The sequence below is a fragment of the Cannabis sativa genome, unplaced genomic scaffold, assembly GCF_029168945.1.
Source record: "Cannabis sativa cultivar Pink pepper isolate KNU-18-1 unplaced genomic scaffold, ASM2916894v1 Contig2, whole genome shotgun sequence".
NCBI lineage: Eukaryota > Viridiplantae > Streptophyta > Magnoliopsida > Rosales > Cannabaceae > Cannabis > Cannabis sativa.
The window spans coordinates 745,002-814,213 of record NW_026870038.1 but is presented as its reverse complement, the minus strand read 5'-3'; the positions used below and the strand labels follow the sequence as shown (position 1 = coordinate 814,213).

Below are 69,212 nucleotides of genomic sequence, written 5' to 3'. Positions count from 1 at the left end.
AAAAATATGTGATTTGCATATACATGAATTAGAAAGATTGATAAATTTACTTAAAAGGAATAAAAATAGAGTTACATAATGAATTTTGTGTGTAAGAATGTTGAAATGACCGATAAAAATGTATTATTGTTAAGACAAGTTTCACAATCCATTTACTATTTACCCATATTATTAACTCATTTTTAAATAATAAAGACTTTTGTTTTCATTTTTTTTTCTCACATAATAACATTTTGAACATTTGGTATGATCGTATTAATTAAGGTAAACTAGCTAATGTTGATGCACATATCTACAACTGAACTAATTAAAGGTGAGCACTAATAACTTGGACACAATAAAAAAAGAGAAATGCTAAAAGGTATCAATGGTGCCTATCACCCTCCTATCTGTTAATATCGTTATTGGTCTAATTAAGTATTGAATCCCATATAATTTAATATAATAGCTTTTAAGAAGTATCGCTAGTCAATCACAGCACGATATGTCGAGAAGATGTTAGGCATCATTGGTGCTTAGTGGCAATGCTCATAAAAAAAGAAAGTAAACCGTAAAAATTTTGGGATACGAAGTAGTGCTAGCCAGAGAGACTTAGACACGTAGCAAGAAATATGTAGACTAAAAATAAAAAAGAAAGACTTAACTAATGGTCATGGAAAGGTTGGAGATTGAATTATTGAAATTAGAATGCTAAATGAGTAAGAATCGAAGGAGTTTGCCCAAAAAAAAATATATAGAATAACATGCTTAAAAGGGAGTTAGACCATTTGGACGATTTCTAAGAAATATTTGTGAGTAGAAGACGGACATGAGAAGCATGACAATTAATAAGCAAGCACCAGTCGTGCATGGAAGACCATTTGAAGGCCATCATCACATCATTACTAGGATTAAATAGTTTTGTTACTTTAAAAATAATTAATGTAATGTTTGGATACTATAATTGTTTGTATTTTTAGTTAAGATAATTTTGATATTTACTTAATAAAATTTTATTTTTCCTATCCAAAAAAAAAAAACTTATATTGACATTCAAATGTGACTTCATACATTTTTTGTGTAGTTTTGTTAAAATGTTATGGTAGAAGTCTTTGATGTATTTATTCACAATAGAATTAATTAAGCTAAGTTACTATCACATTTAAATAAATAGAATAGTATTATTAGACTAAGTGAATGATGAAGACCAAAAGTAAAACAATATAATTTTCAATTTGATGTGATATTTATATATATATAAGAAAACAGAATTATTATGTGATCTACTATAAATTTTGTTTGATGTATTTTAATTGAAGGTTAATTATGATTTTTACTCTCTAGACTTTGACATGTACCAAATCATATCCTTTGAACTTTTTTTTACTGTTAAAATTCATGTTAAACTATTGAAGTTGTTAGATTTAAAGACTTTTGTCCAATTTCATTTAATTTTACTAATTCGGTTTTTATTTATGTACCAAGTCATGCTCCTCAAACTTTGATATCTACCAAATCACGCCCCTCAAATTTTGAAATGTACCAAATCATCCCCTTAACTTTCATTTATATTAGACTTTTCTTACTAAAATTGGACAAAAATTTTGAAATGTACCAAGTAACTGGCTCTTCCAAGTATTTTGGTTCTAGATGCACCCCATAGGTCTGAGTGGATGTAGTCTAATTTGTTCTTGGTGGTGTGTTGACCTGTGGTGAATTTCACTTTGTAGCTTTTACCAAACACACACTCTTCACATAAAGTCAAGTTTCTGCCCAATTTTCCCTTGAGTAATCCTTATTTGTCAAGCTTTGTGATTCCCCTCTCACTTACATGGCCTAACCTGAGATGCCACAATCTTGTGTCATCATTTTTTCCTGCAACAACAACTGCTGCCCTTCCAATGACAGTTTTCCCAATCAGTGAGTACATGCCATGCTTCAATTCACCTTTCATTACTGTCATTGAACCCTTGGATATCTTCAATATCCCATCTTTCACCTTGACTATACAACCAAGTTTATCAAGCATGCCGATGGAAATCAGATTTCGTCTGAGGTCAGGGACATACCTCACATCTTATAAAGTCCTAATGGTCCCATCAAACATTTTGATCATGAGAGAGCCAGTGCCAATAGCATTACATGCTTTATTATTACCAAGCAACATTGTCCCTCTTGAGATTTCTTTAAAACATCTCCTTCTTGGGACACATGTGGAAAGAACATCCTAAATCCAGGATCCATTCATCACTGTCTCCTTCCTTTGACACTACCAAGACCCTAGCCATCAGAAGCTATGTCAACTTCTCATCTATTCTTGCTTTTCTCTTTGTCAATTTTGGCCTTTAGTGCTCTACACTCATTTCTAAAGTGTCCTTCCTTGTTACAATAGTAACACTTCTTTCCAGTCTTGAATTTGGACTTGGAGTTGGACATGTATCCACCTTTGTTCTTGCTTTTTTTTTTACTCTCTTCTATTTGATCTTCCTTTGGAGAACAACCCTTCACCATTTGATTTAATTATGTCCTCTGATTTCTGCTGAATTTCTTTCAAATTCAGAGCAGATTTCACTTCTAACATGGTTAAAGAATATTTCCCATACAATATAGTATCAACAAAATGCTCAAAAGATTTAGGTAGAAAGCTTAAGAGGATGATACCTTGATCTTCATCATCTATTTTGACACCTATATTGTTGAGCTCGAGTATGATCTTGTTGAATTCATCCAAGTGTTTCCTGAGCTCCTTTGATTCATCCATCTTGATTGTGTACAATTTTTTTTTCAGGTACAATTTGTTGGCTAGAGATTTCTTCAAATAGATCTTTGCCAACTTGTCCAAAAGGCTAATTGCAGTTTGCTCATCAGATACTTCTCGAAGAACTTCATCTCCCAAAGATAACAGTATAACACTATGAGCCTTAATATGTATCTCCTTCACCTTCTTCTTGTCTTCAATTTCTGCAATTGTAGTATTATCAATGGCCTCTAAGATGCCTTGATGTACCAGTAGAGCTTTCATATTGATCCTCCAAAGCTCGAAGTCATTTTCTATTGAACTTGTCAACTTCGAATTTAGCCATTGCCATTCTTAAGCCTTGAACCTTTGATCAAACAAGTCTTGATCTTCTTGAGCTACACCAGCTCTGATACCATTTGTTGTAGATTATAACCTCATCAAGAGCACCATAACAAAGGATTCAAGGATCAAAAACACAATGAACAAAATGTTAACAAATTTAGCAAACAAGAAACATAACAAGATATCGAAATAAATTTAATTGAATGACTCTTTATTTTATAACAGTATACCATGAAATGAGGAGAGGAGTAGTACACGAATTGGATCACCAATATACAAGTTACAATACTACAATCTCAAGTCACCATGAGAGAAGTCACTTCAAGAGTGAACAATCTCCATTTACAACCCTCCACACATACTAAACACAAGCTAAAAAATCATACACTTTAACAATGGTGATCCATCTTGAATTTCTCTCTCACTAGCCTCCCCTGTAAAGCTCTCTCTAACACAGCCTCTTCTCTAACTCAGTGCTTGGTTGAATGCTGTTCTCCAGGCGTGTTGAGTGAGCCAAAGGTATGCCTATTTATAGGCAATTATAACAGTTAAGAATTAACTAACAACCAAACTGTTGAGCTGTTAAGAAAATAGTTGGTTGACTTCTTGATAGTGGTCAAAACACAACAATAATGTACTATAATTTTATTCAATGTATTTTAATTGAAATAGAATGTATGTAAACTCAATATGATGTACTTTTGATTTTCAACATCTAGATCAACTCAATCTAGTTATAGTGACCACATAACCATTTGGTAATACTGCAAAACTCATTCTCTATATATTATGAATGGTGAGTCTTTCCTTCACTTCTTAGCAAATGAAATAAGGTATATAACAGTGTGGTGGTTGGTGAGGGAGAGTTGGTGAATTCAAGGAGGTAACCTCTTTGGATGTAACGTTTCAATTTATTTATTTATATATATATATATATATATATATATAAATGTTGGAGACAAAACATTAATATATCATCTAAAATAATAATAATAAAGGTGAGAACAAATAGTGTCAAATATTAGGTGAGAGAATAGATATGTTATCTTTTTATGTACTTGATTTGTCAATATGCCATAGAAGGACCACACTTGTCCTAAATAGGCTAATTTTATTTTAAATATAAATATGACTTTTAACCAAGTTTGATATACAAAATCAAATATATTATTATTCCATAGTTTGTTTCCTTTAAAAATATCAATTATAGCTAAGATAATCAAACACGCTATAATGTATATATTTGGAGAATATAGTATATTGTTAATTAATGTTACACCAAATATATATATATATTTTTATATATATAAAGGGATAAAAGAGTTGAAATTATGTAATGGATTTTATGAATTTTTCAACTTTAAGCCCTTTATTAATTATTAATTAATAAGTCATCTTCTTACAGAATCTCTAATTTTTCTTTTGAAAATGAAGGAATCTTTAAATAAAACACTCAAATTTTTACATTTATATTCAATTTTAATCATATAAATAAGTTTAAACGAATTTATTACATTTTATATAAAGTCATGGGTCTAATTTCTCATCCCGTATTAATTTTTTTTCAATAAAAAATTTATTTGGGATTCGAACCCAAGCGAGCACACACATAAATCTAAGTTTACAAAGAAAATTCATCATACTAGGGTTTAGTTTCTGTAATATAGTAAGGTAAAAATATATTTATTATATTTTAATATATTCTTTTAAATTTTCGGGGCCCCATAAGATGGGACCCTAGGCTCGAACTGTGACAGTCAGCCCCATGATCTGAAGAGGAAAGACGGCCGAGAGCTGTACAATCCCATATCGCTTGGGGAAGGTGATGTGTTATGATTCTGAGACTGTGTAAGTATGAGACTACACAGTTGAAGAAAGCTTAAATTGATTGATTGGTACTATCTATGTCAACAAAGTACATCTTGTTTCTCGATAGTCCATCACGAAATAACTTCACGGTTAAGCATGTTTGACTTGGGTAATTTCAGGATGGGTAACCTCCTGGGAAGTTTTTTCAAAAAGTGTGCAAGTGAAAATAAAACACGTTAAAAATACTCGTGTTGATTTATAAGGTCAGTCGTCATTCTATGGACACTTGAAACGGAAACATTACACGAACCTACTTACTTACCCTTAAAATCGGCCTATACGTTTAATTACATATCTGAAATCAAATATTACATATTATTTGTAAAAAATAAATACATGTAATTTAAGTATATAATGAGTTGTTATTATTATATAGTGTAAGACATAAGATCTTAATAAAGAGAAAGAGCACAATAAAATAAGAAGTAACTAATTAATTAACCAATTAAGATATACATTGGAAGGATTGGATGAATTTCAACTCTTGCCAAATTAATTAAACAAAAATTATTAATTGATTATTATCTTCTTATGGAATCTCTAACTAATTCCAATTGAGTTTGGTAGGGTTGGAAAAATGTAATCAATCAAGTAATTAATTATTCATATTTTCACGTAGTTAGTAGTTACGTAATACTATTCTTTCTTGTTGACAATTAATTATAAAAAAAAATAATATTTTAAAATAATTGCCACAAAAAAAAATTGAGTTTCATATTAAGCTATTAATTACTATGTACGTGTCATTTTATAGCATAATTATCAATTGTTGTTTAAGTTTTAAGTTATTTAATATTACTCCAATATTTAATATTTATGGTCCACGAAGTCATAAATATTTTTTTTAATTTTAAAAAAAAAACATGTCTTAATTAAAATAAACAATAATTAAAAAAGACAAAGGTCGAAGCTAGCTAGCAACTTCATACTAATTATGACACTTTACCTCACTAATCTTATTGTTTGTTATTTTTTTTTTCATTAAAATATAAAATTATAAAATAATTAAAACAACTTGTTTATACATAAATATTGGCTAAGTACTTATTGTGAGTATCTAATTATGTTAATTAATTAAGCTAATTATACAATTATATATTTAATTAGAGGGACTGAATAAAGGTAATAGCAGCTGAGATACATTATCCAGATTAGGAGTACTCTCAACTATATATTTATATAATATATAAATATTTATTTATACAATTAATTATACCTAACACTTAAGTATAAGGGAAAAAAACAAAAATATACAAAAAAGGAAAAAAAATTACAAAAATACTTTGGGCCGGCCCATTAAACATTTATACAGTCCACATACAAATATTTACAAAAATACCACATGCACTAAGCCTTCAGCTGTACAGAGCGAACCATGAAGATGAAAATACGCGCTCGTTTCAAAACTGAAAAACAACCAAAATGAAACCAAAGCGAGAAAAATACAACTATTAATTCAATTGATCTGATTCAAATAAAACTGATGAAAAAGCACAATGACCACAACTATATTAAATTGAATTAAGTGTTGTGGTTTTTCAAGTTGATTTACAGTTGCATCATTATTTTATATTAGTTTAATTCAATTGTTTGCAAGAATTTATTTTGGAAATAAGAAAAGGAGAAAACACTTTGAGAAATAGTTAGTTTCTGAAATAAATTTAAACGTTTCTTAATAGTTTCATTTTAGTTTTATTATAGTTTATTAACAGCAATAAATATAAATTGTAAATAAACAAGTATACAAACTATAATAAAACTATAAAAAAACTAAAAACAAACTGACAAGCAGAAACAACTCTACGAATATAAACTACAAACATCTAAATCGAATTGTTACCTAAAAAAGAACAGCAAACAACTATACCTAATAATATTCCCAAAACACATCATACATAAACATATTAAACTATTAAAAAACTAGAAAAAAAAAAAAAACTAAAACCCACTGATTAGAGACACTAAAACAAAAACAAATGTTTCAAAATATCTAAAAAAAACTAGAAACACAAACAGAACATAAAACACAACAAAAATGGAACGAAAATAATAAGAAACAAACTAAAATGCCAAACCCAAGAACAAAATAAAATTGATTAAACAAAAATAAAGTCCTAAAAATCCAAAGAAAACCAAACGAAATTTTAAAATGAAAAACCTAAAATATCACAAACCAGAAAAAACCAAAACGATGAAATGGAAATACAAGAAAATGTTTAAAATGGGGGGAAACGAAAATGGCGAAAACCAACCTCTGTTCAAACTTCGGCAGAGGCACTAGCTTTTTCACTAGAAATTTCTTCAACCATTTGCTCCTCCACATTGAGCTTCGATTTCTTCTCTTCAACAATCGGACGTTTACCCTTTGCTTTGTTAGCCAAAGATTTCAAGCCCATTTTCGATTTTTTTTTTCTGAACTGGGGAAAGAGATGAGGATGAACGAGTGATGACCATTTTATAAAGAAATTTGAAACAAGAATAAACTGAGAGGGAAAAAAACTTGAGAAATCGTGGGTTGAGTGAGAGTTGAAATTTTTTGGAAGAACAAAAAATGAGAGAGAAAAAATCGTGATGAATAATGAGTAGTTATGCTTCAACAATGGAGGTTATTGATCTTCCAAACAAAAAAAAAAAACTGAAAGAAAATCCAAAATCAAATGAAAAGAAAAGGAAAAAAGAGAAAGAAGAGAGAGGAAGTTGATTGATGTGTGATAGAAAAGAAAAAAAGAGAAAGAAGAGAGTGGAAGTTGATTGATGTGTGATGGGGATGACACATGTGTCTGTGCATGAGAATGGTGTGTAAGTGGTATTATTGTAATAAAATAAAGATGGTAAGTAAAAATGTTGATGTAGGCGTGTAGGAGTAAAACAGTAATAAAATGTGCAAAACAGATTTTTGGTGTAAAAATTTCTAAGTATAATGCATAGAAATATAAATATATATATATATTCACTCCCTATATAGAAATTAATTTATAATATATATATGCCGTATTATGTATTATAAAATATTGTAAATTTTCTAATATTCCTTATTATTTATAAAGATATTTTTTATTAGTGTTTGGTTGGAGAGATACACATTAAGGCCATGTCTTTATATAAAATACATATATATCATGTGTGGCAAAAACAAACTTTTTCCTATTAGTTAATCATTTTACAACAAAAATTAGTTTATCTCTGTCCAAATGGAAGATAGAGAGATAAATAAATAAAAGGTCAAGTTATATAATAATGGAAATTTATGTAGTACACTCTTAAAGATGTTTTTAGTAGATTTTTTATTTTTAAGAGTTTTTTAGTTTATATCTTTTTTCATAATCGTATATGCTCGTTGTAACTATTTAAGACTGATAATTTTTAGAAAATTTTGAATAGTGTACAATGTCAAAAATAAGGTTTAAAAAATTACTTACCACGCATATAAGAAAAATAATTGTGTGTAGAACAAAATATGTAAATCTTATTTTCGGTATTATATATAAATTACTCGAAATTTTTTAAAAATTTATAAATAGTATTAAAAAACTATTACGTACATGTTCATGAAAATAAAAAACAAAAAAGTTCTCATGTATCTCGAAACAGATAAAGAGTCTATTGAAATACTCCATGTAGGGGTGAACATAATTATATATATATATATATTTATATTAATTTTGTTGATTAGAAGAAGAGAAAAAAATATAGGATGTTTTTATAATGCACCCCTTAAAATAGATGTACCAATGCATCTCTATCTATTTCGGTACTCAGATAAAAAAAAATTAGTCTAATTTTTTTTATAGTCGTGTAGGTTATAGTTATTTAAGACATTCTGCAAAATTTCAAGAAATTTAAAATAATTTACAATATAGAAAAGTAGTGTTCAAAGAATCTATTTTACAATCGTATATGTTGACCGAGATTTTCGGCAACTACTAAAATACGATTATAATATTGAGCTGTAAGAAAGCGAGAGAAGGATTTTTACGTGGTTGGGGCGTTAATGAGCCTTAGTCCACGAGTCTTTGTTATTAATGGATGTATTTAATAACCGATTTCACACTTGAGGGAATGTCACCCTTATGAATACAGAGAATGTTCTTGGTGAGTATTTACTCTTCTTGCTCATATGCAGCCCAAGATTCTCGATCCCATTTAATGAGCTTTGAGGGGGTATTTATAGTGTTTTGGTGGGGTAATCCCTAGAATTGTTCTTACAAACGTATCTGTAAGTATCCATAAAGTTGGGTATTCCCAATGAATATACCATGAGTAATGCATGGTCAAATCCCTAGGTGCTGTAGGGTTTTTATGAGGAATGTCCTTTTTGCCTTGTGATTGATGTGACTCTTCGCAGAGTAGCCGTCGCTAGACTTAAATGATCATTACTGTGGCGCTGTTGTTTGGGGGTTGTGCCGTCAGACTTTATTGCGTGTTGTAGTCCCAACACGCTTCCTCCCATGCAGCATTAAATGCGACTTGATTGCTCAGGAGAAGCCTGACACCTCGCGGAGAGGCTTTATGTTATGCGAGCTTCCGGGAGCACCGTGCACTCCGGGTGCCTCCTCCGGGACCTATGCCCAGGGTGCTTCCTTGTGGCATACAAAGACTTAACAAATATTTACAAGTTATCTGATCCACGTATCCCTGTTCGATTGGTCCACGTATATTGGGTGAAATCAGGGGCAACAATATATAATAAAAGAGTCTCGTGTACAATATCCAGTTTGAACTCTAGTGTTGACATGTTAATTTATTTTAAATTTCTCAAAATTTTACAGAATATCTTAAATAATTATGATTTACACAATCATAAAAAAAAGCTAATTAGGATTTTTGCCCCCTGAGTCGTTAAAAATATCCCCTGAACTATTGAGATTGTTGGATTTAAAGACTTTTGTCTAATTTCATTCAATTTTACTATTTCAGTGATTGTTTATGTACTAAACCATGTTCCCCAGACTTTGATATCTACCAAATCATGTCCTTCGAACTTTGACATATACTAAATTATGCCGCCTGAACTTTAATCCATGTTAGACTTTTTTACTAAAAATAGAAAAAAATCCTTAAATTCAATAATCTCAATTGTTCAGGGGTATTTTCAATAACCTTAAAAGTTCAGGGGGCATGATTTGGTACATGTCAAAGTTCAGGGGGCAAAAATCCTAATTAGCCATAAAAAAATGAAATAAAAAAATCTCTCAGAGCAAAAACTAGATAAAAGTACTATATCAATGCTTCTCTTTTAATGGGTCCATTGTAAAATTTTTCAAAAATATTTTTAAAGAAAAGTACATATAGAGCTAATTACATTTTTTTATCATAACAAAATAATTGTATAATGAGATATAACTTATAAGAAAAGTAGTCATTAAACACTAATATATGTGTTACATATATTACATAGGTCATTTTCATGGGTGTGTATGCATGAGTATGATTATGCTATATAAGTCAAAAAAAGACTTTAGCTAAAGCTATAATAATATCACTAAATATAGTTGAAGTTCATGAAGAAGAAGAAGAAGAAGAAAATTATGACATTTAATCACATATATATACATATGATTTTTCTTTCTTTATTAATTACAAATCACAATTCAAACTTACAAGAAGGATATATATATTTATTTTTGTCATTTTGTTTTGATTATAATTTAAAGTTGATTTTTGTATGGTGGTTGATCGATCTTTTGATAAATAAGTATTAAGATTATATACATAATAATTTTTATACTATGTGACCAATCACAAAATATAATATATTCTAGAATTTCTAGTACACATATATACATATAATTTCTCAAGCACAAAATATAATATATTCTAGAATTTCTTCATATATCCTAATTTAATTAATTTTCTCCCTCTTCATCTCTTTGTGAAGGTGATCCTAACCCCCAACAATTCCTCTTGTTATTATTGTTAATCATCACATAAATAAACAAATACAAGAGATAAACAAAAATCAATCATGATCTTTTCAAACCACTAAAATATTATTATAAAATACTACCAACTAATAATTAAAATTTTATATATTAATTTTCAAACCACTTAAAATATAGTATTCTAAAACAAATGTTTCGGTACATTTTTATTTGTTTCGATTTTCAAGAGTTTTTCAGATTATTTTTTATATATATATAATTGTTTATATTGTAGTATTTTATGATCATTTGGTTTTAAAAAATTTCAAATAATTTACCACAGTACATATAAGATAAAATAATTATATTTCTAATAAATTATTTAAACCTTATTTTTAGTATTATAGACTATTTAAAATTTTTTAAAAATTTAAAAATAATCCTAAATAACTACAACATACCTAATCATAAAAAAACATAAAAGAAACTTTAATAAATATTTAAATAGGAGGTAGAAAGACTTACTAAAAAACATTTAATAGTCATTAAAACCAAAAACAATTGTTCTTGAAGACAATAGAGTAATGATTTAAAGATAATAAGATAACCAATAATACAAAGAAGAGTGACACCACCAAACAAAATGTAGTGTCCAACCATACATATACATACACCCTCAATTGTTAAAAACACATTTCTATCCATCATATTATTATTAATATAACTAAATATTAATTTTATATAATCTAAAAAAAATACTTTTTAAAAAATATTAGTAACCAATTACAAATTATTATACGAACATTGCTATTAAGTACTAGTGGTATCTATCACTTTCTCGACATATCACGTTGCGATTAGCTAACGATACTTTATTATATTAAATTATATGAGATCAGATATTGAGATTCACCCTATAACATTTCTCATTTTTATACCTATGATAAGGTAGTGGGCATAGTGTCCAAATGCTGATATATAAATACATCTATATATATTATATAAGAGTGGGTCCACATCCCATATAGCCAATCAAAATCAAATTTGACAATAAAGATCATCATCATCATTATCAACTACAACACAAAAATAATTCCACTATATATATTGCCCAATTCTAAACCACACCACACTCTTAACTTTACCTTTCTTCTTCTTCTTCTTCATTTTTCTATATACATATATATATATAGAGAGAGAGATCTGAAATTGAAATAATAATAATAAGATAAAAATGGGTTCAACAGGAATAGAGACCCAAATGACCCCAACCCAAATATCCGACGAAGAAGCAAACCTCTTCGCCATGCAATTAGCCAGTGCCTCAGTCTTACCCATGGTTCTCAAAGCAGCTTTGGAGCTCGACCTCTTGGAGATCATAGCCAAGGCCGGTCCAGGCGCGTTTCTCTCACCTTCCGACATAGCCGAACAGCTTCCGACTCAGAACCCAGACGCCCCTGTGATGCTGGACCGGATGCTGAGACTGTTGGCTAGCTACAACGTGGTGACGTACTCGCTGCGTGAGACGGCGGAAGAGGAAGGGAAGGTGGAGAGGCTTTATGGGTTGGCTCCGGTGAGTAAATATCTGACGAAGAATGAAGATGGAGTCTCCATTGCTCCTCTTTGTCTCATGAACCAGGATAAGGTTCTTATGGAGAGTTGGTAATTACTACTATTATTAACTATACTTAATTAATTTTTATTTATACTTAATCACTTTTAATTAATTAATCATCTATTTATTTAATTAAGGCTAATTAGAATTTTTGCCCCTTGAATTTTCACATGTACCACATCATGCCCCCTGAACTTTTAAGGTCATTGAAAATACCCCTGAACTATTGAGATTGTTGAATTTAAGGACTTTTGTCTAATTTTATTCAATTTTACTATTTTAATGATTATTTATGTACTAAACCATATTCCCCAGACTTTGATAACTACCAAATCATGCCCTTCGAACTTTGACAAGTACTAAATTATGTCATCTGAACTTTCCTCCATGTTAGACTTTTTTACTAAAATTAGAAAAAAAAAAAATCCTTAAATCCAACAATCTCAATAGTTCAGGGACATTTTCAATGACCTAAAATGTTCAGGGGACATGATTTGGTACATCTCAAATTTCAGGGGCAAAAATTCTAATTAACCTTTAATTAATTATTATCTATACTTAATCACTTTTAATTAATTAATCATCTATTTATTTAATTAATTATTATCTATACTTAAATCACTTTTAATTAATTAATCATCTATTTATTTAATTAATTATTATCTATACTTAATCACTTTTAATTAATTAATCATCTATTTATTTAATTAATTATTATCTATAATTAAATCACTTTTAATTAATTAATCATCTATTTATTTAATTAATTATTTCTATCTGTGGTTATTTTAGGGTTTTATTTATTTTTTATTATTATTATTAGAGTAATTTACGGTATAAATACTTAATTTTAACTTTCAGTTGCAAATAAATACCTAGGTTTAATAAGTTATAATTTTAGAACTTTTTGTAAGTATCTGATTAAATAAATTGTCACGTGGTAATTCTTAATTGGTCCAAGTCATTAAATTTTTATTATTTTAAAAAAAAAAATAGTTTAAATATACCAATAAAAAAATGACACGTGGATATAATGACTTAATATTTAACGGTTAGGTAATTACAGAGTTTCAGATATGTAACTTAAGTATTAGCCAAAAATTAAACTTATGTATTTATTTGAAATTGTGAGATAAACTTAAGTATTTATGTCGCAAATTATTTTTATTATTATTAACATTATTATTGCTTTTTTAATGTAAGGGTTGTTTTAGTTAATTAGTTTGGATTGATTTTAGGCATAATTAGGGGTTTTCTGTTTTTATTATTATTAATAATAATTTTTTTATATATATATAAATTTAACTAATTATTTTATTAAGTATCTATATATGTATTCCTTTCTATTTGTTGTTGTTTTAGTTAATAAGATTTGATTGATTTTAAGGCATAATTAGGGGTGTTCTGTTTATTTCTTTTTTTAATTTTTTATCTGTTGTTTTTTTTTTTAAAAAAAAAATTATGAGCATTTTTTTAAAACAAAATTTATTGAATTTTTATGAGCATTTTGCTTTTTGGAAAAAGATAATTAATATTATTGAAATGAAAAATGTGGGAGGTGATTTAAACTTGGATCTATTTTTTTTATTAGAGGTAACTAAATTTAATGGGTATTCAGCTATACATGAAGGGAAACAAAAACCATTTTATTTTTCATATACTAAAACAATTATATCAATATGTATATTCATATATTAAAAAATTTAAAAAGAAAAAAAAAAATTAGTCTTTATATATAAATATAAATAATGTAAATTTGTCTTTGGTTTTTGTCTTTCAAACTTAATATGAAATTGAATTTTATTATAACTTGAAAAGTATAGTCTATGTATGTGTTGATAATATTATATAATGTTACTTTCATGAAGAAAAAATAAATAATAAGTTTAGATAATAATGACTCAAAGAGTTATATCTTTACAAAATCAGTCTATTTATGTAATCAATTATTTGAAGTATATTATTCGTTTCACATATGAAGAAAATAAATTAATATTAGGAATTAGTGTTAAACATAGTAAGTTACTATTTTGGGAAAGTAATTAAGGTCTAAGATATAATAGAGATTAGAGATAGCTATAGTAGTGGTACAAGTGCTTCTTAAAACTCATATAAAAAGAAATTAAAAAAGTAATAATAAAAGTAAAAGATTCCAAATCAAAACGTGTTTGGCCACACTTTTATTTTTCTTGAGAGGGATTGTTTGGACAACACTTCACCTACTACCAAACACCAAATATTGTCTCAATAATTTCATATTTTATTTTATATATTTTTAAATATGATGAGTGTGAATGAACAACAAATTATGATGTAGGTGAAAATTAATGAAAGGGAAATATTAACTACTATTTACCAAATGAGCATTGTTATTGGGTAGTATCAGTGTTGTTCAGTATATTTTATAAGTGACGCTTTATAAGAATAGTATCAGTGTTGTTCAGTATATTTTATAAGTGACGCTTTATAAATAATTAGTGATATTTTTTAAAAGTTATATGAGACTTGATATTTAATTACACTAATAGCGGTATGACATTAAAAAATATATTAGAGAGGAGTACCTTTTATCATTTCTCTTACCAAATTAATCATTTTCACTAGTTTTAACTACATGTATTTTTTTATTATTTTTTTTTAATAAGGAAAGATAAAATCATCAACCAAAGTCAACAAATACAACTTGACTTGATAATGACATTTTATTTGCTAGTAGAATCTATATGCACAAACTCAACCATAAAATTGACTAATTTTCTTATTTAGACTTAAGACTCATTATTAATTTTATTTTTTTCAAAAAAAAAAGACAATAATAATAAGTGTTAGTTATCTTTGGTAATATGTATTAGGTATCACTTGAAAGATGCAGTACTTGATGGAGGAATACCTTTCAACAAGGCATATGGAATGACAGCATTTGAATATCATGGAACCGATCAAAGGTTCAATAAAATCTTTAATAGAGGAATGTCCGACCACTCGACTATTACCATGAAAAAAATCCTCGAAACTTACAAGGGTTTCGAGGGTCTTAACTCGATTGTTGATGTTGGTGGTGGTACTGGAGCTGTTGTTAACATGATCGTCTCTAAGTACCCTACTATTAAGGGTATTAACTTCGATTTGCCTCATGTCATCGAAGATGCACCTCCATTGGCCGGTAAGAACTACTACAAGAGTCTCGAATATCGAAAAAAATAATATTTTTATTAATTTTTTGGGTAATAATTTGAGTTAGAATTTATGAATTTTAAAACTAATAAATATTGTTTATGGTTATTATAATAGGTGTAGAGCATGTTGGAGGAGACATGTTTGTAAGTGTACCAAAAGGAGATGCAATTTTCATGAAGGTACATAATTAGAGGGTTTTCAAAAATGACATTTTCTTTATTTCAAAATTACAATTTTACCATAAAATATTGTTTTTTTTTCTTATGAAAAGTAAAATAAAATTATATTGAGTGTAAATTTCTCCCTAATTTCAAATAGTTTACCGTACAATATCTCAAACTTTAGAAAAATATCACTTTTAAAACAATAATTACAAAAATACCATATTTCATTTCGGGCCTCTAATAATATCGTTTTCGCGAAAAACAGTGGATTTGCCATGATTGGAGCAATGAACACTGCTTGAAATTCTTGAAGAACTGCCACGCTGCACTGCCCGAACACGGAAAAGTGATCGTGGCCGAGTGCATTCTTCCGGTGGCACCGGACTCGAGCCTTGCCACAAAGAGTACGGTCCACATTGATGTGATCATGTTGGCCCATAACCCTGGTGGCAAAGAGAGAACAGAGAAAGAGTTTGAGGCATTGGCTAAGGGAGCTGGCTTTAAAGGCTTCAAAGTCCATTGCAATGCTTTCAATACCCATATCATGGAATTTCTCAAGACCATTTAATTCATAATCTATATATACTATACATATACTTTTGCTATATTTTGGTTTGGATATATTCTCTCTCATTGTGGTGAATTTTTCTATTTTGACAAAGTGGGGTTTAATGTATGTTTTTATTAACACCCTTGAAAAGAAAAAAAATGAAAAATGTGTTACTAAATTTGCTTGTAATTTGCAAAAATAAAAGTTAAATGAAATATTCCACTGAAAATTTGAGTTTTCATCCAATCAAATAAGTTGGGTTTTTGGTATTAGATAGATTTATACCACTTTGTTGAGTTTCAAGTCGAAAAATACCACCCTTTTTAATACATTCCCATTTATTAGTTTAATATTAAAATTCCTAGTATGTCCTTAACTTGATTCATAGTTTTTTATTTATTATTTATTTTTGGGTTCTTTTAGTATTTTTCTAAAGTAAAATTTCGTTCTACATTTGCTCTTATGATAAGATGGTGAATGTAATTAAATTGAGGATGGTAATTTAGTAAATTTGTATCTAAAAATGAGTAGAAACTTAATTAAATTAGTGCTTGGGTAATTATGATTAATTATGCTTGGGTAACTCAATTTTCCCTAAAATTATTTATGATGGTATATGTTTAGATCTAAGGGGTAAGTTGAAAAATGCCTCTTTTATTCATCAATTAATCAAATTTACCTCTAATTTTATATTTATTTGAAACATACCTCTTTTTATATGTATTATACCCAAAATACCCTTATATAAGAGAATCACATGGAGAGTATCTTGAAGTGATAGGGGCAAAATTGGTACAATGTTTAAAAAAAGAGGTAAAAATGATAGATTTTAAAAAAGAAGGTAAAAATAAAAGAGGACAATATAAAAAGAGTATAGAGTGTAATTTATCTAGTCGAATTTTGAATATCAATAGTATGGGCTTGGGCTTGGGCTTGGGCTACTACATTGATCTATTTAAAACCAATGGGAGAGAACTCCATCTTAAGAATTATTTAAGAAAATTATATAAATTTTATTTACATTTATGTTGGGCACAAAATGCTAAAATAATTTACTATGAAAATAGTTCTCTTCATGCTAAAATAATAGAGCATGCCTTATTTATAGTACCTAGCACCACGATGAAGTATCACCCAATAATTGGTTAGCAATTTTTGTAATATTTATTAAAGTGAAATAAGTGAGACCCATTATTGAGTTTTACGAGTAACGTTATTGTACCTTATAAGAGTGCTAACCACCATAAGTGCCTTTTAGTATTTCTCAAAATAATATGAGAAAGAAAAAGTAAAATAATTGAAAAATTTATAAAGAAAAACCATAAAAGCATTAACAATTAAAAATTTCCATTAAAAAAAATAAATGTGAGAAAAAGCCATATAAGCATGCAGAAAATTTGGGACATGTGAATGGTTTAAAGTTTGCTAGACATGCCCCTTCAGTCTCGCATTTGTTATTTGATGACGATAGTCTTTTGTTCTGTCAAGCAAATTCAAATTCGGCCTTGGCTATAAAACATGTTCTTGATGTTTATCACCGAGCGTTAGGACAATTGTTAAATACGCAGAAGTCAATCATGTCCTTTTCTCCCAATACGAAGGATGAGGCAAAGACTTTTTTCAACCAAACATTAGGTATGCCAATACGTGATTGCCATGAATCTTACCTTGGTCTCCCTGCTTATTCAAGCCACAATAAAAAAGAATTATTCAGCAATGTCAAGGAAAAGATTTGGAAACTACTTCATGCTTGGAATGAATTTTTTTTTTAGTTGGTGGGAAAGAGGTGTTATTAAAGGCAGTGGTTCAATCTATCCCCACATATGCCATGAGTTATTTTCGATTGCCGATTGGTTTTTGTAATTAACTTGAATCAATGATAGCAAACTTTTGGTGGGGAACTAACAAAGATGGATCTAAAATCCATTGGAAAATGTGGAAATTACTATGCAAGTCAAAATTTGAAGGAGGAATGGATTTTCGTTCGTTTATTGATTTCAACCAAGCAATGTTAGTAAAATAAGCATGGAGAATATTCGAGATGCTGGACTCCTTGTTAAGTCGACTTTTAAAGCATAAGTACTTTTCAAAGAACTCATTTTTAGAAGCTCATTTAGGACACTCTCCTTCTTTAATTTGGCAAGAAATCAATTGAGGAAGAGAATTGCTTCTAAAAGGTCTAAGATACAAGATTGGTAGTGGGTTGCATGTTAGGAGTGATTTGGACCCTTGGATCCCTGGACATATGGATTTCAAGCCAATTAGCTACACTAGGTGTCCAAACCTTCTAGTATCGACATTCATATATAATACTATGGAATGGAATATACCTCTTCTACAAGAGCATTTCACAACAATTGACATTGATAGAATTATTACTATTCCATTAAGTTATTGCCAATCTCATGATCGACTTATATGGCATCATACCACCAATAGGATTTATTCTGTAAAGTCTGGCTTTCATCTAGCAACTTCCATCTCGCAAACCAATGAAGAATCAACATCTGACAATTACAAAAGATGGTGGAAATTTTTTTGGGTTTTGAAAATACCACCAAAGGTGAAAATATTATCTTGGAAGGTCATCCAACAAGCATTGCCTGTCGCCACTGCTTTGCACAAAAGAAAAGTTATTGATTCAGCGGTTTGCACAAGGTGTAAGTGTTAGAATTTGAGGATAAGATGAATGAGGTTCCATCCCAAAACTAATTGGCAATGGGAGGAGTAGCCCTTTCATCTTATATATCACAATTTATTTCCACACATTAGCAATCTGGGACTAACTCTTAATACACCCTCCTCACGTTTGTGCCTGGAAAGTGTGAGTATAACGAACGACCTTTAAGAGACCACATGACCGAACGTGACATTTGAAAGAATCCCACAAGGCCAAATATCGAGAAATTTGTGGGTGTACACGTCGGGAAATTTGTGGATTTGGAAACAGGTCAAAGACCTCAACACTAAAAATTGGCACACATTGGCCGAAAGGTCCCAAATGGAGGTTATAAGAGAGACAACAGAAGTATCTATTTGGACCGACAGCACTTTGGCTCACAACGGACGACTTTTTGGACCGGTGGCAATTTGGGCTCACAACGGATCACAAGTGGCTCTGATACCATGTTAGAATTTGAGGATAAGATGAATGATGTTCCATCCCAAAACCAATTGGCAATGGGAGGAGTAGCCCTTTCATCTTATATATCACAATTTATTTCCACACATTAGTAATGTGGGAATCTTAATAGTAAGAGTGCTTTGGAGTCAATAGGGCATGCCTTATTCACGTGTAAACATGCAAAATTGGTTTGGAAGTCAATAAAATTTAACATTGATTTCCATTGTGCTCATGATATGTTTAATGGAGACTACTTCATTCATCTCTCAACAATTATGGATAAGGCTAATTTTGAACTCCTAATTTGTCTAATGTGGAGCATTTGGAATGATAGAAATAAACTACTTCATGGTGGAGTAAAACATGATGCTTCTGCACTTGCAACACATGCTGTCAATTATATGGATAATTATAGATTTATAAAGCAAAAAGGTAAAGACATCCACAATGGTTCATTATCACACCAGCAACAAAATGTGGAATCAGCATCATTAGACATGCCAACCTGAGTAGCTCTCTTCTTGCCAACAGAGATTGTCATTCCCAGGATACATGCACTAGCAACGAACAAATGTTTCTGTGCTGCACCAGCAAACATACAATGCACAACAACAGATATGACTCCATGGCAGCCGCCAACCATAAATTGTTTTAAAATGAATTTAGATGCGGTAGTGAATGACAAGGAAAAAATATTAGGAATTCGAGCAGTAATTAGAAATCACAAAGGAGAAGTTGTGACTGCATTATCCAAACTAGTACAATGCTGTTTTAGAAGTGATGAAATGGAAGCTAAGGCTCTATTTCACAGTCTTAATTGGGCTTTTCAACAACAATTCTCGATAATGCAAGTTAAAACAAATGCTTTAAGAGTGTCTTCTACTTTGACCTCTTCACACAAAGACTTATCTTGTTTTTCAGATTTAATTAATGATGTACGTTGTCTTTTGTCCTTTTTTCCTAGAATTACAGTCGCTCATGTTCGTAGGTATGCTAATCAAGTTGCCCACGGCTTAGCAAAGTATGCTCTAGAGTTGGATGAAGACGTCTGTTGGATGGGGGAAATTCCACGTCCTATTTTCTCTATTGTTGTAAATGATCTTTGATTTATAATAATAGTAAAAATTTCTCAATTTTTTTTTTCAAATTTTCAAAAAATTTAGTATTTGGTGTGAATTTTTTAAATTTATTTTTTAGTGGGTAAATATATTGCTATCCCAAAACTTGCAGCCCAACTTAGCCCCGGTATCATTTTAACCTAGGCCCATATAGCACGTGTGATAATAAACTTAATAAGTAAATAGAACAAAATAAAATAAAACACAAGTTAAAATTATGTCCAAATTTTTGGAGTTTTTAATAATGGGACTTGAATTCCTTTCATTCTTTCATTATTATTATTATTATTATTATTATTATTATTATTATTATTATTTTGAGTTGACACTTAATAATTTATGGAATTTACTCAATATCTTGTTTGGAAGCCTTTGCACCACTTTGCAAAAATAACGTTACCCTTGTGATATTCATGTTGATATTTACCATAAGTGCAGGGTTTTTCAATTTTGATTCTAATTTTGTGACTAAATTCCTTACAATCAAGAGCAAAATTACAAATTTTTTGGTTTTTTATACAATTTGTGCAATAATATATTTTTTTTTTCTTTTTCAGAAAAGTTATATTATAGAAAAAATTCAAGAAAAAATTAAAAAAATATGAGTAACTAGTTACCCTTAGAGTAATCAGATTGGTAACTAGTTACTTTATAGGTTTTCATATATTTTAACTTTTTCTTTTAAACTCTCATATAAAATACCTTTTTTAAGGAAAAAGTAATATTTTTACACATTTAGAACCTTAAAAACTATAAAAATAAAAATTCCTCTATAATTAAGTAGTGAAAAATTAAGTGATTTTTCTCTTTTAAAAGGAAAAACATTAAGAATTAAGTAAATTAATGGTATGAATATTGTTGTGAGCAAGTAATGAATTTTGGATCAAATACAAATCATGATGGTATATGATTTGATAGATAGATAGATAGAAGACTTGATTAGTTGATAAAGATTATTAACATATTCAATGACTTGATTAGTAAAAAAAATCAAACTTTTTGGGAAACAAATTTTTTTGATTCGATTAAAATAGAATTAATATTTTCAGTAAAAAAATAAAAAATCATGAATATAAATTCAACCAAATATTTTTTAAATTCAAAAAACGCTTACCCTCGATACAATTAGAAGATCATATTATTGATTATACAAACACGAGTTTAGTTCCCAATTTTCTACTCATGTTTTTAAGTTTCAAATGAAATCTTCTATGACTTTAAAAAATTCCCAAAACTTGGTTTTTTTTTTTTTTTTGAAAGAACACACAGTTGATTAAGCGAGAAAAGTGATGGGAATCACAGGGGGATTACCCTCCCCTTGATACAAAACGACCAATTCGCTAGCAGCTCTAGCTTTCTTGGCTATACCATCCGCAACCGAATTAAAAGTACGACTTATAAAACAGAAATTACAAACTAGAAAGAGTTTAGAAATGTTAATTATAGAATAGAACACATTAGAAAGTTTCCAATCGGTACAAGATCCTGAGGAAGAAAGAGCATGAACTGCCACCTTGCAATTTGAGAGAATAAGAACCTCTCTCTAGCCTTGATCAATTGCCCATGAAAGAGCTAGGAGAATAGCTCTGAATTCACCTTCGAGGGCAGAATGAACCTATTGTTTCTGGTGTTTAACAAACCAGCAGCCATCTGCAGTGTCGACTGAGACTGCTGCAATACCCGCTTCCCCTCCCACCCAAGAAGCATCCGTGAAGAGAACATGACTAACCATACTGCTAGAAGAGAGAGTAACCCCTACACCGGCCGAACCTTCAGGGGATTGAGTGCCAACACTTTGAGTACTCTTTCTGAAATGAGGCAACCTCTGTAACTCCAAAAATTCAGATTCAACCCTTGCTAAAGCCATCAGGGGATTGACAGGAACATTATTGATGTAGAAAACATTTCGTTGATGCCATATGACAGATAAAACACACCCCAAGTAGTTAAGAAAATCATCTCTGCTTTCACCTGAATGGGAGTTTGTAAAAGAAAACACCAGATTTTCTATCAAACTTTGAATGGAGTCACCTTGGATCTCCCTATCCTAATTGATTTACTTCCACCAAACCAAATGGATCTTGAGAAGCTACACCTACTGAACAGATACATAGGATCTTCGACTTCACTATCACACAAATCACACGCTTTATCTGACAGAAAATGTAATCTGCTCTTTGTAGGGATAACATCACTCATAAACCGCCAAAGCAAAACTGAAATCTTGGGATGAATATCAACTCCCCATATCCACTTCCAGACTTCTTTAATCGGGTCAAACCTCCAAGATTGATCCACTTTGTAGGCTGCCTTAACAGAAAACTGCCCATTTGGAGAATCTTTTTAAAAAATCTGATCTTGAAAGGGAGAAGGGATCCTCGGTATAGAGAGAATACGATGTCCCAACCCATCTCCAAACACTTGTAAAACCAATTCTTCATTCCATTCATTACCTGTAGAGATGTCCGCTACAGTTTTGATTGTAAAACCATTATTCCTCAAGCTACTCATAAGATCCATGAATTCATGAGCTTCCAACCAGGGAATCCACGGCTGCTGCCAAAGATTTATAGACTCACCAGAAGCAGCAACAGAGATGGATCCCTTGAGAATTGTAGATCTTGTATCCAGGATGCATTTCCAAAGATAAGAGTCATTACTCTTACCTTTAACTGCCCAAAAATTCTCGAATTTGCAATACTTCTTCAGCAGACATGAGACCCATGGTTTCTTTTCTTTTGTTGCCAAACTCCAAGCTAGCTTAGTTAGTAATGCTTTGTTCATGTCTTCACATCTTCTTAAGCCCAATCCTCCAGATTCCTTTGGTTGACATATCTTATCCCAAGCCTTCAAAGCAAGATATCGGTCCTTGTCCACTCTTCCAGACCACCAGAACTTCCTCATCAGGGCATCAAGTTCTCGACAATTAGCTAAAGGAATTTTGGAAGTAGACATTGCGTAGATTGGCATAGCCGAAGTTACTGACTTAATCAGGGTTAATCGGCCAGCATAAGAAATGAGTTTCATCTTCCATCCTTCCAATTTTTTCAGCATACTTTCTTTAAGCCTCAGATAATCCTCCTTTTTCCTTCTTTTGAAAACAAATGGATTACCAAGATGTCTCTCACCGCCACTAACTTGGTTAATGTTGAGAATACCAAGGATGTTGCTCTTCCTTTCAATACACATATTCTTAGAAAAGAGAACTCCAGACTTGGATTTACTACAAGATTGCCCAAACCAAGATTCATAAGTAGAGAGGCACTCCATCAACTTATTAGCTTCATTTGAGTTTGCACGAGCAAACAAAATGGTGTCATCTGCAAACATCAAGTGAGAGATCGGGGTAGCTGAATGAGCTATCTTGATGCCATGAACCGCATTCTGAACTTCGGCTTTGGATATGAGTTTTGAAAGAACTTCTTGGCAAAGTAAAAATAAAAAAGGAGATAGAGGATCTCCTTGACGAAGGCCTCGTTGCGGAATCAATTTCTTAAGCGGACACCCATTAAGAAGGACCGTATAGGAAACACTAGTAACACAGGCCATCAGAAGCTTTCGGCATTGCTCAGAAAAACCATTCGCCTCAAGAACTTTTTCTAAGAATTTCCATTCCATTTTGTCATAGGCTTTGTGCATGTCAAGCTTTAAAGCAATAAGCCCTCCTTTGCCTTTCTTATGACGAATCTTGTGAATGATTTCTTGAGTGAGAATAGAAGATTCAGCTATCCATCGCCCTGGAATAAACGCTGATTGAAGGGGAGAGATTAGATCACTCATGAAAGGTCTTAGCCTGTTAGATAAAATCTTGGCTATGACTTTATAAGAAAAGTTACATAGACTTATTGGACGAAATTGGTCCACACCCAGAGGAAAATCCACTTTCGGAATGAGGCATATAAAAGTCTTGTTTAGATTAGGATCCATTTCTTCCGACAGGAAAAACTCTCTGACTGTATCACACAAATTTGTACCAACAACGTCCCAGTACTTGCGAAAAAACAACCCGAAAAACCATCCGGCCCCGGGGCCTTAAGAGGGTGAAGGCAGAAAACCACCTCCTTAATTTTCACATCTGTAGGCACTTTAGAAATGATGTCATTTGCATTAACATCAATTCTATTGTCAAACAGGTTATTAAATGAATCCTCCTCAATACAAGGCCGAGAAGAGGTAAACAACTCTTGGAAATAATTGTTAATGATACCCCCTATAGACCTCTAATCTTTCCAAATCTTCCCTTCTTTGTCTTTAATCGCCCAAATACTATTCCGCCTTTTTCTGATAACAGTTGCAGCATGAAAATATCTTGTATTCCTATCCCCCAAGGAGAGCCAAGTTTCTCTTGATCGTTGTCTCCACATACTTTCAAGTTTAGACCAAGCAACCAAGATTTGAGAATGAACACTAGCTTCTTCAACTTTTAGAGCTTCAGAAATTGGCTGGTTTTGAATCCACTCCAATCTCTTCTCTGATAAGTTAAAAATAGCCTTATATCTTGATTTTATAATTTAAAAATTTCTTTCAAAACCTCTAAAGGGTATTTCAATTCTTTCTCTTAACTATGTAATTTTATATTTTCCTAAAGGGTATGGAATCTAACCAAGGGGAAAAACATTTGGTTAGATTTTGTTTTACTATGTTAGAGCATTTTTAGTGGTATTCTTTATTTTTTAATTAAAATAGTTAAAAAGTTAAAATAAGGAACCATTTTTATTGTATTGGCCTAATCATATTCTCTACTTTAGTTAGTATTTGATTATTTTAAAAATATTTTATAATTTGAGTTTGTTAAATATAAATTAATTTTATAAAATAATGACAAAATAATAATAGTATTTTTGATGGAAATACTATTGAAAAAGTTTAGCAAAAAATTAGGGAGCTCGTTATCCATTCTCTATTATAGAGAATTATTTTTTGTATGGTTGAAGCTTATTTTTTTAAGTTTGACTCCCTATTTTAGCTAAAGAGCGTGTTAGAGAAAGTGATTGGAGATGCTCTTATGTGCTTTTCTTTTTTGAGGTAGAATGCATATTCTTATTTGAGGTTGTTGTATTTCTAATACCTTATCTATTTTTTAAGCTAAAGAGATCACATTGTTGATAGGATTAAGATGAGCATAAGATATTGTATTGCAAGTCAAAAAAAATTTCTCTAATTATTTGTCTCTGGTGTTAGCTTTGAATAATAACAACATGTATTTTCTAATAATAATAATATCTCCATGTATTTTAATGAGTTAGGTATTTTACTTTCAGACATTAAAGTCTTGCTGTCAAATTTTCATAGAGCATCTCTTTCATGTTAGTAGTAACTCTAGTATTTGCAGCTAATGGATTGGCTAAATATACTTCATGGATAGACGATGACTTTTTTTTGGATGAAAGAGATCTCTCCTCCTATTTGTATTAAGACTCTTAACCAGGCCTGACCTTGAGCTAAGGCAGGCTAGGCCCGTATCTAGGGTCCATCCAAACCCAAGGTCTAATATTTATAGGGTTAATTTCACAAATGCACAAAAATAACAAAAAAACAACCAAAATACGGTTTCACGAAATTTTAAATATTTTTACGATTTTTTTTATTTTATTTACATAAAATACGGTCTTTTTATATTGAAATTTTGTTCATTTGTTGTTAATTTTTTGTTATTTTTTTGTTGTTATTTTGATGTTACTTTTATGTTGTTTTCTTGTTGATTTTATGTTGTTTTCGTGTTATTTTTTGGAAAACCGTAAAAATGTAAAAAAAAACATTATTTGAACGTAAAAATGTAAATATTTTACAAAAAATGGTGCCTTATGTAATTATTCCAAATTTTTATATAGTATATTTTTTACATTGAAAAAAAATAATATTTTTATAAATTTTGTAAAAAAAAATTTAATAATATTCACGCGTATAATAAAAAAATTTAGGTCTATTATTACTGAGGGTCGGCCTTGCTCTTAACTTTTTTTTTTTTTCTATCCAATAAAGTGATGTTGAAAAAAATGTCGATCTTATTCTTCAAAACTTTCAATTAACTACCCTTTTTCACGATTGAAGAAATGATGAAATTATAATCTTTGATGTTTATGTGGATTGGATGATATTCTTTATCATTTGTGTGGATAATGCCCAAATCCATAAACTAAAATAAATTATATTCATACATGTATTTGTCTTATTTATTTATTGAGTAATTTGCGGCAAAACCCCCTCAACTATCAATTTACTTGCAAAAAACCATCCAACCTCATATTTTGGTGGGAAAACCCTCCAAAGTACTGTTTCGTTTACATTTTTAAGGTGTCGTCTATTCAGCCTCGTTAAGTCTTAATTTTGCCCACGTGGCAATGACAGGTCAATAAAAAATTATCCTACGTGGCCATATTTTACAAAATAAAAATTAAAATAAAAACAAAAAATTTAAGAGTAATTTGCGGTAAAACTCCCTCAACTATCAATTTACTTGCAAAAAACCATCCAACCTTAAAGTTTTTTAGATGGTTTTTTGCAAGTAAATTGATAGTTGGGGGAGTTTTGCCGCAAATTACTCTTAAAGTTTTATTTTTATTTTGTAAAATATGGCCACATAGGATAATTTTTTAGTGACTTGTCATTGCCACGTGGGCAAAATTATGAGCTGGACAGACGACATCTTAAAATGTAAACAGAATAGTACTTTGGAGGGTTTTCCCACCAAAATATGAGGTTGGATGGTTTTTTGCAAGTAAATTGATAGTTAAGGGGGTTTTGCCGCAAATTACTCTTATTTATTTATTCCTTAGAGAGACATGTATATTTGTCTCATTGTAATTTTTACTTAAATATGTTTTTTCACATAAAAAAAAATATATATTACATTTTTTTTGTAAGGTTAGTTGTTTAGCAATTTAGTTCTTAAGAATATTTTACAAAATTCTAAGTTTTTTCTTAATTTGTCTTTATTTTCCTTCTAATTATTTTAGATGGGCTCGTTTAGTACGCATGACAAATTAATTTGTCTAGTCCAGTATTTAGGCATGTTGGAAGTCTAGATAATTACTCCAACTAATCTCATATGTCTGAAATTATTTATCTCATCCAGTAGGGTGGGATAAATAATCCCATGCATGTAATTTTTTTTTATTATTTTTAATTTTGATTTTATTAATATATTTTAAATTTAGTAAGAATTTAAATGAAAGAAGTATCACACATTCATTTATAATTTTTTTATCAAAAATTTATTCATTAAAATTAGTAAAAATATATAATTTTAAATTATCATACATAAGCTTTCAAAATTTAAAATATTATTAATTAAACACTAGTTATTTAAATTGATTCTAAGAGAAACAATATGACAATAAAATTATATATTATTTTTAAATTACTAGAAAATTTATATAAATATTTTAAAAAATTAATGTTTATCTTAAATTAGTGATTAAAAAAGTGTTTAACATAAACAATTTTATATTATTCAAGTATTTTTTATTTTACTATTTTAATTATTTATTAAATAAAATATATGATAAACTATTTTATTATATATTTATGCTACATACTTTGATTATATAGGATATATTATTTTATAATTTAATTATTTTTATTTTTTTTGCTGCGAATTATTCATTTTTATTTATTTATTATTATATATTTTTATTGTAATTTGAGTTTTTTTTTTTCTAAAAGGAAATAAATAAAATAGTCAAGTCTATTCTTAAATCAAACACATAATTACTTTCAGCATAATCTAATATTGTCTAATTCAGTCAAATCCAATCTAGCATATTAAACGAGCCCTTATATAAAAAAAATTAAGTTTTGCTAGAAGATCCAAGAATTTTATATACATAAATATTTTTATATATATATATATTTATATAAATTATTGGTGCACCCCTTTTCACAATGATTAGACTTATGATCTCTTTTGTAAAAATCCAACTTAATCAATTTATTTTCAAAGTTTCTACAACCCATTATTGGCTTACTTTAAATCATGTTCTTCTCTACTTAATTGGTTGGTACTTAAACACTATTTATTTTGATCTTAATTTCAAACCAACTACTCAATTTACAATTCAACACTTTATTGATATTGATTTGTCTATCTTCATAACTACTTGGGGCTAGCTCAAGTGGCCATAGGTGGGTCTGTGAGTGTTGGAGGTCCTGGGTTCGAGTCCCAGGTAAAACATGATGTAATATATAAACGCTTGAATCAAAAAAAAAAAAAAGATTTGTCTATCTTCACGATTATTTTTCTTTATTAATTCGTGTAATAAAACGCAAAACTCGTTTTAATACAGAATCAGAATACAAATTTTTTGTGTTTGCTCTTTGAAATTAAATGTATTATTACTATTATTATAGAACATAAGATTGAAATTATACATACATTTTTTTAATAGTTATTATTCAATAATTTCATTCTAACTACCAAAATATTAATATTAATTCATACATTTATGTATAAAGTTCAAACAAACATGTGGATATTCTTGAAATAGTAATTATTTCATTTCTACTCTAATTTCATTGTATTCTTTTTCATATTTTTCCATTGTATTCCACCTAACCACCAAACACATCTTTCTAGATTAATATAGAAATTTTGATCATTTTAAGAATAGAAAAGGTGTTAATATTAGCATATATTTTATAATTTTTCAATTGTTAATATTCAAGGTTCCTAGTCCCTGAGATTGATAGGCCTTTTAGGACAAAAAAAATATTATTGGGCTTTTATTAAAAACATGTGTTATTTTAATTTTTTTTTTTAAAATAAAATGTATATTTTTAAAAGAAAAAAATTGGACCTCCTAAGCTGGATGGGCCCTAGGTACCGGGGCGGACCCAGAAATTTTGTTCAGTTGGGGTGAAAAAAATTAGAGAAGAAAGAAAATATAAATGTAAAAATATTTACAAAATAAAAGTAAAAAATGTAAATAAAAAATAAAAAAATTTAAATTAAATTGTAAATAAAAAACTTAAATATTAAAATTTGAGAGGGCATCGGTAGGGATGCACATTTTCCCCATGGGGATGGGGCCCCGCGGGGACCCGCCCCTAATGGGGCGGGGATTCCCCGTCTAAATGGGGAATGGGGCGGGGACGGGGATCAAATCTTGTCCCCGAATGTTAAACGGGGCGGGGACGGGAATGACACTCCCCGCCCCAACGGGGACCCGTTTAATTTATTAATTATTTTTTTTATTAATAGTTTATATTTTATATATGCGTTTGTATTTTTTTTAGTATATTAATATCATTTTTACAATTTTTGAAGTTGTGTTTTTATATAATAATTACTATATTGAATAGTAAATAATATGTAATATTTTATCTTTTATGTAATTTAATAATTTTATACATTTAAATTTTAAAAATAAAATTTATTTTACAATAGGGGATTCCCCGTCCCGTCCCCGCCCCATTAGGGGATTCCCCGCCCCGTCCCTGATGGGGAATAAGTGGGGATAGGGATTAAAATCCTTAACGGGGATGGGGACGGGGAGAGCACTCCCCGCTAATTCCTCGCCCCGTGTGCATCCCTAGGCATCGGCCACCTATCCTGCGTTTGCCACTACCTAAGTGCAAGCCTAATCTAAGGCCCACCCAACCTGTCTTAACTCAGATCGACCCTATTAATATTAACAAGTTAACCTCATAAATTAATAAAAACTAAAATAAAGAAAGACAAAAAAAACTTTTTTTATTTATCAGAACACAAATTATCTTTATCATGGTACTAAAATCTTTTTTTTTTTTTTTCATTACTTAAATCACTTCCATATAATTATGTTAAATTAATCTTAATTAAAGTTTATATTTGATTGCTCAATCTAGCTATTTGGTTTCATCCTTAAATTTCTTAATTAGAAGAGAAGTTTATATTGACCAAATGAATTACCCTTTTATTTTTATTATTTTTAGGGGAAATAACTACCTTCACTAATCACTATAGTGTTTTTTGAATCACAAATTATTTCCCAAAAAATTGTAAATTATTTTGTATAGTGCTAGCTAGCTTGTATCATGGAATTTTTGTTGTTGAATTTAATACATTTTTATAACATCTTCTAGGTCATATTTGAAAAATTATACAAAGACTACTTCGAAATAATACACCTACTATAAGATAATTTAGTCAAATTGAAGAGCATGTTTATAATTTTAGGGTGATTCTATGGTTTTTGGAGTGGACAATATTTTGTTTCTGAGATATAATAGTTTTTTCTTTACGAAAAAAAAAAAAACAGAAAAGGAAAATAATTTTACAATAATATACATTATAATTATTTATATTTTTTTAAAATTAATTTACTATACTGAAAGTAAGATTTAAATAATTTTACACGCATGCAATAGACTCATATTTTAATTATTTTTCAAGCATATATAATAAATTTATTTTGAATTATCTAAAAATTTCAAAATGTTATATAAATAATTAAAATATATATCGTTAGTACGTAGAGATGCACACGGGACAAGAAATTGGTAGAAGTGCTCCTCCCGTTCCATCCTTGTTAAGAATTTTAGTCTTCATCCCCATTTAGGGTGAAAAATCCTCTAATGAAAGTGGGGACGGGACATAAAATTCCTTAATATAAAAATAACGTTTATAATAAAAATTTAAATATATAAAAATATTAAATTATATAAAATTTAAAATATTACACATCAATTATTAATTAATATACTAATTATTACTAAAACACAACTTAAAATTCATAAAATTAATACTAATATATTAAAAAAAAATTAAAAAATAGAGTATAAATTATTAAATATTATTAAAAATATAAAATAAAAGATTAAATGGGTCCTCATCGAGACAAGGAGTGTCATCTCCGACTCTATTTTGTTTAACATTCGGAGATAAAAAATAATCCTCATCCCTGCCTCGTTCACCATTTAAACGGGGAATCCCCACCTCATTAGGGTCAGGTCCCAGTGAGACCATTCCTATAGAGAAAATATGCATTCCTAATCGTTAGTTCATTACATAAAAAAAATAGGTAAGTAAATTAAAAATAATCAGAATTATAACTATTCCCTTCCCCTAATGATGTATGTTGTGGGGTGTGTTGAAATAGAAATTATAAATAGATTTAACATCATTAACAATTTAACATGTCTATTACTATCATTTAAAACATGAGATATGATTTTTTTTAAAATAAATAAATAAATAATCTTGGGTTTTATCTAAAAAAATATTATCATATCTTAGGTCAAAAACAACAACAACAATAATAATAATCTTATGCTATTATTTAGTATAGTACCCAATCCAAAACATTATTTAATTTGTATGAAAGATAATGAAATATATTTGTAATGTCTTTTTTCTTCTTGTTTTATTATATTCTTGTGATAAGGCTTAATTTATTGACTAGTGCTATGGTTCAAAAATTCATTCAACTCTATCAATAACAATCCATGTACATCTCCATTGAACTTTATGATAAAGATAACACTTGCTTGCCACATATCACGTTTTAAAGCCCTAAATATAGGATAATAGCCACATCTTCATTCCATGTTCGACAAGTGTTCACAGTCAGTATATAGAGCTTAAGATAAAATTAAATTTTACGAATCTTATATAAATAATTTAATCATTATAAAAAAATAATTATAGTGGTAATTTTTTTTTTTAATTCTTAAAAGTTTCATTTAAAAATAATAATAACTCTTAAAAGTTACAATTGTCCGAAGGCATACATTTAATATTTTTAAAAATAATAAATTAAGAGGTTGGGAATCGATCTCTTTACCACTATACTTAAAAATATTTTAATATATTTTCTTATTATTATTATTTTTTTTTGTGTATATACCAATAATATTATATATTTTTTCATAATTTTAGGTGCAGGTCTTGCTCACCTCACCTCCAGACAAAAGCTAGTTCAGTATGGTCATATAATAGCTCGATTAAGATTTTATAAAATTTTCTTTAGCTTAAAGAAATAAAAATTATAAAATTTTAAATAATTTACAATGTTCATATTATAGTTTATAATCTTTCGTGTTATACGTGTATTTGTTTGTTTTTTTGTTTCTTTATTTTTTTTTATCTACATGTGATGAAAATCTCACGAAAATTTACAAGGGCCTATTGTAATTTTAACTTAGAATTTTGTCAATAATAAGTGAAGCTTTGATAATTAATGTCTCGATTTAACTAAATATAGATATTATAAGTAATTACGTAATAATAACAAGAACACAATTCTTAGTATTTAAAATCTACTAAGTACACAAGTCTCTTTTATGGAATGAGTTTATAATTTGATAAAGTTTTAGTAAGTAAAAAGTGTTCCTTTTTTATTGAGTGAACTCTTATTTATAGAAATAGAATAACAATTAATCTAATCTTAATAGAAAGTGGGTAACAATTAAATATGTATTGGATAAATATAAGGAGAATTATACTTTATATATAATTTTTTTAAAGTTTTTTTTTTTTTTAAAAAAAAATTACAGTTTGAGTTGCTCTAATAATTTTATGTAAATTGTTGTATAAATTTTAGTTGTGAATTAGATTACTTCGTTGATTGTTATGTAAATTTTTATGAAAAAAAAAAATTATTTTAAACTATAAAAATAATAATAAAAAAACCCCTATAAATAAGTGCCCATATGTAAAATACAAAAGTGTGGATTTTGACTCGGTCAACTTTCATTGTTTAGGAGGAGTATGACATAATAATACTACAAAAATATTATAATGTATTTCAAGCACTTATATCCACACATATTTTTGAGTATGGAATGTGTTTATTATAATTCTTAGCATTCTTAAAATACTTCAATTCATAAATATTACATTTTTTGTTGGATAAAATCACACATCAAGTTCATTCTTGGTGTTTCTTACCTAATTACTTACATTAATGAATTATTAAATATCTATTTTATGTGTTACGTAATTTAACTAATTTATTTATTGCTCAAAAAACAAATATAACAATAATGATATTGAATATCGTCATGAAAAATTTAGTTGCTTCAACTATAAATGTGTTGTACTATAGTCAGGGCCGGCTCTGAAACAAAGTGGGCTATAGGGAAAAAAAAAAATTTTGGGCCTTTATGTTAGAAAAAATATGGTATTTCTCAAAATTAAAAAAAAAATATATAATTTTAAAAGAAGAAAAAAAAAATTTGGGTCCCTGGGCTGGGTGGGCCCTAGGCACAGGCTTAGCCCGCCTATGTCCAGGGCCGGGCCTGACTATAGTATACCACATTAAAGACACACTCTATAAATATACACATAAATATATGCATACACAATAATAAATAAAATAAAATTATATAATAGGTTCATTATTTTTATTCTTATTGGTAGAAATGTCTCCATTTTAATAGCTTATAAAAATTATAACTGAAATTTTCGCGTATATATCGTAGTTATAGTATATTTCACTTATTTTAAAAAATTTAAAATAATTTATAATTTTGAAAATAAAATTCAAAAATTCAGTTGCATGCATACAATGAGAAACGAGCATCCACACAACTAAATTTATAAACTCTATTTTTGACATTATAAATTATTTTAAAAAATTAAAAATTAATTAAAATACTTATTATAATTATAATATAAACGATCATATAAATAAGATGATTGAATTAAAAATTTTTAAAATGTAAAAAATATTGATGTCCCTACTTGAAAGAACATAAATAGTGTTACCCCGGCTCTGGGCATAGGCGGGCTAGGCCTGTGCCTAAAGCCCACCTATTCCAGGGGCCTAAAAAAAAATATTTACCTTTTAAAATTATACCATTTTTTTTATTGATTTTGAAAAATACCATATTTTTTTCTAAATAAGGGCCCAAAATAATTTTTTTTTTCTATGGCCCACTAAAAGTCAGGACCGGCCCTGGTCCATATATTTGTGCCTCATTATCATTACTATTTTGTGATATTAATGAGTCAAAAAATACCAAAATGGAGTCGGCTAGATGATTTGTGTTTGTGCAACTTGGTGAAAAAGACAATACCAGACAAAAAGCTAGGATTGATGTTGAAATATATAATGATAATAATAATGATGATAAAAGTCCTAAACCATTTTTGGGGTTTTGGTGTCAAAATCTTCTAGAATGGACTTTATTGTCATAAATCAAAATTAATAATAACAAAAATAAATTAAACCAAAATAGAATTCAGTGTCTAGTACCACTGTTAGATTGATATTGATATAAGAGTAATTTACAAGATAGATATTTAAGTTTAATTTTTAACAATAATAATATCTAAGTTATAATTTTGGAACTTCTGTAAGTATATGACTGTTAAGTGTTAAGTAAATTGTCACGTGATAATCTTTGATTGGTCCAAGTCATTAAATTTTTATTTTTTTTTAATTAATTTAAATATATCAAAAAAAAATTGCATGTGGATAATGACTTAACATTTAATGATGAGGTACCTATCGAGTTCCAGAAATATAACTTAAGCATTATTACTGCTAAAAATTAAGGTGCCGTTTGGTAACACTTTTTTAATCAGTTTTCTGTTTTTAAAATTGAAAAAGTGAAAATATTTTTCAAAAACATGTTCTATAAAACTGTTTTTACTTTTCAATTTTTTAATTGATAATCAAAATTTTAAAAACAAAAAAAATCATTTTCAATATTTTTTTAAACAGTTTTTTTTTCTTAATTAATATCTTGGACGTCGATCATGACCCGGACCCAAATCCCCCCACGGTCCTGGCGCTGAACTCGGCCTCTGACTTGAACCCAAATTCGACCCCGAACCTAGACCCAACGTAAATAAAATCAAAAAATAAAAATGAAAATGAACTTTACAGAACACATTTTTGTTTTCTGTTTTTAAAATTGAAAAATAGAAGTGGTTACAGAACGCTTTTTTATTTTTTAAAAGCGAAATTTTTAAAAACAAAAATTTTACTTTCATTTTGTAATTATAAAATTAAAAAACAAAAGTGTTACCAAACGGCACCTAAATTTAAGTATTTATTCGCAATCAGAAATTAAACTTAAGTATTTATGCTGTAAATTACTCTTAATATAAAGATTATTGATATAAACTTAAGTATTTATAAATAATTTAAGTACTTAAATGGTATAAACATAAAAAACCAATTTCTTGGTATTTTTTTTTTCGACGACTTTTTCGGCGCCAACAAGAACTCTAGCGATTTTTTTGGCACCGGCAACTACTGCGGCTCTTTTTCTAGCATTAGTGACAACTTCGACGATCACTGTAGTTTCATTTGTTTTATTTTTTTTTTTTTAAAAAAAAAATATAAAGAGAATTTTAATTTTTTATGGTAATTCAAAGTAGCATATGCCATATATGTTAAGTTTTTGTTTGAAATACCATATTTTTTTCTATTAAATTTTATTACCATATTTATGCAAACTAGCTTTATTTTTCTCATATTTATATAAATACCCCTTATAATTTAGAAATTATTCTTATTTATAATTGGCTCAAATTGAAACATGTTTTTTATAATAAATTAAAGATTATTGTTGAATATTAGGTTTTACTGTAATAATAATTTATAACTTAACTAAAAATAAACCAATTATCAAACCCAAATTAGAATAATCTGTAATAATAATACATAAATTAATTTATATATAATTATTTTAATTTTAAGATAAAGAATTATATTCATTTGTTACCTTATACTTTCGTAAATCTATTACCAATAACTTTTATCGGGTACTTTGAATCAAATTTTGGCAATAACAATTTTTTTTGTAAGGAATTAACTAATTAAAATTGATGTGAAAAGGAGAAATCATGTTTTCTTAACATTGAAAAAAGAAAGATGTAAATATATATTTTTTAAGAAAAAAATAAGGGGAATTATCACATATATTATTTTTTTAACTTTTTTTTTTCTTTCAAATTTACAGTTTGGGTTTCTAAAGTGGTTGCAGCGCTAGTTGCAAAAGAGGTTTCTATACGATTTTTTGTTGTAATTTAAGTTGCAGCGCTAGTTGCAATAGGAGTTTCTATGTAGAATTCCGTAAAAATGCACAAAAAATTATTTTAAAGTAAAAAAAAAAAACAATCATTTTTTTTTGGCTATTAACAAAATATATACCATGTTTTAATTTCATAATTTTCCTAAAATAAAATAGTGTATTTCTTGTCTTTCAGTTTCAAATTAGAGAGAGATTGGAAATCAAAACTATTTGGAAGTGTTATTTAATATATTATTTGACACTCAAAGTCAATAAGGATGAGAATTTTAAATTGTGATTTGTTAAAAATATGATGTTGTTTAAGAAAAATTATATCAACTCCTTAAGACACGGATGAACATGGGCAAGTGGGGACTTGAGTCTCTAATAAAATAATACTTATATTTATTTTAAGATTATAATAAATACACACTCATTTTACATACTATTAATTTACACAATTGACAATATATACCATGTGATATGCATCTTAAACTAATTAATTTTTTTAGGGTAAAACTAAAACACATGGTAATGTGTAATTTGAGTGTAAATAATATAATAATTTTTTTTTTGACTTTTTTCAATTTTAATTAAAAAAAATAATAATATTACAAAAATTATTTCAGTTACCAAATAAATAAATATACAACCCAAATAAAAAAAATTACACAAATATCACTTACACACACCTTCAGCCCAAGATTCATGTTTCCTGGAATTGATATTAAGAGTTAGTCCTACATTGTTAATGTGTGGAAATAAATTGTGATATACAAGATGAAAGGGCTACTCCTCCCATTGCCAATTGGTTTTGAGATGGAACTTCATTCATCTTATTCCCACATTCTAACAATTGAAATCTTCGTCTGATGCAACCTTCGGGCAACCACCCAACAACTCACCATCCATGCTTCTTGGGTTTGAAACCTTCGTCTGATGCAACCTTCGACAACAACCCGGCAGCAACCTAACACAACCGAAAAGAAATCTAACCAGAAAGAGAACCATCATTAATTCCGCGCGACTTCACTTGAAAAAACGACTAGAATAAATCAAAACAAGGGCTGTTTCATATTCATGAAAAAAAAATGCAAAAAAAACTACTACGAAACTAAAATTCAACTAGAAATCCAATTTGATTCGCATAAAACTAATGTCCTAACTTCAATTTTTAGATCTATGAAATGCATATCTCAAAAAGTTAAATTGTAGTTCCCAAACAATCCAAATCAAGTATAATCCAAAAAAATTACATCAATACTATAATAAAATATTTATCCTAGTGTATTTTTCGTTATTTTCTAAATTTCTAATGGTAAATTTATTCATATTAAATCACGAAGAGACATGTAGATAGAGTTACATACGTAGAAACACTATTATGATTTTTAATGTTTCATAACAGTTGCATAAATATTTGTTAATATTTATTTCTCCACATATTATTATTATGGTACAAGTAATTATCAATCAGTGACAAAAAAAAAATACTGACAAATAGTTTCTTACATATACACATTCACATTTTACATTTTTTTAGTTACAATTAAGTTGCACGTTAGTTGGCTCGCAACAGATATAACTGTTGCTTTACAGTTTCAACAACAACCCACGATCCATGCTTCCTGGGATTGAAACCTGCGTCTGATGCAACCTTTGATCAACTACCCAGCAACCTTCGTCTGATTGAAACCTTCGTCTGATGCAACTTTCGGCCAACCACCCAGCAACTACCCAGCAACCTTCGTCTGATTGTGTAAGTGATAGTGTAAGTCTATAAGAGATATTTTGGTAATTAAAAGTACATAAAATATATAATTGTTGTCCACACTTTATTGAAGTATTTTTATAAATAAAGTGTTAATTTGTATTTTTCATATAATAATTCCATTTTTTTTTGTAAATACCATTTCACATTCTATATATTTTGTAAAAGGTACTGATTAGTATATCTATTTATTTAATGATAATCAATTTAGACCTATATTTTACAAAATAATAGAACATAATCATATCTTGATCTTAATTTTGATTAAATTATTTTTAATCCTAACTATAAAAATTTATCTTCCTAACCTTAAAACTTCAATTTCATAACTCTAACAATTGTAGTTCAATTTCTATTCTATTCCTAATCCTAAAAATGTTTGAGTGATTTAGGAAACTATTATGTCGCATTTCGCATAATACACGATCTAATATCTTATTTAATAATAAAAAATTCTATTAATAATTTTTATAAAATACAAAATCTAAAATAAAATCTATCTTTTTTTTTTATCCTGTGATATAACCTCTTATTTTTTTTTTATTTACTTTAAAATATATTAATGATTATATATGTGTATACTCATTTGACACTTTATACTTTTAAAAAATAAAGAGTTGGTAGCATGTACTTTCAATAATGTTCATTTAATACTTTTAAATATTAAAATTATACTTATTTTGTATGCTGTATTCAAAACTGATCAATAAAACATTACCAATATGATCAAAATATCTTCAATCAATGAGTTATAGATTCAAATTAACCATTTAATTATATATAACTGAAAATAAATTAATTTTATTGATAAAATTTGAGTTTAAGATGTCATGGATATTTTAAAAATACAGGTACTGTACAAGCATTATTTAAAACACTGAGTATCACTTTATATTTTGATATTTTACTAATTCCATATAGTTATTAACAATTGCCCTCTTAACTAATTTTTTTGTTCATAATTTACTCACTCTATTTTACAATTTCTCCTTCTCTCTCTTTCTAAATTGAACAACATCATAAAACACATGGGGTTCGTTTGGAACGCTGTATTAGGTCGTATTGTATTGTATTGTATTATATTGAATTGTATTTTATGCACTATTTTTATGTAAAACTATATGTGGTATTAACTTTTATGGACACTTAAATATATAATGTTTTAGTATAAATTAAAGTTTAACATAGTATTATATAAAAATATGATATATAATCCAATTTAATATAATACAATACAATACAATACGACCTAATACGACGTTCCAAACGAGCCCATGGTGTATTCGCGTATACGGGACCGACCCTAAGTATTAGCAGACTAGGTTTGCGCCTAAGGCCTACTTATTTTAAGAGTCTAAATAAAAAATATTTTTTAAAAAATATACATATATTTTTTTAATAATTTTTAAAAATATTATTTATTTATTATTATTATTATTATTATTATTTTTTTCCTATAATCCATTTGAAGTCAGGAGTGATATACTGTATGTATAGTGAAAATATTAGGTTATAATTTACTGAAGTTGTTGGCAAATAAGTTAGCAAAAAGTATTGAATGATTGGTTGGTATATATATGCCAGCTAGGTAGTTGTGTATTATATATTGATGATTAAATGAATGAATGGGTCAAACAATAAAAAGGTGTCAATTTGTAGAAATCATCTCACTCAATTCACTTTCTCTCTCAATAAATAGATATGGAGTCAATTCATGTCCTTCATCACAGTACTACTATACAGGGGTCATCTATGTATTAATCAACTTGGCCACTCCTTTATCATCCTCATTACTTTTTTTTTATTTTTTTTTTTAAAAAAATTAATCTATAATTTCATGTATTTATGTTTGATTGTAGGGTAAATATTATTTTAGACTTTGTGTTTTGTAAAATTTACTAATTTGACTCTCTATTTTGTTAAATGATAAAATAGATATTGTATTTTCTAAAATGGTACAAAATACAAATAGGACCCTAAACTGATTTTTTGTCACAATAAAATTTAATAGTAATCCGATCTAAAGGTGTTATGACAAAATTGTTTACATTTTCTATATGTGTTCGAGTTAAGAATTGTCTTCAAGTTGGTTATAATAAAAAAATTGTCAAAAATTAAGCTTAAGGTACTATTTTTACTATTTTGAAAAAATACAGGGTCTATTTTACCATTTAACAAAATAGATTGTCCAATTAGTAATCTTTACAAAATATAAGGTCAAAAATAATATTTACCCTTGATTTTATTTATCAAGACTTGACAATCGAATTTTATTTAAAAATAGTTAAAAAAAATGAGTTTTTTTAAAAAAAAGAAAAAATGAGAAAGTTAGTATAAGATAACCCTTTGTTTGATTAGTTACCCTTTAGTATAGAATAAATCAAAACAAGGGCTGTTTCATATTCATGAAAAAAAAATGCAAAAAAAACTACTACGAAACTAAAATTCAACTAGAAATCCAATTTGATTCGCATAAAACTAATGTCCTAACTTCAATTTTTAGATCTATGAAATGCATATCTCAAAAAGTTAAATTGTAGTTCCCAAACAATCCAAATCAAGTATAATCCAAAAAAATTACATCAATACTATAATAAAATATTTATCCTAGTGTATTTTTCGTTATTTTCTAAATTTCTAATGGTAAATTTATTCATATTAAATCACGAAGAGACATGTAGATAGAGTTACATACGTAGAAACACTATTATGATTTTTAATGTTTCATAACAGTTGCATAAATATTTGTTAATATTTATTTCTCCACATAATTCTATTAAGGTACAAATAATTATCGATCAGTAACAAAAAAAAAATTACAAATAGTTTCTTACATATACACATTCACATTTTATATTTTTTTAGTTGCAATGAAGTTACACGTTAGTTGGCTCGCAACAGATATAACAGTTGCATTACAATTTCAACAGCAGCGCACGATCCATGCTTCTTGGGATTGAAACCTGCGTCTGATGCAACCTTTGATCAACTACCCAGCAACCTTCGTCTGATTGAAACCTTCGTCTGATGCAACTTTCGGCCAACCACCCAGCAACTACCCAGCAACCTTCGTCTGATTGTGTAAGTGATAGTGTAAGTCTATAAGAGATATTTTGGTAATTAAAAGTACATAAAATATATAATTGTTGTCCACACTTTATTGAAGTATTTTTATAAATAAAGTGTTAATTTGTATTTTTCATATAATAATTCCATTTTTTTTTGTAAATACCATTTCACATTCTATATATTTTGTAAAAGGTACTGATTAGTATATCTATTTATTTAATGATAATCAATTTAGACCTATATTTTACAAAATAATAGAACATAATCATATCTTGATCTTAATTTTGATTAAATTATTTTTAATCCTAACTATAAAAATTTATCTTCCTAACCTTAAAACTTCAATTTCATAACTCTAACAATTGTAGTTCAATTTCTATTCTATTCCTAATCCTAAAAATGTTTGAGTGATTTAGGAAACTATTATGTCGCATTTCGCATAATACACGATCTAATATCTTATTTAATAATAAAAAATTCTATTAATAATTTTTATAAAATACAAAATCTAAAATAAAATCTATCTTTTTTTTTTATCCTGTGATATAACCTCTTATTTTTTTTTTATTTACTTTAAAATATATTAATGATTATATATGTGTATACTCATTTGACACTTTATACTTTTAAAAAATAAAGAGTTGGTAGCATGTACTTTCAATAATGTTCATTTAATACTTTTAAATATTAAAATTATACTTATTTTGTATGCTGTATTCAAAACTGATCAATAAAACATTACCAATATGATCAAAATATCTTCAATCAATGAGTTATAGATTCAAATTAACCATTTAATTATATATAACTGAAAATAAATTAATTTTATTGATAAAATTTGAGTTTAAGATGTCATGGATATTTTAAAAATACAGGTACTGTACAAGCATTATTTAAAACACTGAGTATCACTTTATATTTTGATATTTTACTAATTCCATATAGTTATTAACAATTGCCCTCTTAACTAATTTTTTTGTTCATAATTTACTCACTCTATTTTACAATTTCTCCTTCTCTCTCTTTCTAAATTGAACAACATCATAAAACACATGGGGTTCGTTTGGAACGTATTGTATTAGGTCGTATTGTATTGTATTGTATTATATTGAATTGTATTTTATGCACTATTTTTATGTAAAACTATATGTGGTATTAACTTTTATGGACACTTAAATATATAATGTTTTAGTATAAATTAAAGTTTAACATAGTATTATATAAAAATATGATATATAATCCAATTTAATATAATACAATACAATACAATACGACCTAATACGACGTTCCAAACGAGCCCATGGTGTATTCGCGTATACGGACCGACCCTAAGTATTAGCAGACTAGGTTTGCGCCTAAGGCCTACTTATTTTAAGAGTCTAAATAAAAATATTTTTTAAAAAATATACATATATTTTTTTAATAATTTTTAAAAAATATTATTTATTTATTATTATTATTATTATTATTATTTTTTTCCTATAATCCATTTGAAGTCAGGAGTGATATACTGTATGTATAGTGAAAATATTAGGTTATAATTTACTGAAGTTGTTGGCAAATAAGTTAGCAAAAAGTATTGAATGATTGGTTGGTATATATATGCCAGCTAGGTAGTTGTGTATTATATATTGATGATTAAATGAATGAATGGGTCAAACAATAAAAAGGTGTCAATTTGTAGAAATCATCTCACTCAATTCACTTTCTCTCTCAATAAATAGATATGGAGTCAATTCATGTCCTTCATCACAGTACTACTATACAGGGGTCATCTATGTATTAATCAACTTGGCCACTCCTTTATCATCCTCATTACTTTTTTTTTATTTTTTTTTTAAAAAAATTAATCTATAATTTCATGTATTTATGTTTGATTGTAGGGTAAATATTATTTTAGACTTTGTGTTTTGTAAAATTTACTAATTTGACTCTCTATTTTGTTAAATGATAAAATAGATATTGTATTTTCTAAAATGGTACAAAATACAAATAGGACCCTAAACTGATTTTTTGTCACAATAAAATTTAATAGTAATCCGATCTAAAGGTGTTATGACAAAATTGTTTACATTTTCTATATGTGTTCGAGTTAAGAATTGTCTTCAAGTTGGTTATAATAAAAAAATTGTCAAAAATTAAGCTTAAGGTACTATTTTTACTATTTTGAAAAAATACAGGGTCTATTTTACCATTTAACAAAATAGATTGTCCAATTAGTAATCTTTACAAAATATAAGGTCAAAAATAATATTTACCCTTGATTTTATTTATCAAGACTTGACAATCGAATTTTATTTAAAAATAGTTAAAAAAAATGAGTTTTTTTAAAAAAAAGAAAAAATGAGAAAGTTAGTATAAGATAACCCTTTGTTTGATTAGTTACCCTTTAGTTATCCTATAACATTATCTTTGTTATGAAGAAAAGAAAATAAAGGGAAACAAAATTATAGGATAGATAAAGAATTAGAAGGAAATAATGGAAAATATATTTCCTTCATTGTTTGGTGGGTAGAAAAGAAAGAAAATTAAATTGTTATAGAATTACAACAATAACCTTAAATTATTAATATATTTTTCTTACAAAAATAAATTAGTAATTTTACATCATTGTTGTTTGTAAAAGTTTTCTTTCCATTTTTCTCTCTAAATTGGGGGAGAAATTTTTTAATGTATCCTATCTCAAATTTTTCTATCTAACCAAACAAACATTCTTTTTACTTCTCTCCACTTTTTCTTCTAATTAAATTTTTCTTTACTCTCCTTTTTCTGCCATACCAAATATAATTTTTTTTCTTAAAAAAAATTATATTTTTGTAAATTATTTTGCCAAGAAAAAAAAACACCATAAAAATAAAAAATTTCCTTAAAAATATGTACTAAAACATTATGTAATACAACTTTTTTATAATCAAAATTCTTCAAATTTCACATGAATTTTAATAAAAATATGAAGAGATTTGATGCTACCTCTATGGTTTTCGATCAATGGTTTACTCAAAATTTGATTTTTCAATTATATTAGTTGATCGTTTTCGAAGCCAGATACATTTTACCGAAATTTTGGTGAGTCATAATAAATTTTCACTCAATTATTTGTTTAACATAATTTGAACTCATCAAATTTTACTACTAAATAAATTATTTGTTAAATCTTTATTTTTTGTAAGGATTTTTTTATCATTATTAGCTAATATTTTTCATAATATATTCAATACAACAATGACAAATTTTGTCATTTTTTTTTTCTTTTGGTGATAGTTTTTTATTATGTTTGCCAAATATTTTAATATGTAAGCATTTTTTATTTTAATACAACTCATTGATTCATGTTTTATTTTTATTTTTTGAACTGATCACTCGTACTGATTCATGTTTCAAAGATTATTTTAAAGAAAAGTACTAATTAATAAAATAATGTTAGAAAGTAAAAATAATGAAGAATATAACATGAATCGATGAACAATTTCGATCCAACATTATTTTAAATATATAATTATAATTATAAAAATCTTATTGCTATTAATTAATTTAATTATTATAATCAAAAGAAAAGATGGAAGAGGCATTCATCAGCCTTGTCAGTTAAAAATAATTAATTTATTTTTAAAATTAATAAATGATTTATTATTAACTGAGGCATGACAACACACGAATAATTAAATAGTAAATATAATTATTTTATAGCAATTTGGCTGATGATGTCATTATGTCAAAATTATATGACATCATAATAATGACGTCATAAATCCATGTCAACATCTATTTCGAGGCTCTAAATATAGCTGTCTTGTCTGTACAAGTTTGTTTTTGCTATTTATTAATTTATTTATTTTTTGGGGACAAATGATCTAAGAATCAAAATTACAAAAATATCATTTTATTAATTGTAATTGGTATTTTTAAAAAATGAAAATTAAAGAATGAGAATGAGATTTTGATATGATATGGTAGGCACTAAAGATATTTCTTTTTGTTTTACAAATTTTAGATCAATAAAAAAATACTTGAATTAATTGAACTAGATTTAAATATTTAAAAGTTTAAACTATACTCAAATAATAAATCACTTTGTGAAAAAAAAAAAAACACAAAAAACTCAAATAAATAAATCAAAATACTAATTAACATGTATGAAACTTGTCTCGTAAAGGGGATGCAAATAAAAGGATCCTCTTTAAAATTTTTGAGGAAAAAGATTATACAATTATGTGAGGCTAACAAAAAAGATCCTCCTATCAAATAATTTTAATTAAAGAAATTGATGTATATATATCTTTTAAAAGAATAATAATTTAAGAATGTATATGTTTTTGCCATAAAATATAGGTAAATTTTTGAAAAAATCTTAATTATTTATGTTATGTCAATTTTCTATTAGTGCACGTAGCTTATTTATGACGAATGATTACGTGTCCAGTAGAGCCCGGTTCAACGAGGCTTAGAGAATAATGTCCTTGAGCTCAAGGATGCGTAGCTCCGAGAGAAGAATGGACTCCCTGAAGGTCATCATAATTTTATAAGACACTGAGGCATATTTTCTAGGCATATTCAGACGACTCACACCCTCAACAATCTCATCAATTGCGGACAGGCAAGGTCTTGTCTCACCAAACGTCTATTTTGGACCTACATATGAGAAAATACAGAGAGAAAATAGGAAAATCAGAGTGTATTATTATTGTATATCTGATTTTACAATAGATTTGGAGCTTAAATAGCTCATTACAAGAGAGAGGCGGTTAGGGAAACTAACCACGTGCTGTAACAGAAAGTTAACAGCTGTAAATAACAAACTTAGTAACAAAACTATCCTTAACCAATCTTATCCAAAGCTAATCCTAAAAGCCCCCCTCAAGATGGAGTGTAGATGTTAATCAAGCCCATCTTGGATACTATTGTGGAGAAGTGAGTGGGAAGGAGCGCTTTGGTGAATATGTCGGCAAGGTTATTTTGTGAGGAGACATGAATTAGCTTGATCGAGCTTTGTTGGACTTTCTCTCGGATGAAATAGCAGTCAATTTCCACATGCTTTGTGCGTTCATGATAGACTGGATTTTCACTTATGTGGATTGCAGCGGTGTTGTCGCAATAAAGAAGTGCTGGGGTAGTAGAATTGATGCCAAAATCCTTGAGTAGGGCGAGGATCCATGTGAGTTCGGATGTAGCATTAGCCATGGCTCGATATTCTGCTTCAGCAGAAGATCGTGAAACAATTTGTTGTTTTTTTCACTTCCATGAGACAAGGGAGCTTCCAAGGAATAGGCAATAGCCTGAAATGGATCTCCTAGTGTCTTGGCAAGCCCCCCAATCAGCATCCGAGAAGAAAGAGACTTGGACATTGTGTGGGGATAGGCTTGTTTCAGCATAAGCAGATATAGTGGTTGTAGTGTCAGAGGGAAAGAAAAGGCCTTGTCCCGGTGTTGATTTTAGAAACTGCAGTATACGATGTGCAGCATGGAGATGTGGAACCCGAGGACAAGTGAGGAATTGGCTTAGATGGTTCACGACATAGGTAATGTCAGGCCGTGTAATGGTCAAGTATATTAACTTGCCAATGAGGCTTCTATAAGCTGTGGGATCGGGTAGGAGGTTTCCTTTATCTTTGCTTAGCTTTAGGTTGGTCTCCATGGGAGTAGATACGGGTTTAGCACCTATGTAGCCGGTGTCTTTTAGTAATTAGAGTGTAAAGGGTCTTTGAGAGACCGAAATACCTTTCTTTGAGCGGCCAACCTCAAGACCAAGGAAAAACCGAATGGTTCCAAGATCTTTAAGTTTGAATTTGTCATGAAGGTATGTTTTGAAGTGTGATATGTCTTGATTATTGTTGCTTGCAACAATGATGTCATCCACATAGATTAGGATAGCTAGGAAGATGTCTTTTGTTCTTTTAATGAACAAGGAATTGTCGGAGAGAGATTGGGTGAAGCCAACCGAAATGAGTGTATGACTAAGTTTACTAAACCATTGTCTTGAGGCTTGTTTAAGGCCATAAATGCTTTTGTTGAGTTTGCACACTGAGTTAGGAGGTGCTTTATATCCGGGGGGAATTTTCATGTAGACTTCTTCATGGAGATCTCCATGGAGAAAAGCATTATTGATGTCCAATTGATGCGCGTTCCAATTGTTCATAGCTGCCAGAGCTAGAAAGATTTTAAGGGTGTTGAACTTAGCTACAGGAGCATAAGTTTGTGAATATTCAATTCCATGACGTTGAGTGTAGCCTTTGGCCACTAGATGAGCTTTGAAGCGTTCAACAGCCCCACTTTCGTTATACTTAACTTTGTACACTGCAATATCCAGATTAAAATAGTATTTAATTTTTTTTTTTTTGGATATTAATTGAGCGAGGATAATTATCTTGTTTCTTTGTGTTGTTAGTGAGTTGATATTATTGCTTAGAGTAGTTGTACCAATTTTCTAGAGAGAGTTAAAGTTGTATTAACTACGAAAGTAAAATATTATGGTATTTTTACAGAGTAAGTAATCGTTTAATTAAAGCCCAATATGAAGGTCCATTAGGGTTTTATAATATATTTAGTGAGTTTAATTAATTAATGTTAAAAATTCGTAGGTTTGGATAAATTCGCAGGATTAAAAACTATTTTACTAAAATGATCATATCTGGAGTTCTAGAGCTCGGATTGAGGTGATTTCAGTGGCGTTGGAAAGATAATTTAAAGATCTATAAATTTTGTAGAAATAACTATATCAGAATTCGTAATTTTTCTAGGTCAAAACTAATCCCTAAAGTTACGAGATTGAGAGCTTACAATTTAAATTTAAAAGTTAGATATTTGTTTATTTAAAAATTTATCATATTATTATTGTTATTATGTTAATATTATTATTATTCATAAAACTAAAGCTAATAAGAGTCAGAATAGTATAGGTTTCATTAACCCTAAAATTATATCGTTCTATTCTTCCCACCTATCTGAGCAAGACTAACCCTAAAAATTTTCAAGTCATCTTTCCATTACATCCTTAGCCAAATCTATACCACTCTTCACTCTCATCTTTGATCACCATCATCTTATGTCTATCGATCCAAGTAGCTTGATGTATTCGAGGTAAGAAACTCTACATTTACTTATTTATTGATCACAATAGGAGAATTTTCGTAGGTCTCCTTTTCTTATTTTTTTCAGAATGAAACATGTCTCAGTAAAACTGTCATATCTCTTTAAATACTCATCTGATTCTCGCAATCTTGGTGTCTATAGAAAGCTTATTAAATTTCCTATAATTCTTATGAAGAAAGGTTTTACTGAATCGAAATTTATCTATGTCAAAAATTAGTATTTTTACGCTGTTTGTTGTAAATCGTTTTTCATATTTTCTATATAAGTTGTTTCAGTAAAATCCGAATATCTCTCTGAATAATGATCCGATTCTAGCGATCTTGGTACTGTTGAAGAGATAATTCAATTTTCCAAATGTTTTATGAAGAAACCATTCACTAATTATTGATTATTCTAAGTCAAAATTATTGTTTTATTGCTGTAGTTCGAAATCCATTTGTTTCAGGATTTCTAGAAAACTGTTTCGGTATAATATCTATATCTCTTACGTTATAACTCCGATTTTAAAGATTTTAGTGTCATTAGAAATGGAATTTGATTTTCTAAAACTTTTATGAAGAGAGTATTCTCTGATTTGGAATATTTCAGTATCAAAACTTTGTATTTCGGATGTCTCCTGTGATTCGTTACTCCATATTCCTTCTCAGAAATAGTTTCAGTAAAACTATCATAACTCCCTCAGTTTTAATCCATTTTTAATGATCTATATATCGTTGGAAAGATAATTGAATTTCCTATAATTTTTATGAAGGAAACTTTTACTGAATTCGTGTAGTTATTGGTCAAAAATAGTATTCTTTCTGCTGTACTGTAAGAGTGTGAATTTTAATATTAGGGCCTTGACCCATGTCTTATTATAGGTAGTAGTGACGAGATAACAACTCTTAAGCAGCGGGATTTGAGGTAAGGAAATTAGATAGTTTTGTATGTGTTTATCTGCATAAATTTAAATTCTTTATGTATTGAAATATGACTTATGATTTGTTTTTATGAATATGTATATGGTACTGAGAATGTGTGGTATGGACACAATATGAGTTTGTGAATTGATACATAGATTATGGTTGTATGACTTGTATATGTTGTATGTTGTATTTGTATGTTTCGGGTTGTGTGTTGTATGATGTATTTGTATGTTGCATGTTATATGTTGTATGTTGTATGCTAACGTCTCAGGTAAAGTGGGGGACCATGGTGGGGTATGATACGGGATAAGGCCGTTGAATGTAAAGATACCCTACCCTGCATTTTACTGAGTCGTTTATGAGATTGTTATGGTGGGTATGATACAGTGATGTTACTGTTGAATATAGAGATACCCTATCCTATAACAATGGTAGGGCTGCATAGGCCCATGTTATTATATGGGCAGATTAGGCCCAGGATATTGTAGGGTCAGGCTAGGCCCAAGTTATGTAAGTAATGGCTATGATATGCCAATGTTGTGATAATGACATTATTATTTATAGTATTGATATGATTATGTTATGAGTATGATATTGGAGTTATGATCTCTGTATATGTGTACGGTGTGAACAAATAGTATAGACTTGTATGATAAAGGTTTCCATATGTACAGTTATTTGGTTATAGTTATAAAAGAGCATGTATGATATTGCTAAAACTTAATAAATACATTAATGGTATGTGTGATATTATATGGTATTGTTTGATAAGCATTTCCTTACTGAGCTTTTAGCTCACCCCCCTTACTTTCCCCCTACAGGTATTAGACAGGGAAGTATGTATAGTGAGCAGGGTCAGTTCTGGTATGTATACTGTGAGCGGCTACGGGCGGACAAACGATCTTGAACGCCGGTGGTGCCTTAGTTTTATTTTAAGCAGTTGATAAATCTAACACAGTGGAAATGCATTATTTAAAATTATTTACTTACTGTATCTTGTTTTACAAATGAAGGATCCTTCTCTGTTGCATTTTGATTTTTTTAAAATCCACTGTTGTATTTAAATTATTTTTTTATCTTTTCAAATTATGCATGAAAATAGTATTTTTGTAAAATAAGGCAAAATATCGGGGCGTTACAATTGGTATCGTGGAGCTCGATCGTCCGTTAGCCCGAAGGATACTCACGGTATACATACAGAAGACTGAAAAAGATCCCTCTCACTATTATGTAAGTGTTAGTTTTAATTTTCTTGGTATTGCCATTAATAGTTTTATATGTGATACATAGATTTTTGTTAAAATATGTTTCCTAGAATTAGTGCCTCATCTGTAGTGGGTGCTTAGAGAAATTAAGAGTATATTACCTGTTATGATTGATTACACTTTTTATGAAGAATATGAATAGGTTTTATTTTTCTTTATTGTCTTGAATTGAAACTAGGAAGGACAGTGTTCCTTTCTTGAAAATTTAGAATAAATTATATTAGGAATTCATAAGACTTTGTTTGATAAATAGAATATTACTAGTTAAGCTTGACAACATTAAGTTTAGATATATTCATGGAATCTTCTCTCCCTATAATTGAACTCTTTTGTTTCTATTAAATTAACCTTTCTTGTAAGAGCTCACACATGAAACTAGAAGATCAGTTAGAATCAATGTGAAAAGAACGACCAATAGAGGTGGGGGCTAAGGATGTGTGTTATGCTGACCCACAGATGGTTGATGTTCTAGAAAACCCAATAATAGTTAAGGCTAACGATCTAATAGAGGTATTGGAAGGACTACGAGCATGACTAAGACAATTTGTTGAAGAGTTTTCACAGGCTCAGCAAAATATCACCAACACTAGTAGTGGAACTTGAAGCACATAATGAAATGTACCAATAGCCAACTAAGTACCGACGCATATATTTTCACCTATCTATGAATGGTTGAAGAAGCGGTCTCTACACCTAGCCATGAATGGAAGCCCAACATATAGGAAGTAGGGATGACTTAGAATAGTAGACGTTATACCAGACTGGGACAGTATAATTTACGAAACCTACTTATTAAGAAGGATGAAATAATAGATCTTTAAGGAGAACTATCTTGTTGGATATTCTATAAGTTACACACTCCTAAGTTAGATGGTAAGAAGTATGAGTACTGTATGCAAAGACATTGGAGATAAGTATGTTATAGAAATGAGTCAGGAGAGGACGATGCCATCATATAGAAAGGAGTGTAGTGTGCTGAATAGAATCCAAAATGAGAAGTTAGAAAGAGACATGATAAAATTACTAGAGGTAATAACTTATGAAGGTATCTTAAACACTAAGAGATAAGCAGAGCATCAACAAATATTAGATTACCGAAGGAAAGTTGTAAACTTTAAACTCAAGGTCATCTACTTGGTGGAAGAGATAATAGAGAAAAATGTGTATGGTTTCGACAGAGACATTTTCAAAGGAGAAAGACAAAAAAGGTCCAAGCACGGCTAACAATTTGGGTACAACATGAATGAGAGACAACTAAGAGGGTGACTACTCGGAATTGATCACAACTACACAACTAAGAGATTGTGGATGCAGCTTTGTGGCGGGTGTACAACAAACAACTATAGAGAGTAGATCGCAAATTCAAAACTTGAGAAAGAGGAGGAATTAGCATTCAAGGGTGACATCCCTAGATTCCAAATACTCACTGATACAACAACAATGGTGTGGAGTATAGCTCAATGAGAAAATGTTAGGAAAGCCTCACTTAGAGACAGGAGAAAAGTGAGACACAATTAGGACCAAAGTAACATATATTGAAGAATGTCATGGCATGTCAAGGACTATACAAGTTTTTGATAAGTGTTGGGATTAGAAAATACACTCATGCAACATAAAGGAATTCAAGGCACAACGTAAGCAAAGGATACTACAATCCAATTACGACTTATATTATGGGCAATAGTATAAGTATGTTGGAGTGTCATCTAATGAGAAACTAAGAGGAAAACTCACAAAGTCCAGCCCTGCTGAAAAGAGATGGTGTTTCTAGGCCCTATAGTGCCCGAGAAGAAAATGACTATGGATTTGTCAAAAGCTAAAATTGTTAAGAGCAAAATAAATAAAAAAAAAAAGGAAAAATATTAGATATTTTTCTCAATCTAAAAAGCCAGTAATAGAGATCTTTGGAAGGACTCTCTCAAGCTGACAATAACTAACTTATTGCACACTACTAAGTCTTGTCCAATTGAAAGTGCAAAGTTAGAAGAAAAAAAAAACAAGATAGGTATTGATAATTTGGTGGCGTTTGGATGTAAAATGAGACGCTTGAACAAATTATTGACTTGTGCTTAAAGGTAGTATGGGAAGTAAGAATAAAAAATTCCTGACTAAGGAATTATAAATAGTGAGTCTCCAGTAATAAATCAAATACAAGTAGGGGTATAGGAGGTATAATAGTGATGGACAGAGTAAGGTCTGTTCGGCATAGTTTGCAAATTATATATATAGTATCCTTACCCTGATAACTTGGATGATCAATACATTATGAGATTGGTATGGTTGACTTATTGTTAAAAGTCAACAAATAATAAATAGTTGGGCTACGATAAGCTATGGTAGGATTGAACTTATTTTAAAGGGGTTATTAGTGTGTTTTTTATGTTTTAATACATATATGTTATAGTCTTAAGTAAATAATCAGTATTGGAATGTATGTTTAAGAGATTTGGAAGATTTAGAGGTACAATTAAGAAGTTGAGATATTTTTTTTTTGGTGAATTAAAGAAGGCTACAATATATATAGGATATGAATATGGCTGGAATAATCAATGCTATGATAAGTATGAAGTTATGTGATACCTCAGATGGCTGGTATATTAGAAGAAGCAATCATTGAACATAACTATCAGAATCTATCGGCATTACAGATTTAAACTTCATCACTATATCGATGTAATACCAAAGTAGATAAAAGTTAGTATAGAAAACTAGCTAATCTCATAATCAAGTCAACTTGATTGAAGGGGGTAATGGAGGACCAAGCACCATAAGAGAGATTAGCAAAGAAAATACAATAGAGTGATACAATAATCAGACAACAAAAGGATCCAAAGACGATTATCTTGGAAAATGGGAAGTCATGACAAGTGCAACGAATGCATGGATAAAAGAAATTAAGAAGTGAACGTTAGACAAAAAGGTGGTCGGATAGATAGTTAAATATTTATACATAGAAGACCTTTTAAAGAGATTCCATGTTTATTTCCAAGTGCCATGGAAAAAGTATCTATCGATGAGTAACAACTATGAAACTGCAAGAATGACACCGTAGCTTTACAGTGGAAAAAAAAAAGACAGAGAGAGAGTAAGATTTTAGTCTGTAATAACATTCAACGAGAGAATGGGAATAATTAAAGAGAAGTTTGCATAAGATCTTTTACCCTACTCTTTGTGTTTGTTATTTTGTATTGTTTAATGTGTTCTCAAGTGACATGTAAGGATGTTCATTTAGAGAATAAATACTGTGACTCTAAATGGCATGTAAGGATGCTCATAGAAGAATAAATAATTTCACTCTTAATGGCATGTAAGGATGCTCATAGAAGAATAAATAATTTCACTCTTAATGGCATGTAAGGATGGTCATAAGAGAAAGAAAAACTTTTCATATATTACGAGCATGTGATTGCAAAACTTATGTATTCAAAGCATGTATATGTAAGTTATTATGATGGAGTATATTTTGGTATTTAAAGTAATGTATAGAGAAATAATAATACTTAATTAAGTTGTGTATATTTTATGTGTTATGGATTGACCGATAAGACATAGGTTAAATGCATGTTTATTGGGTCCATATATATATGGTAGATAATGAGGTAATGCAGTAAGTGGTGAAAGACATGACGACTCAACACCCCGAGTGTTGGTAAGTTAAATTTCGAGGACGAAATTTCTTTTAAGGAGGGTAGAATGCAATATCCAGATTAAAATAGTATTTAATTTTTTTTTTTTTTTGATATTAATTGAGCGAGGATAATTATCTTGTTTCTTTGTGTTGTTAGTGAGTTGATATTATTGCTTAGAGTAGTTGTACCAATTTTCTAGAGAGAGTTAAAGTTGTATTAACTACGAAAGTAAAATATTATGGTATTTTTACAGAGTAAGTAATCGTTTAATTAAAGCCCAATATGAAGGTCCATTAGGGTTTTATAATATATTTAGTGAGTTTAATTAATTAATGTTAAAAATTCGTAGGTTTGGATAAATTCGCAGGATTAAAAACTATTTTACTAAAATGATCATATCTGGAGTTCTAGAGCTCGGATTGAGGTGATTTCAGTGGCGTTGGAAAGATAATTTAAAGATCTATAAATTTTGTAGAAATAACTATATCAGAATTCGTAATTTTTCTAGGTCAAAACTAATCCCTAAAGTTACGAGATTGAGAGCTTACAATTTAAATTTAAAAGTTAGATATTTGTTTATTTAATAATTTATCATATTATTATTGTTATTATGTTAATATTATTATTATTCATAAAACTAAAGCTAATAAGAGTCAAATAGTATAGGTTTCATTAACCCTAAAATTATATCGTTCTATTCTTCCCACCTATCTGAGCAAGACTAACCCTAAAAATTTTCAAGTCATCTTTCCATTACATCCTTAGCCAAATCTATACCACTCTTCACTCTCATCTTTGATCACCATCATCTTATGTCTATCGATCCAAGTAGCTTGATGTATTCGAGGTAAGAAACTCTACATTTACTTATTTATTGATCACAATAGGAGAATTTTCGTAGGTCTCCTTTTCTTATTTTTTTCAGAATGAAACATGTCTCAGTAAAACTGTCATATCTCTTTAAATACTCATCTGATTCTCGCAATCTTGGTGTCTATAGAAAGCTTATTAAATTTCCTATAATTCTTATGAAGAAAGGTTTTACTGAATCGAAATTTATCTATGTCAAAAATTAGTATTTTTACGCTGTTTGTTGTAAATCGTTTTTCATATTTTCTATATAAGTTGTTTCAGTAAAATCCGAATATCTCTCTGAATAATGATCCGATTCTAGCGATCTTGGTACTGTTGAAGAGATAATTCAATTTTCCAAATGTTTTATGAAGAAACCATTCACTAATTATTGATTATTCTAAGTCAAAATTATTGTTTTATTGCTGTAGTTCGAAATCCATTTGTTTCAGGATTTCTAGAAAACTGTTTCGGTATAATATCTATATCTCTTACGTTATAACTCCGATTTTAAAGATTTTAGTGTCATTAGAAATGGAATTTGATTTTCTAAAACTTTTATGAAGAGAGTATTCTCTGATTTGGAATATTTCAGTATCAAAACTTTGTATTTCGGATGTCTCCTGTGATTCGTTACTCCATATTCCTTCTCAGAAATAGTTTCAGTAAAACTATCATAACTCCCTCAGTTTTAATCCATTTTTAATGATCTATATATCGTTGGAAAGATAATTGAATTTCCTATAATTTTTATGAAGGAAACTTTTACTGAATTCGTGTAGTTATTGGTCAAAAATAGTATTCTTTCTGCTGTACTGTAAGAGTGTGAATTTTAATATTAGGGCCTTGACCCATGTCTTATTATAGGTAGTAGTGACGAGATAACAACTCTTAAGCAGCGGGATTTGAGGTAAGGAAATTAGATAGTTTTGTATGTGTTTATCTGCATAAATTTAAATTCTTTATGTATTGAAATATGACTTATGATTTGTTTTTATGAATATGTATATGGTACTGAGAATGTGTGGTATGGACACAATATGAGTTTGTGAATTGATACATAGATTATGGTTGTATGACTTGTATATGTTGTATGTTGTATTTGTATGTTTCAGGTTGTGTGTTGTATGATGTATTTGTATGTTGCATGTTATATGTTGTATGTTGTATGCTAACGTCTCAGGTAAAGTGGGGGACCATGGTGGGGTATGATACGGGATAAGGCCGTTGAATGTAAAGATACCCTACCCTGCATTTTACTGAGTCGTTTATGAGATTGTTATGGTGGGTATGATACAGTGATGTTACTGTTGAATATAGAGATACCCTATCCTATAACAATGGTAGGGCTGCATAGGCCCATGTTATTATATGGGCGATTAGGCCTGTGATATTGTAGGGTCAGGCTAGGCCCAAGTTATGTAAGTAATGGCTATGATATGCCAATGTTGTGATAATGACATTATTATTTATAGTATTGATATGATTATGTTATGAGTATGATATTGGAGTTATGATCTCTGTATATGTGTACGGTGTGAACAAATAGTATAGACTTGTATGATAAAGGTTTCCATATGTACAGTTATTTGGTTATAGTTATAAAAGAGCATGTATGATATTGCTAAAACTTAATAAATACATTAATGGTATGTGTGATATTATATGGTATTGTTTGATAAGCATTTCCTTACTGAGCTTTTAGCTCACCCCCCTTACTTTCCCCCTACAGGTATTAGACAGGGAAGTATGTATAGTGAGCAGGGTCAGTTCTGGTATGTATACTGTGAGCGGCTACGGGCGGACAAACGATCTTGAACGCCGGTGGTGCCTTAGTTTTATTTTAAGCAGTTGATAAATCTAACACAGTGGAAATGCATTATTTAAAATTATTTACTTACTGTATCTTGTTTTACAAATGAAGGATCCTTCTCTGTTGCATTTTGATTTTTTTTAAAATCCACTGTTGTATTTAAATTATTTTTTTTTATCTTTTCAAATTATGCATGAAAATAGTATTTTTGTAAAATAAGGCAAAATATCGGGGCGTTACATACACCCATTTGCAACCAATGGCCTTGTGACCAGGTGGAAGCTTAGTGATGATCTAAGTTTTGTTGTTTTTGAGGGCTGTAGTTTCTTTATCCATGGCAAGAAGCCAATGGCGAAATTGAGAAGCTTCAGCATAGCTTTGGGGTTCAATTTCAGAGTATGCTGCAAGAACAGCAGCTCTAAATTGAGGATGTAACTTAATATATGAAAGAAAAGGCTCAATTAGATGTGCTGTAGATGCAGCATTGCAGACATAATCTGTGAGATGCTTTGGTTTTTGGAAGGTCCTGCCCAATTTAGTAGTTTTTAAGGGCATTGGAGCTGCTGATGGGGCATTTTTTTGTTGACAACCTGGTGAAGTAGCTGCAGAATTAGGAGCTATAGTCCCAAGTTGAGGAGAATTTTTAGAAGCTGGTGCATGAGGGCTGCCAGTTTGTGAAGAATTGGGTGAAGTTGCTTCTATTGTGGAAGCATTAATTTGAGATTTTTTTGCTGGTGCAGGTGTGAATAACCTGCCAGGTTTGGGGCACGGGTGTATGTTATTTTCTGGTGCAGAAAATAGTGTACCCGAGCCAGTGTGATTTGTGTTTGATGCTGGTGGAAAACCAGATGAATGAGAGGAATTAGTGGCTGGTATACAGCCCTGATGTTGTTGTTCTACTGGTTTGCACGTAGGAAGAATGACATCAGGAAACAAGTTTTGTATATTGGATGGTGAAGTTTGTGAAAACAAAGGAAAAATGTTTTCATGAAAGATAACATCCTGTGAAGTGTAAACTTGTTTTGTTTCAATGTCAAGTAGGGTATAGACTTTCATGCCATGAGGATAACCAATAAAAATAGATGCCCTACTCCTAGGTGTAAATTTATGTCTTTTTGAAGCAAGAGTGGAGCCATAGGCTAGACACCGGAAACTTCGCAAATGATCATATTTGGGAGGTATACCATGTAGAACTTGGTAGGATGTTAAACCTTTGAACAATTTAGAGGGTGTTCTATTCATGAGATAGGTAGCCGTTTGAACTAGGTATGACTGTTGTGATAAATCCAACACGCAAGTATACGTATCGTTTTAACAAGTAATACTCAGGTAAGTGAGATCGTTCCCACGAGGACTGTAGCTAAGTACCAATCAATTGAACTCTTATTTCTATTTGGCAGAATCAATAATAAGGTTGAATAATTAAATAACTAAAAATTAAAAAGCATGATAATAATAATAAAAAAATGTAATTAATTATGGATGAATATTTAGGGAAAAGAATCCTGTTGATTTAATTACCCAATTGTTAATGCTAATTACTATTCTCTTTCTCAATGTGAAAGACAGATTATAAATTAACCTAACTCTTTTCAGATCTTTTAGGTTCTAAATAATATGTTCTCTAATTAACTTCTTAATTAGATCAACACAAAATCAGCATTAAGCAATAATCTATTAGTCACTAGGCTATGTAAATACTTTCGTTTTACATCAAAACCTAGACTATCCAAATTTTAGCATTCCTAATTCTCACTTTTCAGATTTCGAATTAGGATCATAGAGCATGTAAAAGGTGATCAAGCTTACACATGAAATTAAACACAAATAAAGATAGTATTCACACATAAGATGAAGGAATGGCAATTATTTATTAACTAGGCATAAACTTAAACAACATTCATCATCCTCCCTTATTGGGAAATTTAGTTCATAATAACTCTAAAAACATCCATGATTAATTCAGAATTAAAAACAAACATAAAGATGAATAAAAAGGGTAAAAGAAAGAAACTAGAAGGTGGTATCGCTCCGGGTCTTCAAGATAGCTTCCTCTCCACTTTGCCTCCACTATTAGGTCTGTTTTTGCTTGCCTTTGACCTTCAATGTCGTATTCCTTATATAGGGATAAGTGGTGAGCCTCCAATTGAGTGAAAAATCAAAATTAGGTCAAATCTGCGATTTCCGTACATAGTCGCGACTAGCATTTAAGCTGGTCGCGACTACAGGCAAAACTCAAAAAACCGAGTTTCTGCCTATCTTACGAAGTCGCGACCTGGGTCGCGACCAGGAAAAAGGGTCGCGACCAGGCTCATCAGAGGTCGCGACTACTGATGCTTCAGGAACCAAATTTTCCAATTTTTCCAAGTTTGTTCCAGTTTTTCGCCATTTGACTGAATTCGAACTTTAACACCCCGGGAACCTGAAATAATGAAAATCAAGCGTAAAACTGCTCCAAAAGACACCAATAGACGAGATAATGCTAACTTTAAAGACCCGAAATATAGGTTAATTATAACCTAACAATGACCAATAAACCAAGGGTAAATTGGATTGAAACGCTAGTGCTCTGGCTATATTTAGAATATGTTGATGTTTTCGTTCCACAACTGAATTTTGTTGTGGTCTTTCCACACAAGAGTGGTAATTAATGATGCCTTTTGAGGCAAAAAATGATTGTAATTTCAATTCTTTTGCATTGTCGGAGCGAATTGCTTTAATGGACAAGGAGAATTGTGTACAAACCATATTAAAGAAATTGGGAATGATGCTTTGAACATCGGATTTGTTTTTAAGCATGTAAATCTAAGTGAATCTTGATTTATCATCAACAATAGTAATGAAGTATTTAAAACCTTCCACACTAGTGATGTGAAAAGGGCCCCAAATATCCATATGAACCAAATCAAATATGTTGTTAGAGAAATTGTGATTGGAAATAAAAGGCAACCTCTTTTGCTTGGCTAAATGACAAATATGACAATGTAATTTGGAATTAATGTGTAGAGAATTGTTGTCTTTATTGAAAAAATTTGAAATACACATGGATGGATGTCCAAGGCGATTATGCCATTGAGTTACATTGTTTTTATTGAAAGAAAAACCAGCAGTAGGAAGGGAAATGGCAGTTGCTGTAGTGAAGTTGTCTTGATGAAGCAAGTACAATTTTCCACATTGTTTAGCTGTCCCAATCACCATATTCAGAGAAGGATCCTGAATAATACAACGATTTTGTTGAAACAAGATTGAATTAGGAGATTGAAGCATGAAATCGGATATTGAAAAAAGATTAAGTTCAAACCGTGGGACATAGAGAACATTCTGTAGTAAAAGATGAGGGTTTATTTTGCACAGTCCCAATATTTTCAACAGGAATGTTTTGCCCAGTTGGTAAAGAAACATATTTGGGGAAAGGTATGTTAGAAAATGATGAAAAACAATTGATATTGCAACACATGTGGTGGGTTGCACAACTATCCACAATCCAATGAGTTGAAAGGGAATTGTTACCTGCTAAATTCGAGGCAGCAGGGGTTGTAGCAGCAGGATCAGTGGAGATGTTGTTGCTGAGAAATACAATATACCACTACTTTATTTATCGCTTAGAAATACAATATCCACATTATTTGTAAACCATGTGAAATTTTTGTCAGAAAAATCATATAATCACATTACATTCACTAATTCTAATAATATGAATAAAATAAGTAAAAAAAAATTATAAAATATCACCTCACTTACTTTAAACTTTCATTTATATTAATATATAAATTAGTGTTTAATATAATCATGATTTATAATTTTTAAGGATATAATTTCATATGTATGAGTCAACAAATTAAGTTTAATTAAAAATCCTACGTGGGCACATATGTATAATGTGTATGCTATTATAAAGTGTGATACAAAATTAAGTAACCAATTATGCTATGGGTATCAAAAGAGTATTAAATTGTCATAGAAATAATGTGTAGATATCATAAGTTAATTTATAATTTGTTGAGGGGCTAAATTATAAATACCCAAAACTCATTCTAAGATGAGTTTATAAATAGGTAGTGGTCCCCAAGAAACACTGGGGTTTCTGTATTCTCTTCTTCTCCATCAGAGAAAATACTTTAAAAAATAGTGTATTCTTGGAAGATCAAAACCTTCTCTGCAATCTCCTACAATGGCTTCAGGTTAGTGCTTCCGCTCATCTTTTATCATTATCTTCTTCTTTTTTGATTTAGCAAAGGTTCTATAAATTTATGATTTAGGGTTTTCTATATTAAAGTACTTTTAGAAAAATTTAGATTTGTAATATTTATATTTCTTAAATGTTTTATAAATTCTAACATTATTATCCATATAATAATAATAATAACAAGCTTTATTACTCTTTGATAATTAATAATCTTGATGTAGTGTAATGATAATAAGTTGCATACTTTAATAATCTTTTTCAATATGACCCAACTCAAAATATAATTATTTTTTTTTTTCAAATATATATAGTTCAATAGTCTTGAAGATATTTTAACTATTCTAGTGTATCTAATTATTGAAGCTTCCAAACCCTAAACTTTTTATCATTATGATGAGGAGCCCTACCTATATATTTATAAAATAACACTATAATAATTAGGTCCACAATTCTATTATTATTTATCGGGTAAATATTATTTTAGAACTTGTGTTTTCTAAAAGTTATAGATTGGATTCTCTGTTTTGTTAAATGACAAAATTGACCTTATATTTTTTAAAATAGTAAAAATAGGACTATGAGCTTAATTTTTGATTTTTTTAATATAACTAACTTGAAAAATTCCTAACACGAACAGATACAGAAAATATAAATAGTTTTGTCATAACGCATTTAGATCGGATAATAATTAAATTTTATTTTGACAAAAAATCAGTTTAGAATTCTATTTGTACTATTTTGGAAAATATATGATCAAATTTGTCATTTAACAAAATAGAGAGTCTAATTAGTAACTTTTGCAAAACATAAAGTTCAAAATGGTATTTATCCTTATATAAGATTAATAAATAAAATTATAAAAAATATGTCTTGTCTATATATGTATTTATCAAAATATGTAGTGTATATCGATTTCATTTTCTCATTTTGGATAGGAAGATTCATAATATTGGATAGCCTTACTTCCTCCATGATATGACATTAATGGTGATAAAAAAATCATATAAAAAGTATTTGGTTATTTGTTTGGATAAAAATTAAAGTTCTCAAATGAAACAAGTGCAAGACATCATATTTTTTTTTTCATTAATTAAATAATAAATATATTATTCAAATAAATTAATAAATTAAAAACTAAAAATTGATTCAAAAGAGAATTTCTTCAAGATATACTTTTTTTCTTTTCATTCTATATTTCATAATGTTAGTAAATTTGTTACCTACTAATTAAGACATTTTATTTTATTGTTCATAATATGGTTAAGTGGCTAATTTTATATTGGAATAATTATGGCATAAGTACTCAATATTAGTAAAATTACAATTTCATTCAGTCTTATCAGTACAAACTCAGTTTTAAATTTATTAAAGAAAATTTGTAAATAATTTATACTACATATTTTTGTTTAGACCAAAGAATTTAGAATCTGGGTCTTACATCTATCATATTTAAGAAACTAACGGAGTCTGTACTGACGAAAATTAAACAAAAATTACACTTTTTATAACATTAAGTACTTACGCCACTTAAAAACTCAAAATTTTGAATATTTATGCGATTATTTATCTTTTTATTAATTAAAAATATTTAACTATGGCACCTATATGTTTTTGAGAGACCATAGCAATTCAAAATTAACTACAAAAGGTTTTGGTAAGATTGGCTTATAACTAATCAAGTTCCTAATTAAATAATATAATTTTTTTTGCTATAAGTGTAACTATGGAAGGTTAGGATAAAAAGAGCGCAACAAACATTACGTGATAGAAGAAGAAGTTTTTTCATCTAAAAAAATTCATTATCTATCTTAAAAGCATACCTATCTAATTTATAAGCTACAATATTAAAATTATAATTGACATAAAAAAAAAGTTATCCCTAAAAAAATTAGACAAAACTTGAATTAATATTAGAAAAAATAAACCCATACTTGTATTCCATGCTACCAAGAAAACACCTAAGTAAATAGATAATTTTAGAAATTTACCCAATATAGTTTTCAAAATAACTTTGTAATTCTTAATTGCATGATTAAGAATATTTATTTGATCTTAAACGTGAGTTAATTTTTTTGTTTTGATGAGTTGATGATTGAAAAGGGTATGTAGAAAAAGAGATTGGGGAGCCCACAAAATAAAAAGGCACATGGGACATATTCAACACTATAAAGTGTATTCAATTCAATTCATTGCACCAAAAACCTTTCTTCTGCCGCCTCACTAACATCAACCACCCATTACTTCTTCACATGCACCGCCCCTTCTATCTCTCTCACTCACTTTCTATATTTAGGGTTAGGGATGCACATTCCCATGAGATGGGTCCTGCGAAGATCCGTCCCTAATGGTACCGAAATTCTCCATCTTAATGAGGAACGAAATAGGAGTGAGAATTACTTTTTATCGCCGAATATTAAATTGGATGGAGATGTGGATGATACTCCCTGTCTCGACGAAGAGCCGCTTATTATTTTAATTAATATTTGAGGAATTTGTAGCAAAACTCCTTTATATTTTAATTTTTATACACTTAATGTTAGAAATAATTGGGGTCACAACTGTATATATAAAATGTGTGTTGGGTCATCAAATAAATAAGTCAAATTTATGTGGTCTATTTTGGAATAAAGTTTATGACTTAAGGGCATGATTGTCATGATTTTAATATGTGGATACCAATTAGATAGTTTCTGATTTGATGAGGGGCCAAATTAGAAATTATTAATAAATATTACCAACTGTTGTAACAGTTGGTAATATAACAGGTATGGGTCCCCATTTTGCATCGTATCAGTATTTTTTCCAGAGTTCTTGAATCCCCATCATCAAGAAAATAAGGTTTCAAAGGTTTTGATGCAAAATTAGAAGATCATACCAATCAAAGATCGATTCTATGGACTCCGGTACGCTTCCGCTATTCCTTAATTTTATTGTTTGATTCTCTTGAATTAATTAGGGCTATGTACAGATTTACAGTATTCTAACATGTGGTATCAAGAGCATCCCTAAATTAGTTCTTGAGAATTTATGGTAGTATTGATCTTTCATTAAATTTTATTTGCATTTGGAATATTCGATTAAGTATTAATGCCAATATATATATTTCATTATCGTTTATGGTGGTATGGTGTCGATATATATACTTCGTGCGTATATATATGGTGTCGACAAAATAAATGGTTTTTTGTTTGATCATCTAATGGTTTATGCGGAATATATATATTTTTTTTAGTTGTGATCGCTAGATTACTGTGCAAATATGTGTGTGCCGTTGAAATTGTGTTCTGCGTAAAGTATATATGCGATGAAAGATATTCATGCGATTATGTTTTAGAGTTTGAAGTCATATAATCTAAATAATTAAGCTTTTATTCAAGCCTGACTTCATTCGTAATACTATTATTAATATCAGTAAGATTATTTTTCAGTATATGTGTATATATGATATCGTACATATTTATTTAAAATATTTGTGTATTGTGTTTTCATATATATGCATAATTATGTTCAGGAACAATTAATTCAAATTTTGGTTTAGAATTTATTAAGGATATTTAATATTTTAGTTGAATTAATTGAAACAAAATATCACCAAAGTGATCTCTTTTGTGTAGATTAATTTAATGAAAATATTAAGATAATTGTGTGTATGTAATTCATAAATTTATTAACTAACCCAAAGGTGAGTTAATATTTGGATGAATTTCATGCATGTTTGTGGTGATAAATGTGTGACAATTATAAGGTATTTTGTGTGAACAATGTGTTAGTCCAAAGATTGCATATTGTTTGACATAATTATTGTCAATGTTGATCACTACAACAAGAGTACCGCTTGCAATTAATATTACTGTCCAAAGACTTAATATTAATGTTGTGTTTGGTATCTTGAGATGGGATTAACCAATATTTGAATTTATTGTTTTATTTGGATTCTTATATGAGCATGTTATTTATGAAATTGTATTGTTCTTTTCAGCTGTTGCTAGTGTATCTGCTAATCTTAATTCGGTACCGGTCCTAAATGGTAATAACTTTAAGGACTGGTAGGAGAACATTTTTATTGTTCTTGGCTGCATGGATCTTGACCTTGCATTAAGGATGGATCGTCCTGCTTCTCTTACGGATACCAGTACCTCCGAGCAAAGGAGAATTTATGAGAAGTGGGACCGTTCAAACCGCATGAGTCTTATGATCATTAAGCGCGGCATACCTGAGGCTTTTAGGGGTGCGGTGTCCGAGGAGGTCACCGATGCCACAACTTTCCTTGCTGAAATTGAGAAGCGCTTTGCAAAAAGCGATAAGGCGGAAACAAGTACTCTTTTAAAGAAACTTATTTCCATGAAGTTTAAGGGCAAGGAAAATATAAGGGAGTACATTATGGAAATGTCTCACCTTGCTTCAAAGTTGAAGGCACTAAAGCTTGAGCTTTCAGATGACTTGCTTGTGCATTTAGTGCTTATCTCTCTTCCTCCACAATTCAGTCAATTTAAGGTCGATTACATAACTGCCAAAGGGAGAAGTGGACTCTTAATGAGCTCATTTCATTTTGTGTTCAAGAGGAAGAAAGATTGAAGCAAGAGAAGACTGAAAGTGCTCATTTGGCAAGCACCTCTAAGGATAAGGGCAAGAAAAGAAAGAATGAGGCTGCTCAGGATAAAGGTCCTGCACATAAGAAACAAACTCAAGCCAATAATGATGATGCTTGTTTCTTTTGTAACATGAAAGGACACATGAAGAAGGAATGTGCTAAGTACATTGCATGGCGAGCAAAGAAAGGTACATTTCTTACTTTGGTCTGTTCTGAGGTAAATTTAGCTTCAGTACCAAGAAACACTTGGTGGTTAGATTCCAGTGCTACCACTAACATCGTTGTTTCTATGCGGGGTTGCTCGAGTTACCGAAAGCCAAATGATGCCGAAAGAAGCATTTATGTGGGAGATGGCAAGTCGGTAAATGTGGAAGCAATAGGGCATTTTAGGTTGTTGTTAAGTACCGGTTACTATTTGGACTTAATAGATACTTTTGTTGTACCGTCTTTTAGACGGAATTTGGTTTCGTTTCTTGTTTGGACAAATTGGGTTATTGTTGTTCATTTGGAAACAATTGCTTTAGTTTATCTATTAATTCAAATACCGTTGAACTGGTTCACTTATGGTTTATGACAACTTATATTTGCTTGACACTGTTGCTTCTTATAATGAAACCTTGAATGTGGAATCACGTGGTACTAAGCGTAAAATAGATAATGAAAAATCAAGTTCCTTATGGCACAAACGGTTAGGTCACATCTCTAGAAATAGAGTTGAGCGACTTGTGTCTGATGGAATTTTAGATTCAATTGATTTTTCAGACTTTGATGTTTGCATTGAATGCATCAAAGGAAAACAGACCAAAACAAAGAAATTGGGTGCGAAAAGAGCTATAGATGTCTTAGAGTTGATACATACAGATATTTGTGGGCCATTTCCTACACCTTCTTGGAATGGTCAACGATATTTCGTATCATTCATAGATGATTACTCAAGATATGCGTACCTATTTCTACTTCATGAAAAGTCTCAAGTGTTGGACGTGTTCAAATCTTTTAAGGCTGAAGTTGAGAATCAACTTAGCAAAAGAATAAAGCAAGTCAGGTCTGACCGTGGTGGTGAGTACTATGGCAGATGTGACGGATCAGGTGAACAACGTCCAGGACCTTTTGCCAGATATCTAGAGGAGTGTGGAATTGTCCCACAGTACACTATGCCAGGATCTCCTAGCATGAATGGTGTTGCTGAAAGACGAAACCGTACTCTTAAAGATATGGTAAGGAGTATGATCAGTCATTCAACCTTACCAGAATCACTCTGGGGAGAGGCACTTAAGACATCAGCCTACATTTTGAATAGGGTACCAACTAAAGCACCGCAAAAACACCTTATGAGCTTTGGACGGGCGAAAGCCTAGTCTTAAGCACTTTCATGTTTGGGGATGTCCAACAGGCTAGGCCTTATAGGCCAAATGAAAAGAAGTGGAACCTAAAACCGTGAGCGGCTACTTTATTGGATATTCTGAACGATCTAGGGGTTTCAAGTTTTATGATCCCAAAGTAAAGAATATATTTGAAACGGGAACTGCAAAGTTTTTTGAGGATATTGAGTTTGGGGGGAGAAATACGGTTAAAGACTTTGTTTTTGAGGAGGATTTAGTTACACCCACTTCTCTTGAAGATGAGTTGATTCCTATTCCAATAGTTGCTTTTGACAATGTTCAGGATTCTAATCCTAATATTGATCAAGTTTTAGATCAAGAGCAACCAAACATAGTCAATCAAACCCCAGAGGTACAAACTCAACAACCTCAAGAACAAGTGCCTTTGCGACGATCCACTAGAGAAAGAAGAAATGCTATTAATCCAGATGAATACATAGTGTATCTTCAAGAACATGAGGATGGCATTGGAATGATGGAAGATGATCCAATCAATTTTCATCAGGCCATGAAAAGTTCTAACTCTCAAAAGTGGAATGATGCCATGAATGAAGAGAATAAGTCTATGCAAGACAATAAAGTTTGGGAAGTTGTCCCATTACCAGAAGGTGTAAAACCAATTGGTTGTAAATGGATATTTAAAACCAAGAGGGATGAAAATGGTAATGTGGTGAGGTTTAAGGCACGTCTTGTAGCAAAAGGCTATACTCAGAAAGAAGGCATTAATTATAAAGAGACTTTCTCTCCGGTTTCATCGAAAGACTCTTTTAGAATAATAATGGCACTTGTTGCTCACTTTGATCTTGAGTTACATCAGATGGATGTTAAAACAGCGTTTCTCAATGGAGACATTGATGAGACAATTTATATGGAGCAACCAGAAAACTTTGTGGTTGGTGACCCAAAGAATATGGTTTGCAAATTAAAAAAATCCATCTATGGACTCAAGCAAGCTTCCCGTCAATGGTACCACAAATTTCATCAAGTGGTTCTCTTATTTGGTTTTGAGATGAATGCTGTTGATGATTGTGTGTATCATAAGTTTAGTGGGAGTAAGTGTATATTTCTGGTTCTATATGTCGATGACATATTGCTTGCCACTAATGATATAGGCTTATTGCACGAAACTAAGAGATTTCTATCCAAGCATTTTGAGATGAAAGATCTTGGTGACGCCTCCTTTGTGTTAGGAATTCAAATACATCGAGACCGTTCTCGGGGTATTCTTGGATTATCACAAAAGGGCTATATCGATAAAGTACTCAAACGGTTTGGCATGCAAGATTGTAGACCAGGTGATACCCCTGTCGTTAAAGGAGACAAATTTTGTCTTAAACAATGCCCTAAAGGAAGCCTTGAAATTCAAGAAATGCAAAAGATTCCCTACGCTTCGGCTGTTGGGAGTCTAATGTATGCTCAAGTTTGTACGCGTCCGGATATAGCGTACATTGTTGGAGTGTTAGGCAGATACTTAAGCAATCCAGGAATTGATCACTGGAAAGCAGCCAAAAAGGTTATGAGATATTTGAAGAGAACAAGAGAGTACATGCTCACATATAGGAGGTCAGATCACTTTGAGATCATTGGGTACTCTGACTCTGACTTTGCGGGATGCCAAGATAGTAGGAGATCCACTTCGGGCTACATATATCTGTTAGGTGGTGGAGCTATATCATGGAGGAGTGCAAAACAAACACTCATAGCTTCATCCACCATGGCAGTAGAATTTGTTGCATGTTATGAGGCATCCAACCATGGTATATGGCTGAGAAACTTTGTCACAGGGCTGCGTATTGTGAATGGAATTGAAAGACCACTTAAGTTGTATTGTGACAATAAGTCAGCTGTATTGTATTCCAACAACAATAGGAGCTCGACGAAGTCAAAACACATTGACATCAAGTTCCTTGTTGTAAAAGATGTTATATTATTTATCAATAATATAATGTGTAGATTAAATACATGTAACAAACTAATATGTAACATATGACATTATATATTATGTGTCATCATTTTGTAATATTTGGAGAAGTTGTTACTATGAGTAACTTCCACCATTATCACCAACTTTAAGAGTGTAAAAGGTGTTACACATCTTTATTTGAAATTCTTAATGGTATAGGAGTTATGGTGTGCATGGGTTACATCTCTATAGGAGTTATGGTGTGCATGAGTTACAT

At 29.6% G+C, this 69,212-nt stretch overlaps 2 protein-coding genes across 2 annotated transcripts; one reads left to right on the top strand and one right to left on the bottom strand.

Moving 5' to 3' along the window:
* Positions 1 to 11,869: 11,869 nt before the first annotated feature.
* LOC133033009 (caffeic acid 3-O-methyltransferase) lies at positions 11,870 to 16,526 on the top strand. Its single transcript, XM_061107522.1, has 4 exons — positions 11,870 to 12,453; positions 15,259 to 15,569; positions 15,698 to 15,762; positions 16,013 to 16,526. Exons 1-4 carry the CDS (start codon positions 12,026 to 12,028, stop codon positions 16,313 to 16,315), a joined length of 1,107 nt encoding a protein of 368 aa, XP_060963505.1. The 5' UTR covers positions 11,870 to 12,025; the 3' UTR covers positions 16,316 to 16,526.
* A 5,286-nt stretch (positions 16,527 to 21,812) lies between these two features.
* On the bottom strand, positions 21,813 to 46,502 carry LOC115716507 (uncharacterized). The gene is made up of 9 exons (XM_061107626.1): positions 46,377 to 46,502; positions 45,891 to 45,953; positions 37,390 to 37,454; positions 37,177 to 37,199; positions 24,906 to 25,010; positions 22,970 to 24,492; positions 22,600 to 22,861; positions 22,180 to 22,510; positions 21,813 to 21,933 (listed from the first exon to the last, which is right to left on the bottom strand). The coding sequence occupies exons 1-9, from the start codon at positions 46,500 to 46,502 to the stop codon at positions 21,813 to 21,815; spliced, it is 2,619 nt and encodes an 872-aa protein (XP_060963609.1).
* Positions 46,503 to 69,212: the final 22,710 nt, after the last annotated feature.

Coding starts and splice junctions, on each gene's coding strand:
- LOC133033009 (XM_061107522.1), top strand. CDS start 12,026: ATGGGTTCAACAGGAATAGAGACCCAAATGACCCCAACCCAAATATCC. Junction 12,454..15,258: donor AAGGTTCTTATGGAGAGTTG/GTAATTACTACT, acceptor AATATGTATTAG/GTATCACTTGAAAGATGCAG. Junction 15,763..16,012: donor GAGATGCAATTTTCATGAAG/GTACATAATTAG, acceptor CGCGAAAAACAG/TGGATTTGCCATGATTGGAG.
- LOC115716507 (XM_061107626.1), bottom strand. CDS start 46,502: ATGGCTAATGCTACATCCGAACTCACATGGATCCTCGCCCTACTCAAG. Junction 45,954..46,376: donor TCCACATAAGTGAAAATCCA/GTCTATCATGAA, acceptor TCTCATATGTAG/GTCCAAAATAGACGTTTGGT. Junction 21,934..22,179: donor GACACTGCAGATGGCTGCTG/GTTTGTTAAACA, acceptor CTGTTTTATAAG/TCGTACTTTTAATTCGGTTG.